Here is a 71527-nt window from a genome sequence, read left to right on the forward strand (position 1 = left end):
AACCTGCAGATGCCACTGTGCTCAGACTCCATCCAAGCACTCACCCTGCTGGTCAAGGTCAGAATCAGACTGCAGCCTCTCTTCCCACAGCAGGGAGGGCTCTGGGTGAGCAGAACTCCAGACTCTCTCCCTCCTGCCACAGCTCAGGCTGTCCCTCCACCTGTTGTCCCTTCTCCGTGACCAAGTGCCCCCACGATCTTCTTCTGAGTGGGCTCTCAGACTTTCTATGGTAGTTTGTTTGAGGCCTCTATTTTTTTTGGCTGGGAATGGCAGGGAGGTTCGCTGGTCTCCGCACAGAGCCCTGCAGCTGATGTCTGGTGAGTGCATGGCAGAGGACACCCACCGCGAGACACCCTCTCACCGCCAGCACCATAAACTTCTCTGTGTGTCAAGGCAGCTTAGCACTTAGCAGGTGCTCAGCCGGGCTTCGAGAGGTGACCTCAGCACCAGCAAGGGCTCCTTCCAGGACCTCCCACATTCTCTTCTCCCAGAGGTGCCCCTCAATTCCAGATCCCCCCAGCCCAGGCCCCCTGACCCCTGACTGCCTGATCTCCACTTATCCTCAGCACTAGCCCTTTTGTGTCCATAAGTTGAGAAGTAAAAGCAAAGGGAGCCAGGACTTCTTCTCAGAGTCCACCAAGCCAGCCTCAGCCCACACGGTCCAGTCATGGAAGAAAGGACCAGCGTGGCCCAGGCACTGGCATGGAATTCAGGGAGGTATTTTCCTCTCTCGATTACTGTGTCATCTCTCCCAGGAGCCCTAAGAATATGATGGAGCTGACAAATGTGAATCCTGTCTCACTGATGGCAGAGAAACTGAGGCAGAGATATTAGGACATTCATGCAGAGCCATGGGGCCGAGAACAAGGACCTTGAGGAAAGTCAATTCCACTTTCTGAGTCTTGGCCAGGAGTCAAGCAGCAGGTGTGAATTCATATCCCTCCACTTACTGGCTGTGTGGTTTTGCAGAAATTGCTTAACCTCTCTAAGTCTTATTCTTCCCACCCCCAAAATGGGAAAAGTTCTGTCCCACCTGCCAGAATTAAAAAATGGGATGGCATAAATAGAGCACGCAGCACTGAGGGCTTGGAACCCTGGGTGGAAAGGAGGCTGTCACACTGAGTGAGGCCTTGATAAATCAAGGCAGGTAAAGTTCCCAGGTGTTCTGTCTCTGCTGGGGTGTTCTCCCCTCCAAGTATACAGCTCCCAGGAAGCCTCTAAGGTTCAGTCTGGCACCCTCAGATTCCTGTCTGAGATTCCAGATCAGCATCTTTCCTTACCCAGGTATAGACTGAGTCTGGCTCCCTGCCAGTCAGTGCCAGGAAAAATGGAACAGGAAAACTTGTGCCATTATCCAGAGTGGGCAGCCTTGGGGCCTTTTGTGCCTGAAAGCCCCCAAGTGCTGTGCAGCAGCACCCTCTTCTGGCACATCTTGGCAAGACACCCACTGTTGGTGTCTGTGGCCCAGAATTTAATCCTTTGGACACCACCTAAGAAGGCACCACCCCTACCTTCCAAAACACAGTCGGGGTACCAGCAGCACTGGGCCCAGATCCCAGTGGCCCACCTGCCCATCTCACTTTACAGCCACTTGCCTCTTTTCCTAACTCTAAGTGTCATACTGAATGGGCAATGGGTCAAACGTGGAAGGAATCCTGCTCCTAAAAAGAAGCTCACGGAGCACCTGGAAAATGACAGAGCAGTCCTCTCCTTTTCCTGAATGAGCTCCCACTGTCTGAGGCCAGTGCAGCAACAAGGCAGCTGCCCAAACTCCAAGGACCACATCCAAGGTCCTGTCGCCACCAGACACTAGCACTCAGTCTTCAGTCACTACCTCCCTTCTGCTCTGTGGGGAGCCCAGGAATACAGCAGTGGGCAAGTCAGACGAGTTCTACCCCTGGAGCCACCGGAGACTTCACAGAGATGGACCCACGTGGTGAGAACTGGAGGAGACACAGGGGTGCCTGACAAGAGGCCTTGACCTCTGAAGGATCTAGAGAGGCCTCCCTGTTTCAGCATAGACCTAAGGGTAGAAGGGAAGTCGGAGGGAGCTGCTCGCAGAGGGAATGATCTGTGCCAAGACCCTGAGGTTTAAAAAAAAAAAAAAAAAGTGGCTAGTACATTGAAGGGCCTGAAATAAGCTAAGCATCGCTGATGCTCTAGGAAAGGCCCAGGCAGGGGCCTTGCTCCAGAAATGAGATGGCTGCCTCATCGGCTCTGCTTTGTACCTGGACTCTCTCTTCAGCTGCCAGCGGCCAGCAGTTTCTTCAGACATGGTCCTTGGTCTCTCCACTTAAGACCCAGCGGACTGAATGCAAATTGAGCTGCACCAGGCTCTGCAGGACCTAAAGAGAATAAGGCAGAGCCCTGTTCCCGTGGGCTCACAGTCTTGATGGAAAGACAGACATAAGCCATAGAGTGTGGCAGCAGCAATGTGGGTACACTCAGGGTACACTGGGACACAGCTGAGAGCTGGCAGAACTAGTATGGAGTGGAAGAGCATATTAGAAGGTAACAGCTGAACAGAGCCTTGAAGGACACTGGGTCTAGTCCCAGAAGGGGGGAAGAATGTCCCTCAAGGGAGCAGCCTGTGCAGTGGGGAAAGAACGTGGGACACGGAGCACGGACTGGCTGGGGCTCCAGTATGGAGTGGTAGGAGGTAGGGAGAGGAAAGGTAGCCAGATCCGGTGCTGTGGACCGGGTCTCAAATCTGTGGGAAGTCCCTGGGGGTCATTGCACAGAGAAGGGCCAAAGCGGACTCAAGGTTTTGGATGCTCAATGTGACAGCAGCTGGAGAGTGGACACAGGACCAGGGCAGAGGGACCCAGAGGCCTCTGTCCAGCAAGATCCAGTGGCACAGACCAGACTAGGCTGCCAAAGACAGTTGGATGTTAGTTTATTGAGAAGATGGAGCCTCAGGGCTTCATGGCTGGTGGAGTGAGGCCTTGGGAGAGAAAGAAATCAGGGTGTCCCCAGGGTTGGGGTGGGGTTGGCTGACTGGGTGGAGATGCATTTTAAGTTGGGGCTTGGGAGGACACACACTTTGAAGAGTTAGTTACAGAGTTCTCAAGAGATGTGCTGTGTTTGAGACATGGGGCCATCTGCATGGAGGCATGAAGAAGAGGAAACGTTCTGAGCTCAGAATCCAGGTCTGAATTGAAGGAAGGGTACAGGATGTGAGCTGAGAGATGGTGGATGTGGGGAGGTCAGGGTCCACATGAGGACCCCAAGGAGCCTCACATCTGAGGTCAGGCAGGACGCAAGAGAAAGGAGAAGAAGGTCAGGGCAGAGCAGGCTCTAAAAACCAAGAGAAGGCCAGGAGCAGGTCCTTTACCACAGCAGGACTGGTGTGGACCGTCGCGGGTCTGATCGCTCAGGTATAGCAGGTGGGCATAGGGAGAAATTGTGTACTTGGCCAAAAGAGAGGTCAGAGAGGGAGGATCTGTAGGCTGGATTCGGGACTGCTGGAAGCACAAGGGACATCTCCTCCGGTGCTCTCACAGGCTCCTCCGTGGGGCTTTCCGGATAAACTACCTCCTAAGACAGACTGGCACGTATTTGGTGTTTAGGGCATCTCTGTTGGCATTGAAAGAGCATTGGCCATTGAACTCCAGCCTACAGCTCCTCCCTCTCTGACCACTCTTTTGGCCAAGTACACAATTTCTCCCTATGCCCACCTGCTATACCTGAGCGATCAAACCCGGGGGCAACGGTTCACACCAGACCTGCTGTGGTAAAGGAGAATGAGAAAGTGGGCCCCTTGTTATCAAATGATATCAGCACTTGTCCTCTGTGTATCCCACTGCAGTGGACATGCTCTTAGGAGTCCCCTGTAGGGAGGGAACTGAGGGAGAAAGGAAAAGGGATTTATTTCTGGCCTTAGTGATTCAGGAATTCCATGTCTCTGTGCCTCAGTTTCTGTGCCTGTGGGAGTGCCAGTAGCTGCGTCTCCCTCCAGAGGGTAGAATACAGATGTGGACAGCAGCATTTAGAGTGAGGAAGCCAGGGAGAAGTAGCAGGCTGCTGGGTGGGCTGGGGTTCGCAGGGCCTGGCCTGTCACTGCCACTAAACTTTGTGTTCCTCCTGGCTACCCTCCTCCCTTGGTTCTGTGCCTCTTGAGCAAATTCATGGCACACATTTGCTAATAGAGCACAGTGGTTCTTCTTGAAAGGGAGCCCTCTCCTTCTGCTCTGCTTTGACTCTGGCAGTTCAAACAGCAGCTTTTGGGCCAGGGAGGCTGTCTCTGGCTTCCTGGGATGCTGACTGCCAACTCAGGACCTCACCACGGGTACTGACATTCGACTGAGGGGTGGCAATCTGCCTGGAGACACTTAGGTGGTCCTGCAGAAGATCGGCCTTGGGAATTGGCAGCCTTTCCATTTGTGGATTCATTCCAGCAGTGAACTCGCCAAAGGGCCATTCTGCTGAGACCTTTTATTTCTCATGAATGTCCCAGGCATAGGTCTTAAGTATGACAGGGCTCAGCTGGGGGTGAGGGGGCAGTATTGGTGGTAGATCTGCAGCCTCAAGACTGAATGGGTCCCTACGTGTAGCAAGAGCTGAGCTCAAAGATAGGGCTTTATTAGACTCCCCCAGCCAGGTTTGGGCTCCATCCTGGGATCTTCCTGCAGAGGGGGAGATCTGGCTCTCACACCCAAACACAGGTATGCTCTGCGTGCACCTGGGATGTGGGAGGTGGGATCTGCAGGAGGGCCCCTCCTACCTCCAAGCTCCCCCTCCTCCTCAGCAGGCCCTGTTAGGATCAAGCTTCAATGGTCAGACTCCATCTTGCTTTGGAGAAGGAGCCCTGGCCAGCTGCTGTTGAACATTGTCCTGTCTAGTGTGACATGGATGTGCACCAGTGGGACAAGAGCAGACCCAGCAGACTCCTTCCTCCAGACCATACTCCTTAGCATTCTTGTCAACCCTGGAGTACCTTGGTTGGGAGCCACAGCCGGGTCCCTACAGGAAACTAGCAGGATGTCAAGGACAGGTATCATCTTCCTTAAAGGGAGGGGCAGGATGCTCCACTGGAAAAGAAGCCCCATAGATGGCTGACCTACACCCCCCATTGAGCATGGACCACAGCTGGTGACTTGTCTGGGTGCACATCTGCCTACTGAGGGAGACCACCATCTGCCTTCTGGCTGGCCCAGGTTGGGCAGTATAAGCTGAACCATCATGTGCCTAGGAGCTGGGCCCTGGGAAGCCCTGCCTGAAAGCTAGTCATGACCCTGGGCCACTAGGTATTCTGGGCCGAGGGTGCTGAACGGGAGATGGCTGGCTGGGATGTGCTCAAAGGCATCACTGCCCAGGGATGGCATGGGGCAGAGGAAGCCACAGTGGCTTAGAATCCCACTGTTGACATAGCACAGGGAAACCTATCACCTACCAAGTGCCACCTCAGGAGAGGTGAATGAATGGGAAGGGTCGGGGAGCAGGATGAGAGGTAGAGAGGGAGGGGTCAGATGGCAGGGCTGGAGATACCACCCGTGATCAGACTCAATCAGGGCCGAGTTCTGTTTCCCCAGATGTGAAGATTGAACCCCAAGAAAAGGCCAAGGCAAGCGCAGAAAGCAAGTTTTACTTAAGGATGAGAACAGACTTCTCCCAGGAAGAAGATACCCAGGGTTGATATCCCAGGGAGTGGGAGGTCCTGCCCCTTTTATATACTTCAGAATTTCTTTGTTCTCCTGGCCTCTCCCCGCCATCCTGCATACATGGCCAGTGACCAAAGTGACTCATGACCTTTTGGTGGGCCAAAAGGTCATGAATGAAGCCATCCTCCAGGGGTCCAGGCTGGAAGAGAGCTGCCCAGGAGGCATTCATTAATAGCCCTTAGTTGGGAAGAACAGTTCCCTGAAAGCAGGTCACCTTGACAACAGCAGGTAAAGGGCTCTGGAGGTGAAGCATGACAGAAGAGACTGGACACCTGAGGAATTTTCAGGAAGCAGGTTTATTGACTGCAGGGTCCAAAAGGGCTAGTGCCTAAAATTTCTCCCTTGGACCATGAGTGAAAGGAAAGCGAGGAACCGGGAGACGGGCAAGCAAGAAATGAAAGATAGGAGATGGTAGGGTCCTTGCTTAGCATCTGGGTGGCCAGCTTAAGTGACAGCTGCCATTTTAAGGCTTTCCCACCCAAAGGCCTTTCTGAGAAAGACTCACCACTCAATCATACCAACCCCACCCTTAATGGCCCACATTAGGACCCGCCCCGCTCTAATCCCTGAGCCACCCCCCAAAATGTCCCAAACCCGAAGCCTGTATTACCTCTCCCCATCTATGGAGAGGTAGCCTTTATCTGTCAGCTCCGACAAGTAAACTGTCGTGTGTATCTCTGCCTGGTCTCCGACTTTCATTTCTTGTTCTCCATCTCCTGGTTCTTCGCTTTCCTTTCAGAGACTAGACAGAGTTGCACAGGAGAGTTTAAAGGGCATCTCTCCATAGATGGAGAGAGGCAAAACAGGCTTGAGTTCTGGGATTTTTATGGGACAGGCTCCGGGATTAGAGCCTGGCGGGTCCTAATTCGGGTGGTTAAGGGTGGGGTTGGTATGAGAGAGTGGTGAACCTTTCTCAGAAAGGCCCTTGGGTGGGAAAGGGCCATTCTTAGGATGGCGGCTGTCACTTAAGATGGCCATCCAGATGCTAAGCATGGACCTTACAATGACTATTTTAGAAATTCTTTGAACTTTATACACAGTGGGGGGAGGGGGCTAGGATGGTCGCTTGACAAGCGCTTTACATTCCATCCTCTAGACAGAGTTTCACAAGTTTTTTTTTTTTTTTTTTTTCTGCAAACCAGGCATTTACAAGAAGAGGAAACTACCACAATGCCCTTCTGCAGAAGTTTTTGCTGATAAAAAGCTTTCTGATAAGCTAAGAGGAACTTACATGCCACAAATATGGTGAGGGTTTCTGGTTTATTTTTTTGTAAGGTCTTCTAGGTAGAGGTCTCTGGCCTGCTTCAGAGCTTTAGCATTTTGATACCCAGAGGTCATAGACTTTGGCCTGGAGTGAAGTGGATGTGTCCTGAAGATATTAACATTCCATTCCCTTTGAATCACCTTCCATCTTCCTGACGAGATCTTCTAGCTACACTAACTGCCTGACCTTTGTTCCTGCTTCACTAAAATGGGGGTATCCGTGGTTTCTGGCTGCTACAGGGAAGGAAGAGCCTCCCAGAGACACAGTGAGCTACCTACCTGGCCAGGAGCAGGGTTCTGAAAAATTCCCCCTATGTAGGGCTTCCTTCCCAGTGGGCTGTGTGCTCTCAGCGGGAATGTTGCAGGACCTTCCATTATCGGGGAGGTCTCCCTGGGCCTTTCCCAATGAAAGCCACTTCTTCAGGAATAAGCTGGAATCTGTTCTCAGACAGCCAAGTCTATAATTCAGATGTGGAAACTTTCACATCCTAATTTAGGCCAGTTGCTAAAAGATTAAAATGTAGTTTGAGATATATACACATTATATACATTGAACATATAGTAATTTCCATCATGTGTGATGTGGGGTTAATAGCACAGAACTCACAGAGCTACTCTAAAGAGTAAATCCAGCACAGGGAATAAGGCATGATTTAAGTGTTCAGAAAATGCTGGACATCCATAATAGCTAGTATTTATTTAGAGGTGAGTTAAAGCTATGTGATTTCCACACATTATCTCATTACTTACTAATGGGGGTGGGGAGGAGTTTCTTAACCCACAGGTCTTGGAGAATGCAGAGAGAGTTTGTGGGGGGGGTCCCGGGAGTTGAGGGGGTTCCCTAACTCTAATACTCATTTGGAAACTCATGTGTTCTGTGTACTTTATGGCAAAACTATCTGTGGCTTTTAATTAGCTCCTCAAATAATGAAGAATGCGTTTCTAAATTATTTCTGTGCTGTTCAGCTCGTGCACAGGATGACATGTTCCCACAGGTAAATAATCCTATCACAGCAAGACTATGGTGTTTGTAACCAAATGTTTCCTGACCTTGGATAAAACTTCCCTCCCTTGAACTTTGCAAAAATATCCCTCAAGTCATTTCCAGTGTCAGAGGCAATGTGATCTATTTCAGGCTAAGGCGAGCACTTTCACCTCAAAGGCGTTGAGGCTCTGCACTTGGCAAGGGAGAGGATGACTAGAAGTAGGGAGGGCTAAGGGAATTCCATTTGGTGGCCCTTGCTTCTTTGGACCTGGGACTTGCGGTGCGCACCCTCATCCTGCCTGAGTGCTGCGCCTTTAAGGTCCACTGGGGGCGTGATGTCAGCTGCCCGGGAGCACTTAGAGAGGTGAGCCGGCAGCCTGCGCAGCGGGTGACTTGGACGCCGGGTTAGGAGTAAAACCCGCAGAGGGCTCCAGACTCCCACTTTGATCAGAGCACTTGGCCCCCGCGGGCCATGTCCTGCAGGCACTGAGTGAGCACTGCCCTGGCTCTGGGAGGGCGAGCGGCGCTATAGCAGCCATGAGCAGCTTCCAGTTGGAAGACTTTGCCGCGGGCTGGATCGGAGGTGAGTGCCGAGGGGACACTCGCGGACCGGAGCGTGAGCTACCGGCACTGCACCAAGTCCTCTGGCTTTGGAAACTTTGCCCCCCGCACCTTCCTTCACGCGCCGTGGCTGCCGCGACGCCTTGGTGCGGGGACCGTCCCTGGTTCGAAGCCCTCGAGTCCTCTCGGGTGGTCTGGCTACTCAGTGGAACTCCTCTGATTTCATGATTGACCCTGAGCTGATTTGCTTCAACCTTAGGATCCGAGGAGTTTGATCTGGTAATGATTAAGCAGTCCGTAGAGCTCACAGCCAATGGAGCCTCCCTGGCGGGCACCCACCCTTCAGTGACGGGTTTGCACCTGAATCTGGGGACGTGGCTAGCAGGAACTTGGCTGCGAGTTGGCGCTTGGACCCTGAATCCTGGGCGCGGGATGGTGAGGGGTTGCAAGGTCCGGCTGGCTCTAGGGGGAGCCCGGATTGGAAGGAGCAGAGCGCAGGGAGGGGAGCTCCAGGTTGCAGGTGCTCAGTAACAGCTGGCAGGAACCCTTCCTGTTCTCAGCAGTGGTCAGCCTTCAGCCAATGCGCTACTTCAAGGTCCTTCCTAGCACTATTGGGCCTACTGGTCCCTTCGCCATCACTCCCTGAGCTGCTCTGCTGGACCTCAGGTGGGTTGCTTGGGCCAGAGGTGCATCCAGTTTCCTTGCTTCTCCTTTTAAAATGCCTGTATTCCTCCTTTCTCAAGTATGAGGGAGTAAGTGTAGACGTTTGATGGACCTTGTTGATTGTAAAAAAAAAATTACCTTTATTTTGACCGGCCCAAGATTAAAAGAGATGCTGTTAAAAAATATAAAAAATTAAAAGAGATGCTGTTAAAAATATAAAAAAAATTAAAAGAGATGCTGTTAAATTCAGCCCCTCCCCCAAAGGAGGGGCACTAAATAAAAAGATCAACAAACCAGATAAGACTCCAGGTCCTCCCCTCCCACCTAGCAGGCCTCTGATGTTTTCCCTGGTAGCTGGCAACTGGTCCTGCACACACCTTCCTGGACAGAGGTAGCTTTTTCCACAGCACCCAGTTCTGTTGGCACAGGAGCCTGTGGGTGGGGCTGAGAATTGCCTCTCCTAAATTGACCAGCCAGAGGCCCATTTGACATACCCAAGCCCTCTTTGAACAGTCCTTCAACCACTTGGAGGGGTAGACAGAGAGGGGAGACCCCTCCCTGTATGGCCCCTTTAGTTTTCAGTAGAGTTGCAGATGGCTGGGTTTGAGAACTGCCCTGGAGGGTGGGCTGAGGCAGAGGAACCCAGACCTCTGATAAGACAATTCTGAGATTGCCCTTATTTTTGTTTGTTTATTTGTTTTTGCCTGCCTGAAATGATGGTGAAGGTAGTCACATGAATGCTTACTAGGTGTAACTTTACTGAGGTTTATGCAAAGCTTATTGAAGTTAATTTTACCTATCATAAAATTCATTTCAAGTGTACAATTGAATGATTTTTAGCAACTTTACCAAGTGGTGCAACCGTCACTATAAATGAGTTATTGAGCATTGTCAACCCCCAGGAAGATCTCTCAAGTCCATTAACAGCTGAGCTTTGCTTCCCTTCCTCCCCCTAGACAACCACTAATTTGCCTTCTGTAAATTTGCCTTTCCTGGATCTTTCATAGCAGCTAAATCCTGAAAAGTGGGGTGTCTTGCATTTGTTCGTACATATTTCTTTACTAATAACCCTAAATGAAGTGGGTACTATTACATTCTCATTTTACAGATTGGAGGTACAAAGAAATCCTGAGGCCATGCATCTAACATGGGCACTGGTATTCTGACCCAGACAACTGGGCACCAGGGTCTGACTGCCAGGGTGGTAACTCCCAGACTTGTCTATACTTGTTGTGTTTGTTAACAACCTTGTATGGAAAAATTTCCCCATAACAACCTCCACGTTTTATTTGGAGTTATATAAGTCTTTGAGATCCCAAGATCTGGAAACTACTGACCCCCAAATCTCATTTTAAAAAAATCTGGCACCTCTTGCTTTCCAGATGGGTGGGCTGATGAGTGTGAGCAGGGAGACACTGACCCAAGACCAGAGCTGAACTGTGCTCAAGGCAGAGGGAAGCCAGCACTGGTTCTGGGGGACTTGCCTCCCAGCCTGAGGACCAGAGCTCCTTCCACCTTGCTGGGAGGGGTCCTGCAAAGTGGGACTGAAGGCTCCAGGCTTTCTTCTGACCTCCACCGACCATCAGTTCTGTGCCACTGCCCAGTTCAGGGATAAGGATGAGGTGAGAGAGGACAGGAAGACCTGGACCAAAGGATTAGCTAAATTCTCTGTCCCTGTAAATACAGAATATTCCAGGGCCCTGACTTAGCTGACTTGGTTAAATCACTTCTGCTGGCAGAGCCATTGTCTCTTAAGTCACTGGACTGGAAAATTTATTTTGGAAGAACAGCTCCTGTTTGAATCTCAGTCACCAGCTTCCACAAGGGCTTCTTTATCTAGGTGGCCTTGCTCTTCCCAGAATGGTACAGGCCTCTGTGAAGACAGTTTTTTTTTTTAATGAAAAGGTCCATTGTATCTATCACCTTTGGATCTTTAAAAGAACATCATTCAAAAGTGACAATATCTATGGTGCACACCTGTAATCCCAGCTACTCGGGAGGCTAAGGCAGAAGGATCACAAGTTTGAGGCCAGCCTTAGTGACTTAAGTGAGTCCTTAAGTGACTTAGTGACTTAGTGAGGCCCTCTCAAAAAAAAAAAAAAAAAAAAAAAATGGACAGGGGATGTGGCTCAGTGGTAAAGTGCCCCTGGGTTCAATCTCCAGTGCCTGACCCCAACCCCTTCAAATAAAATGAAACAAAGAAAAGTTGAATAATCTATAGATAACTTAAAAGTTGCTGGGTTTTCTCTTCACCCCCTTGCTTTTTGAGTTGAAATTCACATAATGTAAAATTAGCCATTTGAAAGTGTGCAATTCAGTGGCATTTTTTGTACCCTTACAATCCTGTGAAACCATCACCTTTATCTAGTTCTAAACCATTTTCCTCATGATGATTAAAGTAAATCAGGACAGACCTGAAGAATCCCTGGGCAGACAAAGTTAGTGAGGTCTCAAACAGAGACCTTAACATTGCGTAATTTGCAAACATGAGTAAAACGCCTTGGGCTATTTCTTGTAAATTCTTATATTAAAGAAAAGCAGAATTGATGCTTGATGACTCAGAAGTAATCAGCTAACTTATATAACTAGGGACTTTCCAACAGGACTTACCTAAGACAGCACCTGTGTAACCAATCAAATATAGTCATGTGCTGCACATCCTAAGTCTCATCTTGGTCAATGATGGACCATGTAGTTGATGGTGGCCATGCCACGTAGCTAGGTGTGCAGTAGGCTGTACCCTCCAGGATCCAGGTTTGTGTAAGTACACTCTGGTGTTTGCCCAAAGATGAAACCACTTAATGATGCATTTATTGAGTCTGCATCCCATCATTAGAGCTCACATGATCATGATTTCCCTGCTGCATCTCTGTATCTAGAAGCTTCCTCTGTCATTCTCTTGTGTGTGGAGCTTCTGAACCACTCCTTCCTTGCAGTTGTCCAATTCATAAATGTTTGTTTGCTCAACAAATGCTTTAAAATTTTATTGTGCTTCAGTTTACTTTTTAACATGGACAAAGAAAGTCCTGTACCCATTAAACAGCCACTCCCATCTCCCCTGCCCACAGCCCTGTAAACCCACTAATCTGCTTTTTTTTCTTTACAAATTTACCTGTTCTAGATAATTCGCATAAGTGGAAATTATTATGCCTTTGTGTCTGATGTATTTCACTTAGCATGTGTTTTTTGAGGTTCATCCATATTGTAGCATGTTCAGTACTTCATTCCTATTTATAGCTAAATAATATTCCATTGTATGAATGGACATACCACTCTTGATTCATTGGTTGGTGGACATTGGGCTTTTGTAAATGATACTGACATGAACCTGCATTAATATGTACTAGTTTTTGGTTCTTGGATATATCTCTAGAAATAGAATTTCTGGGTTGTGTAGTAATTATATAATTTGATGTTTAATTTATTTTAAGGAATCATCCAACTGTTTTCCACAATGGTTGCACCCATTCACATTCCCACCAACAACATACAAGACTTCCAATTTCCTACATCCTTGCCAACACTTATTATTTTCCTATCAGGTATACAAGGGAATGTCATTGTGATTTTGACTTGCATTTCCCTAAATGTTGAACATCTCTTCATGTCTTTCTGGGCCATTTGTATATCTTCTTTAAAGAAGTGTTTATTCAAGACCTTTTACCCATAATTTTCTTAGTTGTCAGAGTTTATATATTCTGGATACTAGACCCTTATCACATATATGATTTGCCAATATTTCCCTCCATTCTGCAAGTTGTCTTCACTTTCTTGAGAATGTTTTTTGATGCACAAAAGCTTCGCATTTTTGTGAAACCCTGTTTATATTTTTTCTTTTGTTGCTTGTGCTTTTGGTATTATACTTAAGAGTCCATTGCAAATCCCAGGTCATGGAGTTTTTTTCCCCTATGTTTTAGTTTAAGTGTTTTATTGTTTTAGCTCTCCCGTTTAGATTTTTGATCTATTTTGAATTAATATTTTGTATGATATGAGGTAGGGAACTAAATCCATTCTTCTGCATATGCATGTCATTTTCTCAGCACCTTATTTTCCTTCTCTGAGGTGTTTAAGTCAAGATTTAGGTTGGCTCCATTTTCTCTGCCTTCCTTGGTACTTGGACTAGTGTACATTGGAAGCTCTGTAGCAACTGATCATCGACTGAATGAGTGAACCCATATACCTGAGTCCTCTGTCCTGTTCCAAGAGCCAGCTGATACAAACAGGAGTCCAAGGTATGAGTGACCATATATTATTCTTTGATCCACAGGTGCAGCCAGTGTCATTGTTGGCCACCCTTTGGACACAGTCAAGGTACAGTTCCCATGTTTCCCATTACATCTTGGAGCCTCTGGTCTGTGCTCACTCTTTCTGATTCTCCTGAGATTCTCTGGTCCAGGGAAGGCTCTCTGCTTCCAGCTCAGAGGTCTGGGGGTGCCAGAAGTCCTGGTTTGGAATGGCTCTCCCCTTTCTACTTGATGGTGAATTTGTTCCTGTGAATGTCCCATCCCTGCCTCAGGTTCTCATGAGTTGATGAATAGAGGACAGGACAATGGCCAATATCCTCCTCCAAGTCCCTCTACAGCTGAACAATCAAGAAAGGCTTCAAATGTGAGGTTGCAATTGAGCCCAAAATGTAAGGTTGAATTTCAGATAATTAGGAAAGATGTACCAGGCACAGGGGACAGCATGGGTCTAAAAGGCACTGAGATAGAGATGTCAGGATCCATGCTTGGGAAAGGCCAGATGGCCAGTTTGGCTGATATGTCAGGTTCCTGGTGCAGCTTTGGGTCAGAATCCAGGTAAAGCAGGTCAGCACTCAATCTTCAGAGAACTTGAATGTCAGGTTAGCACCTTGGACCTAGTTGGAAGTGGGAGCCATTGTAACTTGACCAGGCATAAAGGATGTGAAGACTCTAGAGATAGCAGGGCCATTCTGACATTGGGATTTATCTCTGACAGGGGACGGTGCTTGCCTTAGGTCACATAAGTTCAAATCTGAGGAGTGAAATGCTACAAAAGAGTGCTCTTTGACCCCACCCTACCCCTGTCTTCTGTCCCCAGAGGTGAACAGGACTCAGTCACCTGGGAACGTGGCCATACATAATGTCTTCTCACTCCTGACTTCCAGATCTCCCTGGGTTGTGCTACAATTTCCTTTCTCACTATCTTCCTCCCTGTATGATAATGGGCCCCTCTGAGGTCAGAGCTCAGGCCTAGTCTCTTCTCAACTGGAAGATCATCCTACTTGTCTTAATATACATAGAAAAGCAGGGTGTGAATGTTCCATCCCTGCCTGCAGATTCGCATGAGCTGATGGGGGCGGGGGTAACAGAACACTGGCTAATAGCCTCTACCAAGAGGATGGCAGGCAGGGCCAGTGCTGGACAGTGGGCACTTGTGGCAGTGAGCCAAGCAGTACGAGCTTTCCATTGTAGACACAATGAGAGAGATAAAAGGCAGGAACCAGACTTTAGAGAGGGGCTGCATTAGGGCTGGGACTCAAAGTCCCAAAGTGGACTGGGCCTCCAGTAAGCCTACCTCACTGGTCAGTGTTTCTTTACATTTAGAGCCCCTGGAACAGACTGGGACCCAATATAGTTTTTCTGAATGAAGGACAATGGCCCAGAGCCACTTTTTCAAAACCACCAGTCAGGTCGCTGTGGGCTTGGCCCCCGGAGGAACAGCGCCCCCAATACTCCTGGCCAAAGTGGTCAGAACTGGGCTCTGGAGATGCCCCCCATTTTGGAAACCATCCTCGAGGCCATACCTTGTCCATGGTCAGCTGAGGTCCTCTGTTGTTTTGGTTGAGGCTGCCAAGGTCTATGTATTCTCCCATCTGCCTGGGTGTTCAGAGCAGAGGGACCCAGAGGAACTGGAGTTGGGACCAGGAGGCCTGGGGGTCAAGGTGGCTTTTCTGAAGGGGGTGGGGGCTGCTGCAGATAGATGCCAAGGATGGGGTCATCCCAGGGGCTCTGCCTGTCCAGCCTCCCCAGTCCCTTTCCTGGACACAATAGCTGGGAAAGATGGGCTGCTGGGGTCCATCTTTCAGGGGGCCAGAGGAAGAGGAGGCTGCAGGTCCGCAGAGGTGGACGTTTTGTGGCCATTGTCTTTGCACATTCAGGACTGCAGGATGGTAGGTCCTTAGACTTCAGTGGGGAGTCCCAGGTTTCGCTTCCCCAGGGAAGCAAAAAGCAGCCTGGAGTGAGGCTGTAATGTGTGGAATACACGCTAGGGCATCATGGGATTCTATGGCCGGGATTCAGAGGGCCCTACAACTATCGCTGAGGCCAGGGGGAAGCTTCGAGGCCTACCAACTGAGCAGAAGCAGCAGCCAGTCTCAGGCTAAGAAGAATGTTTGCTCCAAGGAGGGCCTAGACCTTTGTTGCCCACCCTCATGAGAGGGTGGACGAGGAAGGAGCCTCTTGCATTGAAGAGGATAAAGAGTCTGGTTTGTTCGAAGCACTCCTTTGCCAAGCACTTGTTTGAGTGCCTGAGAGAAAGCCATGCAGGGAGGCTGGGAGGACTGTGTCAGGAGCTTTGCTATTGTATGTGGGTGGGCCGGCGGGGGGGTATGTCACAAGGGGAAGGTGCCAATGGAGCCAACTGGAGACACTGAGGGAGGGAGACTGGGCACTTGTCCACCCATCCAGTCCCCGACTGCAGGAGCCATTAGCTGACCACTAAGTCTGATGATTTAGCAGTGAGGGAGGCAAGTGAGGGGACAAACATTCATAGGGGACAATGATTAGGGAACATGATATATGCACAAGGCATTTGTAGGCTGTTGTAGGTGCCAGGGAGACAATAATGCAAGGTGATGAGAAGGAGTCACTAGGGGCTTCTCTATATTGGGGGGGTCAAGATGGATTTTCTGAAAGGGAGGTAGTCAAATGATACAAAAAGCCACACACAGAAAACGAGGTCAGAGTGCTCTGACAGAGGCACAAGCAGGACTGCATGGTGGCAGGTCAGCCAGGGTGTCCGTTCTTCCCATCAGCCCTGCACACCCAGGCCCTGGTTCCCAGAGTCCACCAGGAGGGCTCTGGAGTAAGTTCAGGTCTGAAGTGGACTGACCAGCATCTCAAGGCTGAGACCTGCTGCCCAGATGTAAAGCCCCCAGGACTCTCTGGAGCCAAGCCAAGCCAAGCCCTGTGGAGGGTCCTCCACACCTCTGTGATATCTGTGGATGCCCACTGGGTTCTCTCTGGTCTCCCTAGGGCAGGCCAGGTATCTCAAGAGTGCATCACAGCGAGAAGGCTGAGTTTCCTAGCCAGTAGTTCCAACTCTGCCCTGTTCAGAGCACAGCTTAGTTCAGAGCAAGGCACTGTCTTGAGACAGCTAAATAAACGGCTATCCAGGATCTTAGCCCAGTGCAGGGGGCTCTCCTGGACTGGGCCTTATGGAGACTTTGAAGACTCAGATGCCATTCTTGATGACTTTAGGAAGAACAGGCTTTCCCTGACCTCCCCATCCTTTCCAACTTGCCTAACTCTCCCTAGTGTGTCCCAATTGACAAGCCAATTGACAAGGTGATCACTGGCAGGCAGCAGGGCTGAGCCTGAAGAGCACAGGTTTTAGAACCACGCAGGCTCTGGGTTTGAACCCTACTTTTTGCCATTTCCTGTCTGCATAGCCTTCTGTTAGGACCCAAATCCCTGGTTTAAATATAAGGCAAGTGTGTTGCTCCTGGTACCCAGCAGACATTTCAAATTGGTAGCTACTATTTTTATCAACATCATTCTATATAGATGAAGTTTTTTCTCAGTTATGACATTGTGTGAAAATAGGTAGCTGGGTTTTAACCAAATTTGGAGACATGTGTTTAAAAACGTCAAACTTAAATGGTGTGTATAAATTTCTCTTTGGATCACGGGGACACCTCAAAAGATGGGCAGTCATTGTCCAGAGTGGCTTCCCCAGTCACCTGACCATGGAGCAACTTGTCAAGTATCTACCTCTGTGTGTCAGAGCAAGGGAAAGGGCTGCTATTTCTCTAGGCTGACTTGAGAAAAGTGAGTTGGTAACAAATTGTTGTTGCACAGGGTGTGAGAGACTTAAATGTAAAAAATCTGGTGCTTATCTTAGCTTCCTTAGGCAATTATTCCACTTTCCTGCAAATTGGTTGGCTTAAAACAACAAAAATTTGAAAAAATTTTGAGGAAGCTCAAACCAAGTTGTTGGTCCCTTCCGGAGGCTCTGAGGGAGTCCCAGGACTCTCTTCTGGCTTCCATGTTGGCGGTCCTGGCGCTCCTGGGTCATGACTGCATCGTGCTAATCTCTGTCTTCACATGGTCTTTTCCTGTGGACGACTGTGTGACCAGTCTCCGTCTCCTTTCTATGGATGTCAGTCATTGGATTAAGAACCTCAGGGGAGTGAGTCCTCTCCCTGTCTGTGCTTAGATGCAAACCTGTCCACTTATCACCTAGAAAGTTTGGGGGCCCCTTCCTTTTCTCCACTCTGCCCCTGCACCTCAGGGGGACTCTTTTTAAGCTAGTCTGTGACCAGACTGAGAACCTGCTGCCCAGGCACCAGACTGGCAATGGGGCTCATGTGACTGACTTTCAGGTCTTGTCCTTGAGGTGTCCCACTGTCCTATGTTCAACCTGGAACTACCTTCCTTCCCTCTGGTTGACATTTTCTCTGGAGTACCTGTCACTGAGAAAGATCTGGGCAAGTTTAAAGAACTGGAAGTTCAGTCCCAACCTTCCCACCAACTCCCGTAACCCCGGGGAACAGCACTTAGCTTCCTTGGAACCTGGTTTTCTTGTCTGTAACATCTGCACACAGTACCTCCTTGCTAAGGCTGTCATGAACATTGTTCATGGAGATGCTGAAGAAAGAGTGACCAGCAAGATGGCCCCAACCTGATGGAAAGACATGGGAGGGTGTGGAGAGGCAGATGAGTGACTTGCCTGAGGTCCAGGGCCCACCTGTGGAAGAGTCCAGCTGCCGGGACCTGAGCTGCAGTCCTAGGTCAAGGCTCCTTCCTCTGTCTGCCTGGCCACTGGTGGAGGAGCTAGCCGCTGGCTCCTCAGTGTCACGAAGCTGAGATTTTTGGCATCTAGAATTGTATAAGACTAAACCTGTGTTGCTTCAGCCACTTCCAAAGCAATAGGAAATTAATACAGAGAGTCAGCTTTCTTCATCCGGAAAATGTGGGTGGTATCTTGCCTCTCCGCATGGGTGGGATTCAGTGAGGTGACTTCTACGAGATGCCATGTGTGTAATTGGTGCATACTAAATGCCAGCTCCTGCTGTAACCGGTGATCCTAGGGCCATGGGCTTTGCCACTTGCCTCAGGGCCATGCTGAGCTCAACATGCTAGGAAGACCTTTGTTCCATGGCTTTGAAATTATCCTATGGTTTGGGTTCTGCTCTGGTTCAAGTCCCCCCATGTACCATTTCCTTAAGTAGTATGAATTCTCAACTTTAGTGGAAACTTGATCCTTCTGGGGACCCTATCATTGTGTGGATTCGTTATCCAGGGACAACGAGACAGCATAGGATCTCAAACCTGCTTTATGTGGGGCATAGAGAAAGGTCTACATCAAGTCATCATTGTACTCATTGGGGACACCCCATCCTAAGGTAGACCTCTGCTTAGCAAGGAGAACATGACAACCCAGTTTCCATCTTGCTCTTTCTTCCCGGTGTCCCTCTTGCCACACAATTTAGAAGTGAGTTTCTTCATCACCACCCGGCCTTTCCTATCTGTGGTTTATTTGTCTCCTTAGCATATCACCATTGAACATACATATTTACCTTTGAATTGTTTTTTATTGACTATTTTTTCCAGCCCTAGTAAGTTCCATGAGGTCAGAGACTTGGTCATCTCCATTGAGAATTTCCTGAAGTTGGAATAGACTCCTTTGCTGCAGACACTCAACAAATATTGATTGAAGGAGTCAATAAATACATTTCCCTTCCCTGATTATTAAAGTAATACTTATGAACAATGTGATACCCTTTCCTGCTTATTTCCTATGGCTACATGTGTTTATAAAAATAGATGGATGCCAATCAAACCTTTGGCCATGCTACTCGTCATGATTATCGCTCCTGGGAGGGGCAGAGGGAGAGAGAGTGGGCCAAAGGAGGTTTCACCTTTATCTGTGATATTAAAACTTTTTAATTGAGAGATTGTATTCATTCCATATTAGTTGTATACTTAAAATTATCTTTAAAACCATATAAGCTAAAAATAATGAAAGTCTCCCTCGCTTATTGTAGGAAAGTTGGAAATGGAGAAAAGTTCCATGCCACAAAGCATCACTTAGGGGACCACCACCGTGAGGATGAGTGTTCCTCCTGGGTCCTCTCTACTTGCCTTGGTGGTGAGCTCAAGCAGTTTGTGTGAAGAGTCTCCATCTTCCCTGGGTCTTAGCTCCTCAGTGTGCCTGGGTGCTGTGGGAACAGGGCCAGCATCTCCTCCTTTGTGGCTCTCACAGCTCCCTTCCTGCATGGGTGTAGCATGCCATGGTTACCGCCAAACCATTTAATAAGCTACGCATCTTTAAAGAAGTGAAATCCTCCGAGACCAGGGTGGGAGGTGATCTGGGGAATTTTGTGGGCTTCCTCAGACCCTCTGTTTGTCATTTGCTGTCCCTGGTCACCAAAGCCAGCCGTCCTTAGAGGACACCATGCCTTCACCATTCAGCCCCTCAGTTAGCCAGTGCAGAGCAGCCATTGTGCCAAGGCTGTGCTCAACTCTGGGGACAAAAGGGGAAGGTAGACAGATGGCCCTGCCTTATTCGGGTAATCCAACATAAACCCTATGTAAACAAGCAGATAAGGCCATTGCTAAGGTCAGACCCAAGAGAACAGGAGCTGGAGGAAGAGTCTTTGAAGGGGAGGGAACAGTCAGAGAAAAGTCTAGAGGTGGGAGAGATTGGCTGCTCCAGAGATTGGGAATGTGTGTGTGGTGGGCATGGAGGCCAAGGCATGGACAGGAAATGGCCTGTGGGGTAAGGGGCAAGCTCAGGTGTCCTCTACGTTCTACTCGAGGTTTCTCTAGGTACAGGCAGAGTGTAGAATTTATTTTAAGTTTGGTGGGAGTCCACTGAACAGCTTTAACCAGAGTGACGTTGATGTTTGAACTTGATCAGAATGATTGTGCAAAGAGACAGGAAGAGGGAAGGCCAGGCCTTTGTCCAGGTGAGAGATGGAGGAGTGAGGACAGGGTGGTGATTCTGGAGGCAAGAAGAGCAGGTCTCCCAGGTGTGAGGTGTGGGAATGATGGACAGAGGCTGATAGGAGAGAGCCGCAGTTGGATATTTGTACTCAGTCGGCAGAGACCTTCAGCAGCCATAATTTTTGCACAGCTGACTGGCCATGGTACTTCTTGGAGGCAAAGCAAGCTTCCGCTGCACTGAGCAGGACTGAGTGGGACATTAGAACAGGACAGTGCCTGCAGAAGACAGAGCACAGGCTGGCTAGGCCTGGCTCCTGACTGGGTCACTGTGGGCAGGGTCTTCTTCCTCTGGGCATCTTTTGGGGCTATGGGGATGCGATTGATTTCATATGACCCATGTCCTTGTCTGTCTCCACAGACTCGCCTGCAGGCTGGCGTGGGCTACGGGAACACCTTCAGCTGCATCCGTACCATGTACAAGAGAGAGAGTGTAAGTGTCCCCCCCACCCCGTGGGAGGAGGGATCCCTGCCAGGGTCTCATGGGCTGGGGCCCAGGTCATGGCTCCCACACATAGTGTGTAAGGCAAGAGGCCACTCATTCCGCTCATCACCTTGGCCTGATTTTTCCTTCTCTTCTTACCCCACATATTACATGTTACCCTAACTTATCCTGTCACCTACTACAATATTATTGGGGAAAAACCTGGTTCTGTGTAACCTCTCTGGAGAAATCTGAGGAATATAAAACCGCAGTGTGGAAAATTCCTGCATAAACAAGGTGGCCTGTCAGTTTTTGAGTTGGAATGAGTGGCGGGGAAACCATGTGCCCACAGGTATGTATCCCGGTGTGCCTGGGGACACTGAGTTCACCATGTGACCCAAGCTTTTCTGATCAGGGGAGTAGAGGAAGGAGATTGAGAGGGAGGGAGGGAGGATGGGAAAAGGGAAGAATGATGGAAAGAAATGACCCAACTATCCTATGTACATATGTGAATATGCCACAGTGAATCTCACCTTTATGTACATCTGTAATGCACTCCTTTAAAAAGAAATATAAATAAATAGAAGAAAGATTGATACGATAGAGGAAAGGGGGCAGGGGAAAGGAGAAAACGATGGAAAGTGGAAGTACTGAGAAAGTTATATTCCATGCATCTCTAATTATGTCACAATGAACCCCAATATCATGTATGACTATAAGGTACTAATAAAAATTTTAAAAAGAAAAACTGGCTAAAGTTTTGTAAGACACATCAGCTTCCTTCTTGAGAATTACCGTGTGATATTCTAAGGCCCCTCTTTGAGAGATTTAAAATAAGTTTGAAAATTCAAAGTGAAATGAATATATTTAAAATGAATACAGTGAAACATCACATCATGTACCACCACGAGAACGGGATCCTAATTAGAATAAGTTATACTCCATGTATGTATAATATGACAAAACACACTGTACTGTCACATACTAAAAAGAACAAATAAAGAAATTATATAAAGTTCAAAAAAAGGAAAACGAAAAAAGAAACAGAAAGTCAGCACAAGCTCTGTGATATTCCTGCAGATTTTCCTTGAGTCCCAGAAAATGTGATCTATGGCGACTGCTCTTTTCTAGTACACTAGGGCTTGGGAGCCTCCTACAATACTGTGACATTGTCCACAGACAAAGGGCATCTTGCATCAGTGTGATTTAACTCTCCCGATTGGCTGCTTTGAAATCAGGGCAAGCACTGCAAACCTAGTACTTGGTGTTCCAGGGTAATGTGGTGTGATCCCCAAGTCCCCTGAAAGTCAGCCCTTGGGTCTGTCTCCATTTTGGCACCCATTCCCCACAGAGTCCACCAGCCAGTGTCCCAGTTCTGGGGCTTTGATGGGGACTGTAGGTGGTTTCTCTGAAGTACCACAGCTCCTGGCTAAGCAGAGTCCAAAGTTATCTGAAGGACCTTGTTATGGAGGAAAAGCCAGAAGCAGTGTGTGTGTGTGTGTGTGTGTGTGCGCGCGCGCGCGCGTGCATATGTGTGTGAGGTTCCTGTCTTTGGCAATTAGGGTGCAGCATATGTGGTCAGGATTATTGGATTAGTGCACAACCTGGATTTTGTACAGTGGCTTTTTAGAACATTCCTAGAACATTTTTATTTTGGCATCTGGGTGTTGCCCTGACTCCTCCAAGGGCCTATGGAATTTTCTGGGTTTCCTCAGAGCCCATGTGCAGTGCTCATTGAGAATGCAGTAGAGAAAAGACCTTGACCCCAGCCTGCAGCACCTCTCCTCAGCCCCCTGTGCAGGCATAGGGCTGCTCTTGTGTCCTTCCGGGGCTTTCCTCTTCAGCCACTTCTGTCAGGAGACATTCATGCTCAGGGCCCTCATCTGCAGGTTGACCCACGTACCCCTGAAGAAACCCTCACCAAGGGCTTAGTGAATTGCACTGTAATTGCCTGTCAATTTGTCTGTCCCTTGCCCTTGCCCTCAACTGCCCTGTCCCTAGACCGTGAGCGCAGTGAGGGTGAAGACTGTTTCTTATTGTCCCCTAGGGCCTGGCACATGGGAAGTAACCAGAAAATGCTTTGAGGGTCAAATAAGGAGATACGTATGGTGGTTAGCCACTTCTCCCTAGGTGTCCCATGGGCCAGCCCCAGACATTGCCACTGAAGCAGCAGGTGGCCTGGAGACCACCACACAGGAGACAAAACATTGTGCAGAAGTGGTTTCTCAGCTGGTTGCGGTGGCTCACGCCTATAATCCCAGTTTCTCGGGAGGCTGAGGCAGGAGGATCGAGAGTTCAAAGCCAGCCTCAGCAACAGTGAGGTGCTGAGCAACTCAGTGAGACCCTGTCTCTAAATAAAATATAAAATAGGGCTGGGGATGTGGCTCAGTGGTCAATTCTCCCTGAGTCCAATCCCCAGTACCCTCCAAAAAATAAAAAATTAAAAGAAGTGATTTCTCTCCAGCGGCAGGCATGCCTGCCCCTGAGTTTCAGCAGCCCTCTCCTGTCCCATCAGGTTCCTCTTCAAGGCTCTTCACCAACACAGTGACTTATCAGAGGCCAGGGCAGTGTGGCCTGCAGGGGGCCTGGCCGCATCCCTGGGCCTCATGCTTCCCTCACTGGGTCTCACCACAGGTGTTCGGCTTCTTCAAGGGCATGTCCTTCCCCCTGGCCAGCATTGCTGTCTACAACTCAGTGGTGTTTGGGGTCTTCAGTAACACACAGCGGTTCCTCAGCCAACACCGCTGTGGGGAGCCCGAGACCAGTCCTCGCCACAGCCTGTCTGACCTGCTCCTAGCCAGCATGGTGGCTGGCATGGTCTCTGTTGGGCTGGGCGGGCCCGTGGACCTCATCAAGATCCGGCTGCAGATGCAAACACAGCCATTTCGGGAAGGTAAGAGGCCAGGGAAGGGGAAGCTGGTGTCTGGGGACCTTGACTCTTTCCTGGGTGGCTGAATCTGGGATGGAGTTTTTAACATCCTTGTTATCGAGCAGGACACTCATGTTATCATGTCATGTTCTAGAGATGTTCTAAAAGGCCACTGTACAGAATCCAATAATCCAATAATCCTGACCACATGTGCTGCACCCTAATTGCCAGAGACAGGAACCTCACACACATATGCACAGACACACACACACACACACACACGTGCACACACCCTGCCTCTGGCTCTTCCTCCATGTGTGTTCTCATTACTCTAGCTGTAGTAGTAACTGTCATAAGTCAAGTCTTTAGTACATGACAGGTTATATGGCAGGTACCTGCTGAGAGCTCTGCATGTGTTCACTTAATTCATCTTTGTGACAGTTCCGTGAGCCAGGTGCTACCATTACCTCTGTTTTACAGATGAGAAAACTGAAGTTCCCAGAGAAAACTGTTTCTCAAGAACACTTAGTGACGGCGAGCAAAGACCAGCTACATTATTTGACAGCACCCAATGTCAAATGAAAATGCAAGGACTGATTGTTAAAAGCAACAGCAAAAAAAATAGTTAGGAATTTTACCGCTAACCCAAGCATGGAGCCCGTGTGGCCGCACAGCTCTCAGCCTCATGACGCTGTCCCTGGGCTGAGCTGGGACTCATACCCCTATCCATCCTACTACCAAGCTGCTGGTCTTAGCATTGCCTGCTCCACACACCTGCCCATCCTCTCCCACCCTCCCTGGCTCCTGGCCCTCAGAGCCATTAGAGCTTCGTGTTCTGGCGAGTGAGTGTCATGGGAGGAAAAAACAGAAGGTGCTTGGTGTGCAGAGTCCTGAGTGTCAGCTCTGGAGGAGAGACAAGCTGGGCATCGTAGAAGATAGACTTCAGTACCTTGAGCTTTCCTTCTTAGATCTTCCACTAATTTTCAGTCTCCCCAGGCAGGATAAAACCCTTCCTGGGCCTCTGTCTCCCTTTCTGTGTGGAGGAAGGGCTGGACCTGAGGTCCCTCTCTGGATAAATCCCCTCTCCCTGGAAGCCTCCTGAATGTCGTCCATATGACCCCTCCGCTCATAGAGGCTGGGGTTAACCCATGTGTCACAACTGAAGCCCCCAAAACTCACTCAGGAACATCCCGACTCAATACCCAGCCCCCTGCCAGGTGATGTCCAGAAGAGGGCCCACACCTGCACAGAACAGGAAGCTGATGTTCCCTGTCAGGACAGGTGGAGGGCCTGAGGCATGGCTGCCCCGAGGATGTGTCTCATCAGCCAGTGTGCACGGTCGCCTTCAGTATGTGGGGCCACCAGGGCGACATGGAACAGGCAGATCCTCACCTTTATCTACTTGAAGTAGTCAACTTAGTTTGATTGAAGGCCTATACCTTGGAGGAATGTTTCAAATTTGCTGATGTGGTCCTGTCCCCAGGAGTGAAAGCAAAGATGTAGAGCGATGAAGAACATGGTAAGCAGAGTCAGCCCCCACACTGGCTGTTTTGTCTGCCCTCTCTTCTCTAGAAATGCCTTAGTCTCTGATGAGAGGAAACCTCTCCTTAAGTCAAAAAGCTCTTTGGGGTCCAGATGCTGCAAGAGGCTCAGGGATGAGGCTCCAGTGCTCCTGAGAGCAGCGCCCCCCTCCCTTCCTCACCTGCATGTTGTCCCTCTAAGTGTCCCTTGGCTGTGTGGACACCAAGCCCTCTGGTGACTGCAGGTGCCTGGCAGTATCAGCCACTGAGAAGGGGTAGGAGGCTGACAGGAATAGGAGGCTGTCATTTTGGCCAGGAATCGCTCCAGAAAATGAGGAAGGATGTGGTCTCTTGAACTTCTTTCTCAGGAACCCTCTTGGCCAGAAGTAGAAAACTCAAAGACCAGCTAGGACCAGGGAGGTCACATCAGTGATCCAGAGGTACCCAGGGAAGCTGCCCTCTTCTCTTTTTGTTGAGACCCGTGGCCCTCCTATCAGATTTCCTCTTTTGATTGAAACATGAACACAGGGCATATTCCATGGTCTGCCTCCCTCTGCTGTTTGAAAGACAGCAGCAGCTCAGGCACAGGTTGACAGATGAGGTGTCCGGGAGGCAGTCACAAGTGGTGGAGACTGTGGCCCACATCCACCCGAGGGCATGGCTGTCAGTGCTCCACCTGACAATCATGGAGCCTCTGATGATCCTGTGAGGTGCTTCAGTTGGAAATTGTCAGGTGATTCAATTAAAAGTGACAATAAACACAAACGGAACACAGTGTAGCCCAAAGCTATGTGAATGAGGCTGGGGCCAGCTGAAAACAAATGGTCTCTGCTCTGGGTCACCCTTCTCTGGGTGGTGACTTTGCTGTCAAGGGCATTTCCAGCAGCCTTGGGCACATCTTGTGGAATCTTTCTTGGCTTGTGATTTTACCCCCAAATTGCCAGTCCAGGTCCAGGATAATGACCATGTGATGTGACGGTCAGTAAGTACTGAAGCCAGGTGCCAAAGGCCTTGGCTTCTCTGCTTTGAGACACGCAACAAGTAGACCAGAGGCCACATTGGGGCGAGAGCCCAGTTCATCTGGCTGGGGGCTGGCAAAGAGAGAGTTAGTGACTTCTTCCTGGGTGTCTATGGGTAGTGACCCAGGGTCTTTCATACTGGGGCAACAGTGTAGAGCATGATTTCGCTGAGAATTTACAAACTACAGAGCATCAAAAGGAGAGAGAGGAAATGCTTATCTCCCAAATACAGCCCAGAAGTGGATGCACACTGTCACCACGTTAATATGCTTCTTTTTCCGATTCTATATACTTAAGCTAGTGATGGCAAGAGGTTCTACTCATGCCCTATAGACAATTTTATTTCCTTTTGAACTCAACGTATTTTGTTATGAAAAGTACTGAAAATCAATGGGTAAAACTTAAAGTCAATGTGCAATATTCACACACACACACACACACACACACGCACACACACTGGAGGGCCAGTATCACAGTAAGAATTGAGTTTCTGGAGTTAACCACCTGCTTCTAATACTGCCTCCACCAATGCCTAGAAACTGGATGACTCACCTAACATCGCCAAGCCTCAGTTTCCTCATCTGTAAAGCAAGCACACTCACCACCGTAGCCGCTTCCTGGCTGGGATGCATAGGGATGATGTATCAAATGTGAACATTTTGGCATAATGTCTGGCATATTGAAAACATGAATTAACTGTACTGTTAGCTATACTATTAGCAAATGTATTATTTTGTGTATATGTGGGGAAAAATCCCACTTTTTTTTTTTTAGTTGTAGATGGACACAATACCTTTATTTTATTTATTTTTATGTGGTGCTGAGGCTCGAACCCAGTGCCTCACACATGCTGGGCTCTACCCCTGAGACACAACCCCAGCCCAGTAAATGTATTATTTAACAATCTTCCTACTGGTGAACATTTATTACAGTTTGTCTTCTCCCCAAAACAGTGATGTGATCAGCAAGTTTGTTTATAAAGAATTGCCTTCATTGAGGGTTATTTCCCTACATGCATGGGCTCTTTGTTTCATGGGAAGGGTGTGGTCACTTTTAAGATTGTGAAATTGTTATTCAGAAGGGCTTTAGCAAATCATACCAGCAGTTGCTGAGATTTAAAGGGAATTTCTACTTGGCACTGACTGTCATTGCACACTCAACAATGGTTGAGTGATCCTCGTGCAAACTCTTCCAGCTCACCAGAGTATTCTCCTGGGGCTTCTGCCACTTGGTAGGCAGTGAGGGCTGACCTGGGTTCAGTCGAATATGCCTATAAAAGTACAGAAACCCTCTCTTTTAACATTATCATGACCTTCTGCGGGATGTGAGCCTAACTAGGTGCTCTGCTCGGCCTAAGCTAAAAGTCGGGTCCGGGTCCTGGGGCCTGCAGTTTCCTTGCTGTCCAGGCCAATTCCCACCCTCAGGGCTGATGGCCAGTGACATTCACTCTCAGGTCTGTGTTTTCATTAGAGTCCTAATTAAAATGCATGTCACAAGACCGTCACAAAACAGGAGGCCAGATCTCAGAGGATCAGAGGACTCTGGTTTAACTACTTGCTGACTGTCCTGAGGACTTCACCAGGCCCAGCAGGAGGCAAGGGGCTGTGTGACACACCTGTTGGAATTCGCTCTTAGAATCCTTCATTCATGAGCACTTGCTGAGCTCCTGTGCTGAGCCAGGTGGGGTGGGTAAAGCAGAGGTGCTGGGTGCACAGCCTTGCCTGGGGGAGCCCCTAATCCAATGGGGAACCATATGTGTACAGAAATGAAAAGGGCCCCCTGGAAGGCTCTGGAACCCTCAACTTTGACTCTACGATCAGGAAGGAACCAAAAAGGAAACAGCTATGGTTGAGATTTTCAAGTGCTAGGAAGGATTTAGAGGTGGGGTTTCAGGATGAAGGGTCTTTCATATTGGGGCAGCAGTGTAGAGCATGATTTCACTGGCAGGAAAATGCATGATTAGGGAGGTGTTTAATTACATAGTACAGGGAGAGTAGGGGACGTGAATGGGACACAGAGAGAGCTGGGAAGAGCTTGGGTTTCTTAGCCAAGGATGGGCTGAGATTGCATGGCAGCAGATACACCTAGATACACCTAGGACACCAGAATGACCGACCCGGAGCTACACTGCAGGAAGATGGATTTGGCCTTCAGAAGGCGTGGGAGGGTGGTGGGAATAGCGGAGGTGGGCGTGGAGGTGCTGCCCCAGCCCAGTGCCAGGGGCATGGGGTAGAGTGGCAGCTGATCAAAGGCCTGGATGGTGTAGAACAAACAAGCCAAGCATGAGGAACCCGCAGGAGAGGAGCAGGTCAAAATTGACCCAGGATTTCAAAATCGGGCATCGATCAGGACAGGAGGTCTTCCCCACAGGGAATTCGGTGGCCGATGACGTGCGTATGACAGTGCTGAGCCTGGAGTTGTGATCAGAAAATGCTTATTGTTGATGCTGATGTTTTGCAGCCTGGCTGGAGGAACACAACAGTCTGGCTGAGTTTGTGTTGGGTGAGGTGCCTGCGGGATTGCAGCTGCAAGCGTCAGGCTGCAGGTGCTGGCAGAGCTGTGCTAGGCCTAGAACTGACAGTTGAAGTCATGGCGTCAGATGCCAATGCCAAGTGAGCTGTCGAGGAAGATGGCCATGATGAGAAGTCTCAGGAAAGGATTTCAGAGGAATTAGAGTAACAACAACTCTAACGTGAGCTCACTCATCATTGAGCCTGTACTCTGTGCTAATGCATGTTCCGTTATGAAAACCCCACAGTAACTCTGAAATAGGCGCAATCAGTACCTTTATTTTATGGGTGGAGACTTGGAGGCTTGAGTTGTTCAACTAGTTGATGCCTACCTGGCTGTTCGAAGGTGAGGCAGAGATTGATCCCAGGCCATGCAACATCATGGCCCCTAGGAACAGAGCCCTGAGATGCTGGTATCACTGAAGTATGGGGGGGGTTAGGTAAAGAGGGGACAATTGCAAAGCAGGGTACAGAGACAAAGGGGCAGAGAAGGAAGTCTCTTTTCCAAGTTGGGAGAGAAAAAGGAAAGAGGAAAAAAGAAAAAAAATCAGAGATCTTTGAGGTCAAGAGGAAGGGAGTTGAGTGACATCAGGAGAACGGACTTTGCCATATGGAAGATGACCTGAATGGAGAATGGGAACAGAGTGCCCAGGATTTGTGGAGTAGAAGGCCCTCCTTTCTGGACATGCCAAGAGGAGATAAGTTGTACTGAATGATGAGTGGCAGAGAGGGCCTGCTGAGGGTGGCTCTAAGAAGGTGACATCATTAAATCTGTTATAGAACACAAAACCATTTGAGCCCAAGGATCTACATGGGGACAAAAGGGGGCAAAACCATTTCTCTGGTTTCCCTAAATCCTCAGAGACTCCCAGCTGAGATGGTTATGAGTTATGTCTCTGAGGTCCTGAGTGCCTCAGTTTTTCTCTTTGGCAACATGATTTTATGGCTTCCATGAAGATGGGTGGCCACTGAAAAAAGCACTCTTCTCCAGGCAGGCTGGCCTCCAGGAGGAACAGAAGGTTTCTTAAGTCATTCCCAATACAGGGCAGTATCTGCCAATGGTAGATCCCTGAGGTGACATGAGTTGTTCCATTCAACTTCTAAAGAAGGAAGATTCTGGAAAGGCAGCAACCCTTGAAGCATGACAAGAGACACAACCTGGAGATAACCCAGGATTGTACAGTCTGGGCCTTCTTGCCTCTCATGTAGGCTCCAGGCTGCCAACAGGAAGTGAGGGCTGGGACACTGGCAGCCCAGGAGTGGAGGGAGGAATTTTATGGAGAGGCCAGGCATATAGCCATGCAGTTCAAAACAAGTCCTTGAGCTCTGACTGAGTCCTTTTCAAAATATAGTCCCACATGGCTACCAGGGACCAATGAAGGTAAATACAATAATTATTTACCATTACCATCGTAACATATACATACAGTATATTATACTGTAATGTACGCCATTGTAAAATTCACTGTGTAGTGGCCCAGTGATGGCACATCATTTGTTTTTTAAATCAATTGATAAGAGCAAGTATTATCCTGTGTTCTGGACTTGATGCCAGTATTGGTCATTCTTGGCTCTGTGTGGGCACGCACCGGTGATCTCCTGCAGCAGACCTGGCTGCAGGCCACGGATGCCTACGGTTGGCAGGCCCAGCACTGTCAGGATCCGGAGTCATATCAGGACAGGCTAATAAACTCAGGAATGATAACTATTTGCCTTGAATAAATGCACTTGAACAACACAGGTTTTAGTAAAGTGTCATTTGCCAAAATTCTCTTTGGATGATCACAAAAGCCAAGAAGGTGGACAGGCCACTCCTTGACCCTACTTTTATAGATAAGGAAGCAAAGACCCAATGAGGTGGAGTCCCCTGCAGAGGGCTGGGCAACAATAGCAACTGAGCAGGAATGGGAATCCCCGTCAGCCTCTAACGCAGGGCTCTTTCTGTTACAGCGTCTGCCTATTTCAGACCATTCAGGTCCTTAGAAAATGGCTGGACTCTTAGAACAGGCACTAAAGGAGAGCTTCCAGCTGGTTATGTCCTGGGAAAGTGATGCAAGGGGTCCGCCGGTGCTGTGGCCCTCTCATCTCTCAGCCATGGCCATTAATTCAGGAAAACACTAGTGATGGGTTGGGGGTGTGGGGTGAAAAAAGGACAGACAGACACACTTAGAGAAAAAGCTGGGGCCAGGGGAGCCCTGACCTCTGGTGGAGGAGCCGTGACCCAGAGCTAGCTCAGCATGTTTTTAATATAGGTTTCATCAAAAGGTTATTTGTGGGAATGGTTCAATAAAACAGGCCATCTGAAGGACGCAGGACTGGTGAAATATTAGGGTCATCTTGTTAGGCTCAGAATTCTCAATCCCTGAGGGTTGGTGCCTGAGCTCAAGGTCCCGACTGATACAGCTCTGCTGCTTTGCCTGGAGCCTCCTCGGGCCAGCATCACCAGAGCAGCTGGGTCATCTTGACCTTCACCTTTGCACAGGAAGTTCCCAGTGCAATGCAACCACGAGGCAATCAGAGACCATGATCCAAATCACTGCTCTCCATACACTGGGCTGCTCAAAAATCCAAACCAAACCCAAACCAAGGAGGTGATGATGGCCAGCTTTGTGCTGGAGTCCACACCACCACATCACTGGATGCCCCCGTAGCCTCTTAGACCAGTGCTGTAGGTGGGACCATGACTTTGGAGTTCCTTTTAGTATCTCAAGCCTCTGGCCCAAGCATCAGATAGGGCCGACCTTTGCTAAATACTAAGCGTGCAATGCTTTGGGAGGGAGGCCTCAGTGCTGGAACCCACCCAGAACAGATGCTCCTGGGAAACAATGCCAAGGTACATAGGGACTCAGGCCCTGGGTCTCTGTATCACCAGGAAGTTTGATGCCCCAGGAAGGGTAAAAAAATACATATGCTCAGAACACAGCAGCATCAAAGTCGGATCCCCCCCGCCCCCCAAAGGCAAAGTTACCTACAGGGGCACATGCCTCCAGGGACCTTCTGGCCCAGCCAGGCCAGTGAGCAATGAAGCCAGATGGCCATGACATGTGGTCAAAGGAGCAATGGCAGGGACGAGCCGATGAGGCAGGGGCCTGCAGAGGGCTTCTTTTAGCACTGTGTGGGCTCCTTCACTCCTTGTGGAGGTGAGGAGCAGGTGGGAGCCAATTCCACTGACCTTAACCGTCCTGCCAGTTTTGGTGTTGGGTGTAAGCTAGCCCTAGTTGAATTTGGGAAAAGAAAAGAATCCCAGGCCTCCTGAGTTTTTGAGGTATATAATTCATTCCTATCACAGAAAAAGATAATATGCCTTTGATTTAAGGAAGGCTATAAAAAATGGTCTCAATGGCAAAGCACTCATGAGATATGACCAAAATTTGATTTATATTTCCATCATTACAGAATAAAAATTTCTAGATAGAGGAATGAAGTACATTTACTTTAGAAGAAGATAAATTTTATGTCAGTCCTTTCACACACACATGTGCCCTGAAACCAAGCCCTGAGGAAGAGGTTGGAGACAGTGGTCCATGTGAGCTTCTAGCATCCTGTGACCTTCCCCGGGGTCCTTGGACAACTGACATACAAGTCCAGAGACTTTTGTTGTGCAAATTTCCAAGAGCTACCTTCTAAAAATTTTCCAAACTAAAATTGGTCCACAATTTTATTTTAATTGAATTAGCAAATCTCTGATTCAGCCCTTTCCTGTGGTTACCTGCCAAGGGTCCTGGGCCATACCTTCCAGACCATGGAGCACCTGGGAAATACTGCTGCTTTCTAGAAGAAGACTCTCTTGTTCATTTATCAGAAGTGATAGCTTGACCTGGCCAAGGATATTTATTGCTCCAACTATTGCTACTGAATTAAAAAGAAGAATTAGTGTAAATTCATTATTATTTTAGTTTGTGACCTTGAACCTAACCAATGGTATGGTTGCAATGCATTTAAAAAAATTTTTTTTAGTTGTAGATGGACAGCATGCTTTATTTTATTTGTTTACTTTTATGTGGTGCTAAGGATTGAACCCAGTGCCCCACACGTGCTAGGCAAGTGCTCTACCACTGAGCTACAGCCCCAGCCACGCCATGCATTTTTATTTGGACATAAAATAATGATGACTAACTTTGATGAAGTTGTGATTTGAGATCTCACTATGAGTCATTCACCACTATTGCCAGTGTAGATGGACAGTAAAAACTGCCTCTTCAGAGATTTTCTTCTGGGTGAGTGTCAGCTCCTGAGTATCACAGAGTTCTTTCACCCTGAGAATCAGGAGAGGGTGATCGGCTGTGGAATCTTAGCTGTTACTAAGTGAGCTGTGACCAAAATAGTTTGTTTCAAGTGTAGGAAGTGATTTTCGGGTCAGGTGTGGTCATACATGTGCACACAGCTGTCAGGACTCATCAGAACTCAGCAACCACGCACTCAAGAGCTACATCTTTTACTGAATACAAATTAGACCTCAACTGAAAAACTGTGGGTTGGGGGTGTGGCTCAATGGTAGAATGCTTGTCTAGCATACACAAGGCCCTGGGGTTGATCCCCAACCCAATGAATGAATGAATAACACTAAAAGCAAACAAATAAAACAAGGATAGAAGGTCACAAGCTCAGGAGAATGATTGCTCTTCATGGAAAAAAAGATAAGCCTTATGAATAGGAAAGAGACCTAGCCAAGGTTAGTATACTTCAATATGCTCATAAGGAAATGCTCTTTTAAGGAAGTAAGGTGGTATCCTCTTAAAAACCGTCAGTGGCATTAAAGAATAAAGACCATGAAAATGTTTCAGATCAAGGGAGAAAATGCTATAAAGGAAAACATTATTAGAGAGTAGATTTAACTATTATCAGTTTAGATGTTTTAAGCTGACAACTCTGCTATGGTTGCATAAGACGGTATCCCTAGTCTCAAGAAATGCATTCGGAAGTATTTAGGGGTGAAGAGCCATGTATGTAACTCACCCTGAAATAGTTTACAAAGGAAAACTGTGTATATGTGTGAAAAATATATGTGTGTGTATACAAAAGAATTTCCTTATTGCTTACCTTGAGAATAAAAGAAAAAAAAGGATGTTTTGTCCTTGTTGGGTTTGGGTGACAAAGCAAGTTCAGGACATGTGTTTTTCCAACATCTGTGTCTCCAAACAAGGAGGATTTTACCACAACCCGTCCTTCAATCAGTCACTCCTGAAAGCCACACCTACCCACACCTGGGGAGCATGAGTGAGCTGAGAGGAGCTCTAAAGCCATATGGTTGCTGTGGCTTGGATGAGTGTCCCCCAAAGGGCCCATGTGTTAAAGGCTTGATCCCTACAGTGATGCTATTGAGAGGTGGGGCCTAGGGAGATACTTAGGTCATTGCAGGGGGGCATGCCCTCAAAGGGAATAGTGGGACTCTAACCCTTCTTTATTCCCTTTTGCTTCCTGGCTGATGAGGTGGGCAGTTTTCCTCTATCATGCACTCCCACCATAATGTACTGTTTCGCCAAAGACCCAAAACAATGAGCCAACCAACCAAGGAAAGGAACCTCTCAAACCATGAACTGTAATGACCTTTTTCTCTCCATAAATCGACTGCCTCAGTCATTTTATTATAGTGATGGAGAGCTAACTGACACAACAGTACAAACTTGAGTCAATGCAGAGCTGTGTCAGCCTCCTGATGATGATAATCACTAGGGTAGTCACTATGAAAATTATGTTGCTTTAATAATCATAAGTGGGTAATTCTCAAGCAATAAATCCTAGATTTTTTAATAAGAAAGATTGCTAGATTTTTATTGGAAGTGCATTCAATCTATAGATATGAGGAAAACTAGTTTCTTAATAATCAAAGAACATGGTATATATCTCAATTTATTTAAGGCCTTCATTAATTCTCTTAATATTTTACAGTTTTCATAATGCCTTGCAAATACTTTATTAAATTTCTAAATATTTCAGATTTTTGATATTAGAAAAAGCATTGTTTTATAAATTTAAATGGTGGCCTAATATATAAAATAACACATAAAATGCAGTTAGTTTTCTATATCAACTACTAATATAATCTTACTAAGCCTGCTATGTAGTTCTTTTATTCTATAAGTTCCTTAGGATGAAAATAGAAGCAGTTTTGCTTCTTTTTTTTCCAACTTGTATGCTCCGTCCCTCCTCAACCCCCTTACTGCACTGACTGGGACCTCAGATTCAGTGTTGAATACAAATGATAGGAATGGATACCACTACTTTGCTCCAGAACTTAGGAGATATAATATTCAGTCTTCATGCTTGAGTATTAATGTGAGCTGCAAATTCTCCAGATGCCTTTTATCAGGTTGAGAAAGTTCTCTTATTCCCAATTTATGAAAAAGATAATATATCATAAGCAGTTTGTACTGTAAATGCAGGATCAATTTAACATTTGAAAAATCAATCTGTAATTCATCATCTTCACATTAAAAAGAAGAAAAAAAAACATTTGACTATGTCAGTTGGCACAGAAAAAGTTATTTGACATTCTAGAACACCTATCTGTAATGAAAATCCTAGATTTTTTATGTTGCAAACTTAGAAGAATATAAGAAAATTTATTGTTTACCCTGGAGAGTAAAGGAATAGAATACAGATTTTTGTTGACAAAGCCAGTTGCTGATTTGGCAAGTGTTTTTTCGGGATCTGTGCCTCCAAACAAGCCAATTGTTATTTGCATGCTGTCGTCTTTCAACCAGTAACTCCTGGTCAGGTCAGTGTTACCTGGAGATGAAAGTGGCCTGGCCAAAGTTCATAGAGTGGGACAGTGACATCTATTCTGTGTCATGGGCAAACTTCCCAGAATGGCCCAGGCAATATCATCAGGGTTTGGGAAAGAAAGGGATGTCCAAAGACCTCTCAGTGGGCTTTCAATGCCCACATTGTCTGATCTTGCTCAAAGAAACTTGTGCCCTCCCAAGTACGCTTTACCCCTGATCACCTCCTATGGGACACACAGTGGAGGAGGTGAGTGAGGCTCAGTGTCCTGTCCACATTTTGTGGATGTCAGGGAGTCACTCACTTCTCCACACACGGATGGAAATCTGGGTTGACTGTGTTCAAGCACACTTTGAAGGCAAATAAAAACCTCCCTCTGACCTCAAGGACTTCTGGGAAAGTCCAGGTTGTCCTTTAATCCCAAATCTGCAGTTGGGACTGTGGAGTCATGTAGCCAAGTGTTTGATCCTGAGGCATGTACGAAACCAGATTGGAACATGGTATACAGGGAATTAAACCCAGGTAGCAAAGTAGTGTCATGATCATGGGCAGACTTCATTCATGTTGTGTTAGTTTCTTGAGAAAGGTCACTCTATCTTCTCAGGACTGGAAGGTCTCCTGGGCGTGAGCCAAAGCTGTGCTAACAGGTTTGAAGCAGGGAACAAGATGAACCCCAGGGAGGCAGGTAAGAAGTGACCCGGAGGACTAAGTAGGAAGGAAAAATTTTTCTGCTGGCTCTATAAACCTTAGAAGAAGCCAGCAGCATAAGCCACCATCTGCCAGCACAGAGACCAAAAAGGAGCCACTACCCTGGAGCCATGGACTTTGAAGGCCCAAGGGCTCCAGTGTTGCCCTACAACTGTTTAAGGGCACAGCCTGGCCAGAGCTGAGTGAGTCAGAGTGAACATGCCCAGCCCTGCAGCCATGGGGTCCTGCAACTGATCACACCAGACGCCTCGCTGTCACTATCACAATCTCTGGACACTTATGGAGCCGACAATCTGCTAACCACCAGGCCCAGTACTTTACATGTTTATCTCATTTAACTCACAACAGTCTTTCCCTGTTTTAAAGATAAGGAAACAGGCTGAAAATGCTGACCTGTCCAGATCAAAAGTTTGTAAGTGGTGGAGTTAGGATTTGCAGACAGGATACTGGCTCCAAACCTCATTTACTTTGGTGCTACATTGGGCATCAGTACACATGCATACCCAGACATAGACACACACACAACAGAGAGAGAGAGAGAGAGAGAGAGAGAGAGAGAGAGAGAGAGAGAGAGAGCGCACATTAGATTCTCTAGGCTCTGCTTCAAGAAAGAGTTTGGTGTGTCTACTTGTCATTGATCCTAGGCACTCTGCAGTCACATCTGCTTAGAAAGACACAGTGAGAGTTGACCAGAAGGCCCTGGGAATCCTAAGGCAGCTTGCACTTTATCACCTGCCTGGAATTGTCTCCAATCCAACTGTGCAGGTTGGCAGGGGCTCCTTGTTGGGTTTTCCAAATTCTTTTGTGAGCTGCCAAGAAGGCCGGAAGGTTTGGTAAAACCCCAAGCCACGTGAGTAGAACTGTCATGGGCTGCACTGGCTCCAGTACCAGGGATGGCCAGTTTCTCACCCCTGGGTCACATGCCATCTTCTCTCCCCTGTCTCTGTAGCCAACCTCAGTGTGAAGTCCAGGGCAGCGGCTCTTGGGGAGCAGCCAGCCTACCAGGGACCGGTGCACTGCATCGCGACCATCGTGAGGACTGAGGGCCTGGCGGGGCTGTACCGGGGGGCCAGTGCCATGCTGCTGAGGGACATCCCGGGCTATTGTCTCTACTTTATCCCCTACGTGTTCCTGAGTGAGTGGATCACACCCGAGGCCTGCGCAGGTCCCAGCCCCTGTGCTGTGTGGCTGGCAGGTGGCATGGCAGGTAAGAGCAGCAGCAGCTAGAGCCCTGTCCCTGGGCCAGCCATTGAAGTGCAACAGGGGACAGTGGTGGAGCCTACCATGACCTTCTGAGCCATGAGGGAGGCGGGACTCATCCAGCCACACATCCAGGAATTCTTGGTTAAGTACTTCACTGCGCCAGGCATAGAAAGGTGGAGAAAGAGCTCAGAATGGCGGATGTCCCCTCATCCTCTTATCCCCTTCACTCTGGAGCTGTGAGAATGGAAGTCCCCATGGGGGTTCACGGACTCCCAGACAACAGAACGTTTTCTGAGCATGCACTCTACGTCAGGGACTGCTGAGCCACTGGCAGGAAATCTGTTCTCATGGCTCTCCTGTGCTGACTCACTGCCAATCTTCCTGATGTGAGGAAGTCACTGTGTCTAGAAGGTGGGAATCAACCTCCCCATGTCACAGATGAGAAAACTCAGGGTCAGATATACTAAGTAGCCCACCCAAGGTCATACAGCTAGTTCAGGGATGAGTCTCACAACAGGGACCCTGCAGTCAGAAAAACCCAAGTTCAAATCCACACTAACTCATTTTGTGACTGTGGATTTGCCACTTAACCTCCCTGCCCGGAACCCTGCACCATATCCCTATTTGATTTATGGTAACACTCAACAGCCTCCAGTGGTTTTCCAGGCCCTCTCTGATTTGGCTCCTGCTACCCCTCGGACCTTATTTTCTACTTTTCCTCTCCCTTTACTTCCTCTTCTCCAGCCACACTCATCTCTTTGCTGCAACTTGACCAAGCCCTGTTCTCCCCCTTTGATGAGAGTCATTTCAATGGAGAGAAGGGTGTTAAAAACCTAATTTAAGGCTGGGAGCAGTGGTGCATGCCTGTAATCCCAGAGGCTCAGGAGGCTGAGGCAGGAGGATCTCGAGTTCAAAGCCAGCCTCAGCAACTTAGTGAGGCCCTAAGCAACTCGGTGAGACTCTATCCCTAATAAAATATGCATATGTATTTTAAAAAGGGCTGGGGATGTGGCTCAGTGGTTAAGCACCCCTGAGTCCAGCCCCTGGTACCAAAACAACACTAACAAAAACACCCCAAAACCTCATTTAAGTGGGATTCAAAGAGAATGGGATGAAAGAAATTAGAGAACCCAAGTATATACAATACTTCTGACAAATTTTGCTGTGCTCTAATGAGGAATCGAGAAATGGAGCTGTAGGCTGTGGGCAGAGCAGCACGTGGAAGTCGAGAGAAGACTGCTTTTCAGGAAGACAGATATCTTGACACATTCGATGCTGACTCACCGACCCAAGAGAGAAGAAAATCTTTGCTCCTTCCTCCTTCTTCTCTTCCTTCCTCCTTCTCCTCCTCCTAACTAGCTATGCTTGAACTCAGCAAATATATAATACAGCCCACGTCTTTGCCACCAAACAATTCTGTGCTCCCTGTGCCCCCATGCATCTGAGGCCCGTCCCTTGCCCTGCTCCTGGTAAAAGTGCATGAACACTGGTTGGCCCAGAGGATGAGAAGTTTCCATCTGCTCTCATTTCTGTTGAGAGCAGGTGCAAGCAGCCTGGCAGCAGACCTCATTTCACGATGCCCTTGTCGTGGGCTGAGCGCACCAGGGCAGCCCTGAGGAAGCATCCCATTATTCTGGCAGAAGGCTGGAAGGAGTTGAGATCCAGAGGCTTACAGGGGGCCTGAAGGTCAGGAGCGGCAGAGGTTCAGAATAAGCGAAGGTGTCTTTTAGGAGCTGCTGAGCAGCAATTATTTAACCTAGCAAACCGACTGCCCTGGACTTTGACATTGGTGCATTTTCTCTCTCCACCAGAGAATGTGCCAATTTCTGTGTTTACACAATAACCTGGCATTATTTTCCTAGAATCCTTTAAAGTCACAAAAGTGCTCAAACTGGGGCATGGTGCTTATCCAGTGAGGATGACTGTGGCATGTGGTCCCAAAGTTCTATTCCACATATTTGGAAAAGAAAAGGGATTTTGGAAAAAAAAAAAAACAGGAACAAACAAAAAGCCCTGTCCCTAATCTTTTATGCAATCCCCAGTTTGGCCCTTCTGGGTGAGGAGCCATCTGCAAGTGTTTATTCAGCTTCTCCAGGTTCAATGTAAATCCTGCCCTGGGGGAGTTGAAAACCTTTAGCAGCCTCACCCTGGGCACTGCCTCCCGCTGCCACATTCTTGTGGAGCTTGTCACTGTCTCACCCATCATAACAATAAACGCTGCCATTTGTCCAGCACTGACCATGGACTGGCAAGTCCATGGTCAAGGCTTCATATTTATCAGTTCACTGGGTCCTTGCTCCGTGAAGATAGGCACTGCTCTACTTTACAGATGAGGGGCCCCAGGCTCTGAGTCCCACATCAAATGGCGGGGCAGGATCAGAAACAGATTCTGCAGGTCCCAGCCCTGAGCTCTTTCCAGGTCCCTCAGCAGCTTAGGGAGCTTCTTTGTGGTGGAAATCCTCAGGGAGCCAGGTCCCTCCAGACCCCAGCCAGCCAGCCAGCCAGCCCTGACACCTGATCTTTTCTCTCTTTGCAGGAGCGATTTCCTGGGGGACAGCGACTCCTATGGATGTTGTGAAAAGCCGACTCCAAGCTGATGGGGTTTATTTAAACAAATACAAAGGCGTCCTGGACTGCATCTCCCAGAGTTACCAGCAAGAAGGCCTCAAAGTAAGTCCCAGTCCTGTGCCAGTCCCTGGGAGATGCTTCAGACATGTGGGGGGCATGAGACCCCAGAGGTGCTGTCAGGTACCATTTATCAAGTACCGTGAGCAGATGCCACACCCAGCACCCAGCCTGTGCTGTCTGTCTAGTTCTCACCCCAGGCTGGTGGACGGGGGAGGTATGCCTCCTACCTGAACAGGATCCCAGAGGACTGGTGACCTGCTGTGGTCACATGGCTGCTGGTGGTGGAGCTGGGGCTTGCACCTGCAACTGTCACCAGTTTGCTTCTCATCAAAATGGGATGGGTCCTTCTTTCCTTTGCCTCTAAGTGGGAGATTCCAGAGCCCCCTCATATCCTTCTTGCCCCTGGATCATCTCTCCTTACCAGCTTTAGGCCCCCAGAATTATCTTCAGCTCCCCACCCCACCCAAGGCCAGACCCCATCACCTCTGGTCTCTGCTGTGGAGACATCTCTGACCCGGCTCCCCAGGCCTTGTCTCCTCCATTCTTCTCTCTGTAGCCAAAGAACTTATCCCCTTCTGACTACCAATCTATCCCCGAGCACAGACCAGACTTCACATCTGGTGTCCAAGATTATAAAGAGAGTATCGCCCTCCAGAGAAACCACTGTGCCGGCCCTCCCTACAGTGACCCCTTGCTCTCTTGGCCTGGCTGTTGGAGTGAGCAGACAATTTTAAGGTTGGGCCTGGTTATCTGTGAGCTGGGGGATCCAAACTTCCTCCAGATTTACATTGAACCTGGAGAAGCTGAACAGACACTTGCAGAAAGGCTGCTCACCCAGAAAGGTCAGACTGGGGGCTGCAAAAAGGATTTGGGACAGGGTTTTTGTTTTTTTCAAAATCCCTTTTCTTTTCCAAATATGTGGAATAGAATTTTGGGGCCACACGCTAGGGTCACCCTCCCTGGATAAGCACCAGTGCCTCAGTTTGAGCACTTCTGTGACTTTAAAGGACTCTTCTTACCATGAAGGACTGGGGTGTTCATGGGTTAAATTAAACTGGGCTTGTGAAAGGTGCTCCAGTTTCTTGCAGAACCCAAAGGGAAGAGTGGACTTCATCATCGGCCTTAGTATTGCCAGGGTTACTTGCCCCCGAGCCTGGGTTTTCTCCATGGCTGCCTCACCCTGAGCCCTGCCAGATGCTCCACCCCATACTTCCAGGCCCAGCACAACTGCCCCCAGAGTCCACTGCACCTCTCCTGTCCTCCTGCATGGTGCTTCTCACGCACCACAGTGGACAGCAGACTTTCTATACCTGCCCTTCTCCTCTTCTGCTATTTCCTCCACTACTTGGAGAAAGGTCCAGAGCTCTGGATGACCCACAGGAGGCTAGCTAGCATGCTGTGTGAAAGGCAGCAGGATCCAAATCCCCTGAAGCTAGAGCAAAGGGCCAAATCCAAAGGACAGAACTACAAGGGGTCAGTGTGACTTCCAGCCCTTCCTATGAAATCATCAATCTCCTCTGTAAAGGAGGCTGCAGTCCGATTTGACAGAGGATCTTGGGAAAAATGCCTGAGGGCTTTCTATTTTATGTGTTCACTATTAATTTGACAAATGCCTACTTTTAGAACAACCAATATGTGCCAAGTTCAGTTCTAGGAGTCGGGCCTAGAACAGTAAATAAAGAAACACAGCCCATGCTCTGATGAAGCTAACTGCCAGGGAGCCAATGACGGAAGCAGGTCCCAGGGCTTCATTAATACAAGCAGAGTGGGTAGAGTAAGGGAGGTGAATCACAGACAGAATGTTGTGTCCACCTCTGGTCACTATCTATAGATTAGGACACGGATGCTGCTCAGAATGAAGACCAGAAGTAAAACTTCATAGCACGTGAAGGAAAGGCAGGCACTGAGACTGGGACTCTGGTATAAAAAGATGTGATGTAGAGGGAATTTTATTTCTATCTGTGTTTGGGGAAAACTTGAAGCTTTTCTGTTTTATTTTTATTGTTACTATTATTATTTTTACAAGAGCTGCTCTGACAAAAGGGTCAAGTTTTTTGTTGTTGTTGTTTTTTCTTTCTTTTGTATTTTTTCCTTTTAGCAGAGGCACAGTTTGTAATTCAACCAACAATTACAGAGAAACACAAAAGATATTCAAGTGGGGTGCTGCTTTTGTCTGTTTCCCAAAATATTAATGTGCCATAATTCCAAGCAATCTATACAGGCTAAATATACGGCTGATATTATTTCCTCCCTAAATTACGGGCTCCATAAAAAGTGGAGTCCTAGAAGGCACCGAGCCAGGCAATCGGGTCTTAGTCTTGGTACCATTGGGGTACGTGGTGTTTCTTCACAGCAGGGTTTGAAATAGACACAGGAGTACTCAGCTTGATTAACCACGGCCCCAGCCGAATGGTTCAAGATTAAGTTTTAAATTTTAATTAATGGATTAGAGACAGATAATGTGTGAGCATAGGAAAGTTCCAAAGGCACAGAGGGCAGGCTGTCTCAATGGCCCCCTTATGGCCGCTGTCCTTTCAAAAGCAATTGCTATTATGAGTTTTTCATGATATATTCCAAGAAGACTGCCTGCACAAGCATATTTATGTGATTGCATATTTATGTGTGAGGGCATATACGGACATTTCCAATAGTACAGTGAAAAGAGAAAAAACCCACAGTCCTGGACACTCAGGTTGCCTCAAAGGCCATTTCTAGCAACAGGAGCCACCTTTGCTGAGGGCCAGGGGGAGGCTGAAGCCCCAGGGGCCTGAGCTCGGCTCTCTGGACCACGGTGTTTGGAACATTCTTTGCTGTATCTCAGAGGCAGGCACAAAGCCCTGTGCCCATCTTCCTCTCACCTGCTCTGGTCTCCTGTGGAAGAACAACTTGGGGTGACAAAGAACCAGAAAGAAAGGGACAGGAGAACGGGACTTGAGTAGCTGTTGGTAAATCACTTCAAGATGGCAGGGGAATGGCCTTCGGGGTGGAGAAGCCAAAAGTTCATGGTCTTGTTCGAAAGCTTTTGAGTGAGAACAGGAGGAAGACCTAGTGCCCTGGAATCCACTCTCTGCCCACCTCAAGGCTCATCTCTGGCCACCTGGGCCATGGCTCCTGTTTGGAGAGTTGTCATCTGAAAAGAGGAGGCTGGAGGAGCACCTCCATATCCTTCAGTGCCACACAGGTGGCCATGCTGAAGGGGCTACTGACAGCAGGATGGGGTTGGATGAGAGACTGATAGAAATGCTGTAGGTGGACGAGCTTCCTGAGGCACCAGGGTTCAGTTGCCTGGTACTTCTGTCCCTTGGGGGTCTGGAGCCCTCCTCCTACTCCAGGAATCCCCCACTGCCTCTGCACCAGGAGTCCTGCGGCTCAGAGACTGTTCCTTTTTCACATGGGGGAATTCATTTATCTCTTCATTTACTGATCCCTCCATTGGCTCATTTAATAAGCAGATATAGAAGGTCTATGCTGGCAGGTGCTGGGGACTCAGAGATCAGCCACACCCACAACCCTGCACTCACTGCCCCTTGGGGGACAGACAGGACACGGGTGGTGGGAAACCAGTGTGGGAAGTGCTGTAAAGGGGAGATGCTGAGCGCACAGAAGGGGACAGGTCATAATGGACCTTGGGGAAGCCATGTGAGGATATCCAGAGGCTGCAAGCCAGGTCTCTAGAGCATTTTTGGCAGAGGGGACCAGAGGAGACCTAGTGGTGAGAGGGAGCCGGCTCCTCCAAAGAACCACAGGTGGTCAGCCTGCTCCGAGTGTCAGATATGATGAGCGGCAGCCCAGAGAGAGTGCAGGGCCAGGGCACATGAGATGTTGCAGGCCAGGGAATGGCATGGACTTGATTTTGGCTATTGGGCAGCTATGGAGGCTTCAAGAGGAGTAATTTGGTCAGGCAGGACTATATGTTCTGAAAAACGTGGGGTAAAGCCAGCAGCTCTGCTCATTGTTCTCATCCGTGGGCTTCACGGCAGAGCAGGTCACAGCTCCTGGAAAGAGATCCCTCTGTGGGGCAGGAGGCCCACACTCCAAAGCTGAGCCTGCCTGGCCCAGCTTCATAGAGCAGAGCCAAGCCAAGGCCCACAGGGAAGCCTCTGTGGGCACCCAGCATGGAATTTTCCTCTTGGAGGTTGACCCAGTTCCTTGCTGTTATTCTGTCACTCTGGGTGAGCTTGTGGAATTCCAAAAAGGTTAGACATTGGAGAGGAGGGCTCATGTTACCAGGATCTAGCTTGTACCCTGCCCAAATGGCTCCAGGGTTTAACTTGCTCACCTCTGGGGACCTGGGTCCATCAGCTCCTTTATTGACCAAGCTGAATCCCTAGGTTGTCAAGATCACCTGGCATCTTGGCCAATGACAGTGACCTTCACCCATCCTAACACAGCAGCCCAGGGTCCGAGGGAACTAGAGAAACACAAAGGGCTGGTCACTGCTTTCTTCAAATGCCATGTCAGTTTCTCAAGCTTAATGACCTCTTTAAACCTGTCAGAGCAGGTTTAAATCTTGTGCCTGACAGTTCTCAGGTCATTCATGCTTGAGTGAGGATTGGGTGGTTGTTTCTGCCCACAGAACACATGAAAAGACAGATCCTTCCACACCTCCACTCGCCCAAGCCCTCATCTGTGCTCATCACTGTCTGCTTATGTTGTTCCTAAATGGGGCTCATGTTCTCCAATAGGTTGTAACTGCCCACATTTGCCAGAGCCCGCTCAGCACCACACAGGAAGACTCAAGGAGGGAAGCATCTGATGATGTCCCTAGGAATGTGAGATAAATTCAGGTGACAGAGCCGCAGAGGCAGAGTCTAGCGGCTCCTCAGGACAGGCCACGCCTCCTCAGCCAGCGTTTGAGGTTGAGTTCTTCTCACTTTTAGGTGACAGTTTTCCATAATGACAATGGTGGGGGTGGCAGTCAGCAGTGCTGGGTGCTCACCATGCGTCAGGCACTGTGTGAGTACTTCAGAAGCATCTCATTCATTCCCTCAAATAGCAGCTCCATTTTACAGTTGGGAACGCTGAGTTCCAGAGAGTTTGCTACTCGCCCAGGTAACCCAGCTACTCATTGGGAAAGCGGTGACCTGACTCCATATCTGCAGTTTTAAGGACAGCTGAGTTTTTCACTTGCAGTTTTGGAGATGTCACATGAATGAAGCACCTGTCACCGTGGTGGCATGGGTGATGTTCTGCCTACTTAGGATTTCCAGATTCTTGAGCCTGTGTGTGTGTGTGTGTGTGAGAGAGAGAGAGAGAGAGAGAGAGAGAGAGAGAGGGGACAATCAAGCAAGTGTATGCAGGGACTCGACAGTGTCTTAGGGACTCAGTGGTTTGCCTATGGTCCTAAGTGCCTGTATATCAGAGTGGCGGGGGAGAGGGAGGGTGCTCCAGTTCTATGTTCTGGATCTGAGTCTAGTGGTTACGTGTATTCAAGTAAGTCTATTCTGTGACTTGCCTTTCCATTCTTGATGGTGTCTTGAAAGTGTTTGGTTTTAGAATAGTTCACATGATTGGCTTTTGCTTGTTTGTTTTTATACCTTTATTTATTTGTTTACTTTTATGTGGTGTTGTGGGTCGAACCCAGTGCTTCACACATGCTAGGCAAGTATTCTACCGCAGAACTACAACCCCAGCCTAGTCCAACTGATTGGTTTTGAATGATTACTGGGTTAGGGCAGGGGCATGACTGGGGCATCCCATGTGGTCTTTGCTTGCACAGGGCCAGGGGCCAGGGTGGGCAGCACTACCAGCTGTTTCTCTGGCTCCCAGGGGTGGCACTGCAGAAGGTGTGTGTCAGGTCCTGCACTAACTGGGCCTCCTGTACGAAGGTGTTTTTCAGAGGCATCACTGTGAACGCTGTGCGAGGCTTCCCCATGAGCGCCGCCATGTTCCTTGGGTATGAGCTCTCGCTGCAGGCCCTGCGCGGGGACCAGGCTGTGACGAGCCCATGAGGGCCAGGTCATTGTGCTTCCTTCCCAGCCAGTTGTGAGTATGAAACTCCTCTCTTCATTGTGAAAATGCTGTGGCCTTCTGAATTTGTTTTTCTGTCACCTGTGGACTGGCAGTGTGCTGAGTCCTCAGCGACTGAGGTGGGCACAGAACTTCCCTGGTGTGGCCAGTTTGCCTCCCCTTGTTCCCATCCCACAGCCCTCGAGAGAAGTGTAGTGAGCTCTTCTGTTTCAATGGAGTGACCAGGCTCGGAAGCGAGGACTCCCAACAAGGCCTCCACTCCCTGCTCCAACCACCTCCCCACCTCCCTGTTGAACTTCAGAGCCTCAGTGTGAGAGCCTCCCATAAGCTCCTGCGGCCCTAGAGGACAGGCTTCTGCCACCACTCCTGGCCTCCATACTGCCCGCTTCTGAAAGATCACAGAACCTGAGGGATTTTCTAAAAACAAATCTGAGCAGGTGACTCCTTTGCTCAAATGCCCTCAGTGGCTTCCCCCTGCCCTTTAGACAGAGTCCATCTTTGACCCTGCCCCTTCTCCAGCCTCAAATCTCACACCCTCCTGAACATCCCATCTCGTCCTCACCTCTAGGTCTTACTCAGGCTGCGCCCTCTGCCCAACTCCCTCTTCTCCCTTCTTCCCCCTTGTCTTGGCTTCATCAGGTCTTTGCCCAGCAGCCCCAGGTATAGAAATCTCCTCCCCCAGGATGCCTGCCTGATTTCTCAGCTAGGACGAGGGGTGCCTGCTGTAGACACCCCATGCCACCCGGGTGAGTTCCACCTGCCTGATTGCTGTCCTGTTCCCAGCTAGGTGAAGGCCCCAGGACACTGCCCACCCATACTGCTAGGGCCTCCCACAGAGCTCCACAGATGGCCTCCCAGCAGCCATGACTACAAACTCTCCCAAGGAGGGTCTGCATCAGAGAATTCTAGAAAACTTCCAGGACCAGCCCTGGGAGCTGACTTTAAATAAACTGCTTCCAATTTTTACTAAAGGACTGACATTCACAGTTCTTCTGGCTTTTTGCTCCTTTTTTTTTTTTTTTTTTTTTGTGGAAATAAAAGGAAAAGGGTAGTAACACATTTTGCATAACTAAACATCTTGGTGAAGAGTTATTGCATTTGGATAATGTCCAGGGCAGGGCGGGGCAGGGACATTGTCATGTTTACTAAAGATGTGTTCAGATATCAGCCACCACCCCCCCACACACACACCTTTAACAGGTAAAGGTAACTTTTCAAAATTCTATAATAAGATCAACATATTTTTACTGTAGAAAAGATGGAAAATCCAAATAAACTGGAAGTGCAAAATAAAAATACCTGCCACCACAGGAACTTGTTAGTATTCTTCCAAGTGTTCTTAATGTGTCTCCCCACATTCCAATTGTACTTTACACAGCGTTTTATAACTCACTCTTCCTGTCTGATAGTTCAGGACTATTTTTCCATGTCATTAAATCTTCAGCTACAAAATAGTTTTAATGCCAGCCTCACGGATCCCAGAGTGGCTGGATGCTTGCCCAAGCTGTCAGACTGTGCCACTGTGACTGTCCCGGTGATCAGTGACTTCAGGAGGAAGGAGGAAGTTTCTAGTGAGCCAAGTCACGACCGTCCTGGATTTGGCCTTTCAGAGCAGTGCCCAACCCAATTGGAAGCTTTTCTTTCTGAAAGTGCTCTCCTCTGCAAGGGCCTTGGACATCTGCATCCCTTAGGAAAGAGGCCAGCGAGGGACGGGGAGGAGGCTCCCAGCATCTGGTCTGGAGCCTCATTTTGAACAAACCTTGCTCAAGGTGTTCAGCTTTGTATTCTAAACAAGACCCAAGAATACCAAGGCCTTCTACCAAGACCTAGATTTTAATTTACCAAGTAGCTCTAAGATTTCAGGCAGGTCATTTCCAGGCAGCTAGAACACCCTTTAGACAGAACAAGATGACGGCTATTACAGGACCAAGCAGCCCTGCAGTTCCTCAGTGGTGGGACAGTGACTGTCTCAAGAGTCCCTTGGGTACAGGTGCAGGACTCATGTGGAGATCGTTTCTAAGTGCCTGCCAGGGATAGAGGACCCAACACCTCCATTCTCAGGGAGGAAAAATACTTTTTGCCATTTGTCCCCTGCCTTATTTCCCTCTCAGGTACAAGGAGTGACCCAGGGACAACATAAAACCCAATAAACAGTATGTGAGGTTTCTGTTTTGTGATGGATTTTACTTTTATCTTTTACATGGAGAAACCAGAGTCAACAGACAATTCAAGAAAGACATTTGGCAGTCGAGATGGGCTCCCATTCACTGGCCAGCAGCCAGTGAATGGCTTTTCTGAGGTCTCTGAGTCCAACTGGGCATCCCTGCCCATCTCTCAGTACCTTGAACCTTCCTGGAATAATGCTGATCTGTTCTTTGCTTGACATGCATGCTCCAAACCTCAGTGGCCTACTTTCAATTTCAGGAAAATTTCATATCCAAGGAAAGGAGACACATTCTTTCTATAATATCTTTTTAAAAACATTTACATATAACCCCAGATGGCCCCCGCCCCTGCCCTTCAGCCATGTACATGTGTTTTCATGGTGAGGCTTGGACCATTGCTGTTCCATGAGTAGTCACAAGAACTCTCTGAGTGGGTTGTTTGACCCTAAGATCCAAGATGACAGCCTTAAAAGATAATGTTCTTATCTTTGCTCCTTTTCTCCCAGGACTGGTGTCATCTGACCAGGGTCTCATTCCACTACATGTTGGGGCTGGCAGCATCTGCCCAACCAGCAAGAGTAAATTTACTGGAGAGAAATCAGGACCCTGGCCATGCAGGCTCTGTGTCAAGTGGGCCTCCAGCCAGTGCACTGGCCTCGAGACGCCTTCCTTCATGACTACAGGCTCTCTGCCCCTCACCCCAGCCTGGGGCCCTGAGCTGTTGCTTTGGAAGAAACCAATGGACCATTGACCAAGCAGTGACCATCTATATCAGCTCCAGATCAGTGCATGGTAAAAAGTCAGGGCCAAATAAACCCTGCCCTCGCAACTGTCATAAACTCATTGGGGATTCACATGGAGGAGCTGGAATTGACTCTAGGTTTTCAAATAAAAGCATTAAAAACCTCTTCAGGTTGTTTCTGTGTCAGATGCCTCTGGCTGACTTCCAAGAGGCACCAGGTACCCTCATTCCTGAGTCTCTTCAGGCCCCTGGAGATGGCATGGCCCAGAGAGAAGCCTGCTCCATGCAAGTAAGCCGAGGAACTAGGGATGGCTGTCTGGCTCCCGTTCTCCCAGGTTCCTGAGGTCAGCAGTGAAGGGCACCGTGGTTGAAAAGGGCCACGGAGAGAAAGACAGGTAGGTGTTCCCCAGCCTGTGCCTTAAGGCTCCAGAGATGGTGACCCTGAACTCAGAGGGGTGGGTGTTCTCTGGGCCTGATTTTCACCTGGAGAATAAAACAAAACAAAACACTCTGGTTTCCAGAATGATTTCACTGTTCTGTGTTTTATTTCCTATTAGAACCACTTGGGAGACCTGGCTCTTTTGCTATTGAAGTGGCATATCCATGATGTCACTCCCAATTCTGTGTCGGAGGTAGGCAAACCTAGTCCAGCAGAGAGCCCTTTCTCACTGAGCTAAATGTCACTTCAGGATCCTCAACACTGTGCAGCCACCACCAGTCGGTCAGAACTAGAATGTAAGATAAATCCACTTGCCATCCCTGGCTTAAATTCAAGACAGGGGAATGTCCCTGAATTCCCTTTTTAAAACTCCCTTAAAAGAGTCTCCCTTGATTTCTCCACTAACCTGGTCCCACTCACCACCACCTTGCCTTTTGGTGACTTGGATCATGCCTCTGAAAATCTCCAACACCAGACCCAAAATGAAGCATGACTGCACACAAGGGAGTTGAAAGTGTTAAGTCTGTCCAGCAACATCCTCTTGCCCAGCAGAAGGTTCTCCCTTTGGGAGGAGCCCCTCAGCTTGTGCTCCTCTGTCTCTGTTCTGCGCCACCCTGGTCCTCCTCAACTAGACCATGTCCTGGTGCTAGTTCTGGTTGCTCAGATTAATTAGAAGCGGTGTTGGGTTCACAGGGTCATCCGGGGTCTTCTACTGGACACCCGGATGAGTCTGCAATACAACAGCCTTATTCAGGTGTCCAGACCCTCCTCAGGTCGTCCATATCATCTTGGTGCTCCTCAAATAATAGAAGATAATGAGAACATCACCGCTGACCCAGCTCACAGATGCAGAAAACAGACTCCAATTGTCCCTGAACACCTGCTGAGGACCTAGAACACCAATCCCTCTTGACAATCCTCCCATGGTCTCACCGTCCCTGCTGTCCAGCCCAGGGAACATCACTAGCAGAAATGGTGATGATAATTTCAGTGGAAAAAACAGAAAGCTGTTGGGACACCTAAGTATGGAGTCTCAAGAATTTCTATTGAAGGTCTCCCATAAATGCCTTCAGAATGGTCCTTCTAGACTCCCCTTTCATTGCTCTGTCCCAGGTGTCCTGTGCTCCAGTCATTTTCCCATCCCAACCAGTATCAGGAGCATAAGGGCACTCGATTGTTTGTTGAAGGAATGACTGAGTGGCCAATGGACCCTCTGGACAGCTGTGTCTGCCGTCCACCCTCCAGACCCCCTTGCCTCTGTACTTTTCTCTGGCCTTGACACCCTCACCCCCATCATCTCCAGGGACAGGAAAGTCTGCATTCCAGACCCAGCTAAGGTATACCACCTAGGGCTTACAGGTTTCTTCCTCTCCCCCCCAGCAGCTTCCATGTCCCTGGTATCCATACAACCCCAGTGGTATGATACACCAACCTGTGCTAGAGTCACCCCTGGGTGCCTTCTTTCACAGTCTTCCTTATCTGCACACTTGTGAACCAACAATTACCAATAGTGTTTGAAATGAAGGAAGCACAGATTTATGGGCAAACCATGGAACATCACAATTCATGGAGAATTGTCTGTAATAATGGAAATTTAGAGATCTAGATGCCCAACTGATGGGGGGGCTTTAAATCAATGGAGATGCAGCCATTCTCCAGACAAGTCTCACACAGTCACAGAGAATGAGACAGATCTTACACATATTGTAATGGCAATATTGTGTCAGCAATGTAACAAACATGGAAGGGAAGGGGCAGAATAAGTGCATGTTACTCATTTTCTTTTTACAATATGAATTGTAAACGCACAACTACATGGGCAATGAAGAGTCCAGAAGGATATGCACCAAGTTTAACAGTGGCTAATTCTGGGATGTGGAACTGGGGAAAGCTTGTCAATTTCTACTTTGATAATCATCTCTTTGTACATCAGTAAGTGTCTCAGTTCTTACAGTGAGCTTATATCGTGTTATATTTTTTTAGATTAAAGCACACCTTTTTGCACAGTGCATGCTGGCACTTTTTTCTCAGGTCCCCATCTGGTTATGCCACACTGCCCACCCCTAGCAAGGCTCTGAGTGACAGCCCTTTGTCACCTCTGCCCCCCTCCATGCTGGTCAGACACCACCTCCAACACATGTTCCTGTTCCCTTCCTCCACAAAAAGCTACAGGTCTTCCATAAATGCCATCAGAATGGTCCTTCTAGAATGGTCTCCCAACGCAGACAATCTCAAGATAGCCAGTCACTGGGAGGGGTCAGCCAGCAGTGCTTCCTCTTAGATTTTTCTGGAGAAGGTGTTTTTTTTTTTTTTGTTAAAAAAATTGTTCTTTTTAGTTTTACATGACAGTAGAGTGTATTTTAACATACTACACATACATGGAATACTCCCATTCTTGTGGTTGTACGTGATGTGCATTTATACTGGTTGTGTATTCATATATGAACATAGTAAAGTTGTATTTGATTCATTCTCCTGTCTTTCCTATTTCCATCGCACTCCTTTCCCTTCATTCCCCTTTATCTAATCCAGTGAACTCCTATGCTTCCCTCCCCATCCCTTATTGTGAGCAGGTGATCTTGTGGAACACATAGGGTCAACAACATAGGTCTTTTTCTTAATCAACATATCAGCACCTCTCTCTCTTAAAAAAAAAAAATGTTTGAGTCCGCAGCCCAGAGCTGCAATAGACATGGGGTGACAACATCAAGGACCCTGACCTCAGGAAGCTTAGTATTCAGATAGGGGCAAAGGACAGCAAGTAGATAGTAAATGCTCAATTAGGAAAGATGAGGGATAATTATTAAAGAAAAGGAAACAGGGTTGCCAATACCTCCAGAGTACCTGGCTCCTCAACCAGTTGCTAACACCTCTAGGGAGTTGCTCCTCCCTACACTAAAGTAGCTAATGATCACCCTCCTGCTAGGCTCTTTCCTGCCCTTGGGCAAGTAAACAGGGTAGAAAGTGGAGGTGTGGATGGGGAGAGGAAATCTGAGATCTATAAAAGAGATAAGACCACTCCCTCCCACAACACCTAGCTCTGGGCCTCCACTTCTCTCCAGAGGTCTGCTATCTCTGGGCTGTCTCTTTTTGTTGTTTTTGTTTTGTTTTGTTTTGGGTACAGGGGAGTGAACTCCTGGCACTCCCCAAGTCTATTTTGTATTTTTATTTAGAGACAGGATCTCACTGAGTTGCTTAGTGCTTGGTTTTTTGCTGAGGCTGGCTTTGAACTCTTAATCCTCCTGCCTCAGCCTTCCGAACCACTGAGATTACAGGCATGCACCACCGAACCCAGCTTGCTTTCTACTCTTGACTTGGCATTTCTCGGGTGTTTCATCTTCAACGCTGGGGAAATAAGGACCCAATCCTGATTTCCAAGACCAGTATCAGTGTCAGGTATTGATTTCTGTGCCATCATCTGGAATGTCTTTAAACAAATGACATGTGCTTTACAGAAACACTAGAAACAGCAGAATTTCAAGTGAGGCACTAGTTTTGGTGTCTTGTCCAGGAGTCGAAGGGCTTCTGCCTTGGCCAGGGAGCTTTACTGGGAATAGCATTCACCATTCTACAGTAGTGATCTCAACAGGGATCTTTCCACTCTTAGAAATTACTGAAGACCTCAAAGAATTTCTGCTTATCTATCAATATTTACCAGAAATGAAAATTGTAAATTTAAGAAATATTTATTCATTTAAAGTATAATAACCTAATACATGTCAATATGAATAAAAGAATTTGGGAAAACATTCCTTCCAAGCAAATATAATGAGAAGGTTTGCCTGGGTTTTCATTTTTGAATGTCTGGCTTAAATAGAAAGCAGCTGAAGTCCCTTATCAGCTTCTGCTTTCAGTCTGTGAGGTCAGTAGACTTTGGAAAATTCCATATATGCTCATGGGGGAATGTCAGTGAAAAAAGGTAACATCTCAGGATTTTACAAACACTGTTTTGACCTTGTGGTCCCCTTTGAGAACCACTGTCCTACAAAACAACAATAAAAAAACCTGTCACCCAAAGGCTGAGAATAGCTTCCTTGGCTGACACATTGCAGAATCACCACTTGGTGGCAGCAGAGGTCAACTAAACTCTCCCAGGTGCCTGCGCTGCAGATGCTGGCCTTGGCCTTGACCATAGTGATGAAGACCTGGGACTTTTACTGTTCCCTGTATTTCCATTTCCTGTAGTGTTGTCGTTTCCTGTCCCTTTGGTGGACAGAAACTCAGCTCTGGGTTCCTGTCCCAAGTTTGTTTTGGCTACCAGCATGATCTCAGCAAAATTTGGACCCCTGGGTCTCAGTTTTCCCATCTGTAAAATGATCACACTATTTCCCCTTCCCTATTATTCATTAAGGAAATTATTATTCAGTAAGAATCAAGGGAGAGCAGCAGACTACCAGGGGAGCCCAGGCCCAGACCAGCCCGCCCACACCAGCCATGTGGGACCCAGGCTAATAGTAGGCCCAGATCTATCCCTTCATCCACAGAGTAGACGCCCGCTAGAGCCTAGCCTCTGGCACAGAACCACCCTTCTGACCACCAGACTACCGTGGGAGGTCAGGCCCTGCGGCCCAGATTCACCCACATCAGCCTACACGGGACCCAGGCTCACAGTAGGCCCAGGTCCACCCCTCCACCAGCAGGCACCTGCCCGAGCCCAGCCTGCAGCACAGGACTGCCTCTTCTGACCAGCGGACTACCATGGGAGCCCAGGCCTGGCCCAGATATGTCCAAGCCAACTTGTGCAGGACCCAGGTCCAAGGTAGGTCCGACTTTTCCCTGACCCCCACCTGGGAGCCTAAGCCTAACCCACTTCCATCTTTGGACACTGCAGTCATCGCCATAGCCTTCCCCACACAGTAGCCCCTAACTTTGACAACAGACAGGGCCTACAAGCAGCTGCATCTCAGAGCAGGCATCCCAAAGGGAGTGTGAGGCCCATTCTTGCAGCTCCTTCTCTGTGAGACATTGCTTTCTGCCGTAGTCCGGCTGCAGCAAAATAACCGGGGGGTGACAAAAATCAACTTGTGTACGTTGATACAGCAGGAGTGGAAGCCATTTATTGCAGGACAGGAGCAGTATTTATACATTCCACACAGCTTATCTAATTAGCATAAACTAGATACAGTAGTCAACCAATCAGGAATCTCCATACTTAATGGCTCTCTGGTGTTACTTCACAAACCACTCCCTCTGGCATTTTGCCAGGCACCATCCAGACTTGTTTACGAACTCTAACATTCCCCTGGCAAAATGCCAGGTGTTATTTTGACTTGTTTACAGACTCCAACATTTCCCCCTTTTGTTTAATTTAAATAACTACCATAGAAGGTTTTTACAGAAACACCATAAATAATCTGCTACAAGCAGAAGGGGAGGATACAAAATGCCACAATACCAAGCCAATTGATGGCTCCATGCAAGAAGCCCTTGGAAAAATTATACCAGCAATGACACCATTTGCAAAGATACCGAGTTACAATTTGTTGTAGATTACATTTTGTTGTCTCAGTCCAGGTAAAGCAGTGTCTCAATAGATTAACTCACAGTCCGGGTAAGTTCTGCAGGCAACTAGCTTGATCCGAATTCTCATCCGGTTTTCAGCAACACTGGAAATTCTTCCACCCTCATCTTCACCGGCACTGGGATGAAGGCAGGAACTCCGGATGGCTAAAGAAAATCCTATAGCATTCTACTAAGAAAACAACCTTCTGAACAATTTAGTACATTATCTCAAGGTTTTTTTACATTTGAAATAAGCATTAATAGTGCTCATTACTCATCAGCTTCCAGGTGTGGGAGAAGCATTGTAGCTTAGTTATTGGCATTGAAAATGACCAAACATCAGGGACACCAGTAGCGTCTTCTGCTGGCTGTAGTGCCTGGGCAGCCCCAGATGGCCCTGGGGAGAGTCCTGGACTCAAACTGCTACTGGGCACAGGGAGCAAGAGCCTGCGAGACTGTGCCTCCAGGTCAGGTCTAGATTTGGGCTCGCGGCAGTGGAAGAGGCAGCTCCCTGGCCAGGAGGCGGGGACGGGCCAGTCGCTGCTGCCTCTTGGAAAATCCTTGCTACGCTGTGACTGGCTTGCACACTCGGCAGCCGCCACTCTGCTTCATGCACCGTCCCGTAACGAAAAGCATTTAGTAATAGCCTTTTGCTGCAACTTTTTTCCTGATAATCCTTCTTCTTCTGAACTTTCTTTTTCTTTCTGACTAGAGTTCCTGGGCTCTTATCAACACATGCCCTAACTGCTTTTGGTTCCGCTGGGGTGTCTTCTTCCCTTAGTAATTTACTTCTCACCCCTTCCATATTTTCATCACAAAGACAATACAACATTTCAAGACAAAACAAGACACAAACATACTGTATCAATCTTCTCCATTTTCTCAAAATGGCCATTTTTCCTCTCGCCCTATCTAGGGACGAGCAGATTTGCTCCCGTCCTATCTATGGACGGGCAGCTTTTTCTCGTCAACTTACTCCTGAGTGTCCCGGGGCTCCCCGTAACAGGCCACCACCTGTTGAAGGCCGGCTGGCTGCAAAATAAGCGGAGGGGCGACAAACAACTTGTGTACCTTGATACAGCAGGAGTGGAAGCCGTTTATTGCAGGACAGGAGCAGTATTTATACATTCCACACAGCTTATCTAATTAGCATAAACTAGATACAGCAGTCAACCAATCAGGAATCTCCATACTTAATGGCTCTCTGGTGTTACTTCACAAACCACTCCCTCTGGCATTTTGCCAGGCACCATCCAGACTTGTTTACGAACTCTAACATTCCCCTGGCAAAATGTCAGGTGTTATTTTGACTTGTTTACAGACTACAACAGCTTCCATCTTGGGATACCTTAACTATTATCTCAAGTTACCTCTACTATTGCCGCCACCAACCTTAGATGCAGTAGCATACACTGAGGGACACCAGCAGGGTCTGGAAGCCCAACATCAAGGTGAGGTACAGACAATCTGCACAGGTACTACAAGAATATAGGGTAGAAACTGTAATATCTCAGATCCACACTGCAAGAAAGGAAGACACATAGATAACATGAAAAAACAAGGGAGGAAAGTGCCCCAAACAGACCAGGACACTATAATAACAGAACCCATGGATAGCAAAGTTAATGAAATGTCAGAGAAGGAGTTCAGAAGGCTCATAATTAAAATGATCTGTGAATTAAAGAATGACTAAATTTGCTCATTTGAGCAAATACAAGCAAAAATTGATCACTCCAACAAAGAGATAAGAGAGCAAATACAGGTAGCAAAATATTACTTCGAGAGAGAGAGAGACTTTGAAGAAAACCAGTCAGAAATCCTTGAAATGAAGAATACAATAAATCAAATAAAAAACTCAATGGAATGCAAAACCAATAGACCACTTGGAAGAAAGAATGTCAGATAATAGACCACAACACAATAATTTTGGGTGACTTTAACACACCTCTTTCTTCACTAGATAAATCCTCCAAACAAAAGCTGAACAAAGTAACTATAGAACTCAATAATGCAATCAATAACTTAGACTTAACTGACATATATAGAATATTTCATCTTTTTATGAGAGAATATACTTTCTTCTCAGCAGCACAAGGATTCTTCTCTAAAATAGACCATATACTATGCCACAAAGCAACCCTTAGCAAATGTAAAAAAGTAGAGATACTACCCTGCATTCTATCAGATCATAATGGAGTAAAATTAGAAATCAATGATAAAATAAGAAATAAAATCCACTCCAACACCTGGAGACTAAATAATATGCTACTGAATGAACAATGGGTTGCAGAAGAGATCAAGGAGAAGACTAAAAAATTTTTAGAGGTGAATGAGAACACAGATACAACATACTGAAATCTCTGGGACACTTTGAAAGCAGTTCTAAGAGAAAAGTTCATTGCATGGAGTTCATTCCTTAAAAGAAGAAAAAGTCAACAAATAAATAACTTAACATTACATCTTAAAGCCCTAGAAAAAGAACAAATCAACACCAAAAGCAGAAGACGGGAAATAATTAAAATCAGAGCTCACATCAATGAACTTGAAACAAAAGAAACAATTGAAAAAATTGACAGAACAAAAATTTGGTTCTTTGAAAAATAAATAAAATTAACAGACCCTTAGCTATGCTAATGAAGAAAAGGAGAGAGAAAAAACTCAAATTACTAACACATGTGAGTAAAAAGGAAATATCAAAACAGACACTACAGAAATACAGAAGATAATTAGAAATTATTTTGAAAACTTGTACTCCAATAAAATAGAAAATATCGAAGACATCGACAAATTTCTAGAGTCATATAATTTGCCCAAATTGAATCAAGATGATATATACAACTTAAACAGATCAATTTCAAGTGACAAAATAGAAGACACCATCAAAAGTCTACCAACCAAGAAAAGCCCAGAACAGGATGGATACACAGCCAAGTTCTACAAGACCTTTAAAGAAGAACTAAGACTAATACTCTTCAATTTATTTCAGGAAATAGAAAAAGAGGGACCACTTACAAACTCATTCTAAGAGGGCAATATCACCCTGATTCCAAAACCAGGCAAAGACACATCAAAAAAAAAAAAAAAAAAGAAAAGAAAGAAAGAAAACTTCAGACCAATATTTCTAATGATCATAGATGCAAAAATTCTCAATAAAATTCTGGCAAATCAAATACAAAAACATATACAAAAGATTGTGCACCATGATCAAGTGGGGTTCATCCCAAGGATGCAAGTTTGGTTCAACATACAGAAATCAATAAATGTAATTCATTGCTTAAAGATAAGAATCAAATGATAATCTCAATAGATACAGAAAAAGCATTTGACAAAATACAGCACCTCTTTATGTTCAAAACACTAGAAAAACTAGGGATAACAGGAACCTATCTTAACATCATTAAGGCTATCTATGCTAAACCCTAGGCCAACATCATTCTAAATGGAGAAAAATTGAAGGCATTCCCCCTAAAAACTGGAACAAGACAGGGATGCCTTCTTTCACCACTTCTATTTAACATAGTTCTTGAAACACTGGCCAGAGCAATTAGACAGATGAAAGAAATCAAAGGGATACACATAGGAAAAGAAAAACTCAAATTGGCACTATCGCTGATGATAAGATTCTATACCTAGAAGACCCTAGAAGTTCCACCAGAAAACTTCTAGAACTAGTAAATTAATTCAGCAAAGAAGCAGGATATAAAATCAACACCCATAAATGAAAAGCATTTCTGTATGTCAGTGACAAATCCTCAGAAAGGGAAACAAGGAAAACTACTCCATTTACAATAGCCTCAAAAAAAAAAAAATACTTGGGAATCAACTTAACAAAAGAGGTGAAAGATCTATATAATAAAAATTACAAAACCCTAAAGAAAGAAGTCAAAGAAGACCTTAGAAGATGGAAAGATCTACCTTACTCTTGGATAGGCAGAATCAATATTATCAAAATGACCATACTTCCAAAAGCACTGTACAGATTTAATGCAATTCTGATCAAAATCCCAATGATATTCCTCATAGAAATAGAAAAAGCAATCATGAAATTCATCTGAAAAAAATAAGAGACCCAGAATAGCTAAAGCAATTCTTAGCAGGAACAGTGAAGCAGGTGGCATCACTATACCAGACCTTAAACTATACAACAGAGAAATAGTAACAAAAACAGCATGGTATTGGCACCAAAACAGACTGGTAGACCAATGGTACAGAATAGAGGACATAGAGACTAACCCACAAAATTACAATTATCTCATATTAGACAAAGGTGCCAAAAACATGCATTGGAGAAAAGATAGCCTCTTCAACAAATGGTGCTGGGAAAACTGGAAATCCATATGCAACAAAATGAAATTAAACCCCTATCTCTCACCATGCACAAAACTCAACTCAAAATGGATCAAGGACTTAGAAATAAAACCAGGGACCCTGCATCTAATAGAAGAAAAAAGTAGGCCCTAATCTCCATTATGTGGGATTAGTCCCCAACTTCCTTAATAAGACTCCTATAGCACAAGAATTAAAACCAAGAATCAATAAATGGGATGGGCTCAAACTAAAAAGTTTCTTCTTAGCAAAAGAAACAATCTGTGAGGTGAATAGAGAGCCTACATCCTGGGAGCAAACCTTTACCCCTCACACACCAGATAGAGCACTAATCTCTGGGATATATAAAGAACTCAAAAAGCTAAACACACACACACACACACACACACACACACACAAATACCCCAAGCAATAAATGGGCCAAGGACCTGAACAGACATTTCTCAGAAGATGTTGTACAATCAATCAACAAATATATGAAAAAATTCTCATCATCTCTAGCAATCAGAGAAATGCAAATCAAAACTACTCTAAGATATCATTTCACTCCAGTCAGAATGGCAGCTATTATGAATACAAGCAACAATAAGTGTTGGTGGGGATGTGGGGAAAAAGGTAGACTTTGCTGGTGGGACTGCAAATTGGTGCAGCCAATATGGAAAGCAGTATGGAGATTCTAGGAAATCTGGGAATGGAACCTCCATTTGACTCAGCTATCCCAATCCTTTGTCTATACCCAAAGGACTTAAAAATAGCATACTACAGGGACACAGCCACATCAGTGTTTATAGCAGCACAATTCACAATAGCTAAACTGTGTAGCCAACCTAGATGCCCTTCAGTAGATGAATGGATTTAAAAATTTAGCATATATACACAATGGAATATTGCTCAGCAATAAAAGAGAATAAAATCATGGCATTTGCAGGTAAATGGATGGAGTTAGAAAGATAATGCTAAGTGAAGTAAGCCAATCCCCAAAAAACGAATGCCAAATGTTTTCTCTGATATAAGGAGGCTGATCCATAGTGGGGTAGGAAGGGGGAGCATGGGAAGAATAAATGAACTCTAGATAGGGAGGAGAGATTGGAGGGGAAGGGAGGGGGCAGGGGGCAGAAATGATGGTGGAATGTGATGGTCATTATTATCCATAGTACATGTATGAAGACACAAATTGGTGTAAATATACTTTGTATATAACCAGAAATATGAAAAATTGTGCTTTATATGTGCAGTAAGAATTGTAATGCATTCTGCTGTTATATATAAATTTTAAAAAATTAATTTAAAAAAGGCAAATCGGTGGTGTCATTGAACTAGGAAAGGGGGTGGTAGTGTGAAGGGGAGGAGAGAGGAGGGGAAAATGTGGGGAGGGAGAAAGAAGGAACGACAAAGGGGCATGAGGACTCTTTGTGATGATGGATATGTTCTCATGATGGTTTCATGGGTGTACACATAGGTCAAAACTTATCAAATCGTATACATTTATTTGCCAATTAATAAAGCTGTTAAAAAATACAAAAAAAAAAAAAGAATCAAGGATAAAAGTGGTTTTGCAGATTGCAAAATGCAAAACAGAGGTCAGGGAAGGCACAGAAGATGCTGATTTTTCTGATTGCTTTCTGTCTCCTTCTTCTCTATGAGTCTAGGCTGTTTGTTTTTATAGGAGGCAGACCCAGGATGGCTGCAGTGGTGTTCCCTGGGCCTGCTGTCTTAAAAACTATGAATGTGCGGTTCCTAGGCCCCTGGACTTCCAACATTCAAAAAGCACACTTGGGATTGACACCACCTTCGGATGCTCAGAATACCTGGTGGATCATTGACTAAAGTTCTTCAAGGATCTGATGCCCACAGCTCTGCTCTTCTGGATTGACATTAAAGAAGTTCATACAAAACATTTGCTCCTGTAGAGGAGTCCAGACCATGAGCACCAGGGAGCCAGAAATCTATCTAGAGAGGAACTGCTTCCCTTCTCCATCTGCACCTGAGCCCACTGGGTACTGTACATGTACTGAAATGGCACCCCCTTTCTCCACAGAAAAGACTTAACTGGGTTTCTCCAGAATCTTCACCCAGTCTGATTTCAGGACTGTCAGCAAAAGAGTCTCTGCAAAAGAGCTCAATGTAGATAAACTTCCTATTTTCGGGTCGCCCTGGTTTACTTGGCCACTGGCCAAGAAGATACTAGCACTCCAGGAGCTGGGCACCCCTTACTAGTTTTTCACAAAGGTATCCAGTATAGTACTTTGAAGAAGTGTACAAACAAGGCCTCTGGCCTTGAGCTGGGCTTCACAGAGATGTGTACATTTTTAAGATAAGTTACAAATGGGCCCATGGTAACAGCTGGCAGCGGGAGGAAAGAAAGGGGAGAAGAAGCTCTCCCCTTCTCAGGTGTTGTCCTTGAAGGGTTAACTTGCCCAAAACATTGAAATAAAAAGCTGCTTTTATGTGAACTTCTGCAGACTGTGAACTTCTGAGCCCCTCCCCTTACATGCTGGGTATAAAACTCTGAAACTCCCTGAACTTGGGGTTCAGGGGATTAATTGATTACAGCAAAAGCTGTGCCCTCTGAACCTGGCTGCAGCCAAATAAAACTGTTTCCTGCTATCTTCGGTGCCTTGCCTTGTTTGTCCCTACAACAGTACCACCCGATATTTCTCCTGTCTCCTCTCAACATTGACCAGATCTTTCCCTTCTGCTCCTGAAGACTGTGAGGACAGTAGCAGCTTCTCACCGTGTGCTGAGCTCAGCACCTGGCACTCGCTGCGTGCTTATTAGTGGTTGTCAAGTGATTAAAACACCTCTCAGGTGTGCAGAAAATAAATGAAGCTTTTTTTCCCTCTACCTAAATTTAGGTGTTTTTTCCCTCTTAATTCTCCATCTATCTGATGGCAGAAAAAGTAATTTTGTCATTTCAGGGTAAAACTTAGAAATTGCAACTGCTTAGTTCACAATTTTCTCCTTCCCCTGGAGGTGACCTTAGATTCTGGGATTTGGGATATGGGGAATGATCTGGATCTTGGGAGGTGCTCCGTCCTACCCTAGGCTGCTTCCTGAGTAGCCCTGGGCCCTGGCTTTGCCTCCATGGTGGCTTCTAATGGCATCAGCTTTACTCGCAGCTGTCCCCTGACCTTGTGGTCCAGGCTTGCTGTATCAGCCAACTCTGAGGCCTCTCTGCCCTACAGGAAACCTTGGCCTCTCCACCGACACTTCCCAGGACTGTGTGCAGGTAGCCCTCCCTACTTCACACCTGGGAGGTGTTGGGTAGTGGAAGCCATTCTCTTTTCAGATTGTCAACTCTCAGGACATTTAGGACACGCAAATCAGGCTGTGCTGAGGCTGTGCTGGCAGCAGACAGAGAGACCCTCTCCAGGGCACTCAGCAGCCTGCCACAGCCTCGCTCAGACTTCTCTCCTGTAGACATATCCCTAGGACTAGGAGCTTTTCCTTTGGAAAATCAAAGGCCAAGAATAATGTCTGTATTAATAAGTAAAAGAAAATGGTCATAATAGATACAGAAAAAAGCATTTGACAAAATCCAATATTAGTTCATGACAAAAATGCTTGACAGACAGAATAAAAGGAACCTTTCTCAACCCAGTAAAGGGCACTTAGGAGAAGCCCACAGCCACCATTGTACGTACAGGTGAGAGACTGGATGTTTCCACTAATAACCCGAAGCAAACAAGGATGCCCACCCGTACAACATTGGACTGGGGGTTCTAGCCAAGGCAGTTAGGCGAGAAAATGAAATAAAAGCCATCCAAATTGGAAGAAGAGAAATAAAGCAGTTCTCTTTGCAGATGATAGGGTCTCCTACATACAAAGTCGTATGGATCATCTCTCAATTAACTATCGAGTACTATAACATGAGGGCTGAACTCCTTGGGGCGCTCTGTATTCCGCTTTGCAGGGACAGGAGGTCTTGGTGCAGGGTGAGTAAGGGCAGCAGGGTAGTGAGATGTGACAAAGTCAGGAGAGAAATTGTGGAGTTTAGATTTCACAATGTCTTCCTGCTTCATGTCCCACAGATGGACAGATGGAGGGATGGACTGATAGGCAGATGGGCCAACTTCAAAGCTAGAAGTAACTAGGCTTGCCTATGGCCAGCAGCAGGAAGCCCTGGCCTGCCATCTCCTGGGAACAACTCTGGCTGGGGCCTGGCAATCTAGACCAGGCTTTGTCACGTGTGAGCAAGTTACGTTACCTCATTTGTGCAGTGGGAATAATTTATCTACAGTAATTAAATAAATACCTCATGGGGTTGTTATGAAGATCCAACTAGATATTCTACAAAGCAGAGTTCCTGGTATACAGAAAACACTTAATAAATACAAGTTTTCTTCTCTTTCCCCAAGGTGGCTTCTCCATTAGTCTCAACTTCCCTGGCATCCGGGACAGAGTCGTGACAGCCCACCTCTCCGCAGGGGAACCTTCCTGAGAGGTTGCCTGCAGGAGTGAATCTTGTGAGTTACACAACTTTTGCAGGAAAGCCGGAGAAAGCACCAAATGGGCAGGTGTCAGGCTGCGGCATCTTAGATCTCTCTGGCCACCGTCTCTGGCAGCAGCTTGAGTGCTCAGGTTGTGATGCTGTTCAGGTGAGCATCGCTGAGGTGGGCCTCTCCCGAATGACTCACTAAGGAAGGTAAACTGCTCTGTGTAATATGATGCAGGTGGGCCTGGTGCCAGTCACTCCAAAAACCCAGATTTGGGAGAAGCCACCACCCACGCTGTCATGTTGTGGCTGGCCAGCCAGGGAGCTGCTGAATCCTCTGTCCCTCCTGGAGATACCCAGCCTGGCCCTAGAGCCGGTAAGTGAGTCTTCAGCTTGGAGAAAAGCTGTCTTGTTGACACAGCTCTCCAATCTCTTGACACCATTCTGAAACCAAAACAGCTCAGCAAACTCAAGGTTGCTGTGACTCATTTGGCTCCACGGGAACCTTGACCACTTTGTGTGAATGCTCATGTGTTTTGCTGCAGAATATTGATGTGTTTAATTAGGAACTTTGCCCTGGGCCCTGCTGTGGGTACTGTGTAATATGTGGTGCATGAATTATATATTTGCTTTGAGTTCCGAAACCCATCTGACCCTCCAGTTTCTGGAAAAGAGAGAATGCACTGTTATTAATCCTCAGGCTATGGTTGGAGGAAATACCACACACATATAAATAGGAGTAGAATGGAACACACATTGGGTTTGAAACCAGAGCCTGCTGTGAATGACTCCCTGCTCTACCTTTTATCAGATGTGAGATCTTAGAAACATCATCAAACCAAGAAAGCTTTGGTTTCCATAATTACAATGCAAAAATAATATCTACCTCCTATCATTAATAGGGGATTAAATGAGATGCTACATATTTGGGCACAGAGCAAGTGTTTAAATATTAAGCATTGCTAATGAATAGTAATAAATGTGTTTCTTGCTAGACCTTTGGCTCATGCACAGAGGGGAAAATGCTGGGGAGGAAAGTCATCTTATTTGTGGGAATCCACAGGCAAGATAGCCCCATGTGAACACCCTGTTCAGTGCCTTGCACAGTCAGGAACCCAATGCTGGGAGCCCCCTGCATGAAGAGGGAGAGCATTGAGGACTCTGAATAGTGAAAACCTTAGCCATTATGTGCCATTGTCTCATTTATGGTACACCTCAAAAACTGAAATTGAGCAACAAATATATCACTGATGGTAACTTTAAAATAAATATTAATATAGAACAAATTAAAAAGAAGATTCAAAGTATAAAAAATTCTATTCTTTTGCAGGGTGCAGCTGCACACAGCTATAAATCAGCCACTCTGGAGGCTGAGGCAGGAGGATCACAAGTTTGAGGCCAGCCTGGGCAACATCAAAAGAAACTGTCTTAGAATAAAAAATAAAAAGGACTAGGAATGTAGCTTAGTTGTAAGAGTGCCCTGGGTTCAATTCCTGTACCAAAAAAACAAAGGGGGGCTGGGGATACAGCTCAGTTGGTAGAGTGCTTGCCTTGCATGCACAAGGCCCTGGGTTCAATCTCTAGCACCACACACACACACACACAAAGTTATATTCTTTTGAGAAAAATAATAGGTGAATGATTAGTGATAATTAATGATATCAAATTATCAATAATAACAAGTTATACAATAAGCTCTAGATTTTGATTTCCAATCATTTTTATATATATATACCTGTACCAATTTCACTGAAGTATTTACAGAATTGAAAACTTGGAACTTACATGGATCAAGTTTTCAGGAAGAAAAAAATATAGGAGATGCCAGGATACACTACTACTAAGAGTTGGAACATGAATTCCCCTACCCACTGTTATGGGAGATACTCCAAAAATTACCACAATGGCACTTGTGCCCACCCACCCCCTATCACCACTGCATAATGTTTCCCACTCCTCTTGGCAAGCTGTGTCAACAGATGAGACTACAGTCAATAGGTGTGCGTCCCTGGCAAAAATGCTTGGTGGCCTTCAGCACTGAGAGAGGACACAGTTTAATACCAGTGGTTTTCTTCAGAAAGTCTCTTGATGGAGAAATCCAGTGTGTTATGGTGTTATGCATATATATCTATATACGTATTCGTCCAGAAATAACTGAGATCTTGTCTTTTTCTATCTCAACTAAGGTTAAGATGTTTATGGATGAATATTTGAATATCATGATGGACTGAAATAATAATAATAACCCATTCTCCTGACCTGAGCTCCCTTGGCTAAAACCCCATCTCAATCACCCCTATGCATGAGGGGGTTGGCTACAGGCAGAAGGTAAAACCTATTCCCACTGTCACTGCGAAACAGATACATAGCTGCAGGAACTGGGCTACAAATCTCACTCTTGGCCAAGGATATTTGCAGAGCAGGTCACATCTGGACATGGTTGACATTGTAACTGATAAGAACAAAAGTGAAGCCAGGCAGAACCTGTGAGGGACTCTCTCGGGCTGCTCTGAACTTCCTATGTTATTGTGATGAAAAAAATCCAAGTACAGGGTAGCTCAACAGGGAGGGGAAACAATTCTAATTTTGGCAAGGAAAATTCTCCTCCACAGTAGACTTTGTCCTTTAAGAGCCTCTAAGTCCTGGGGCTGCAGATGTAGCTCTCTGGTAGAGTGCCTACTTAGTATCCCCAGCACTGCAAAAATTAAAAATTAAAAAAAAAAAAAGAAAAGCCTCTGAGTTTTTCCTATCCCTGTAAAACAGCAGGTTGTACAGAAAAGACCATTCTGATTGTTGTTAGACCACTTGATAGTGACCTTAACCCTGCCTCCATCTGTCCATCACTCAGGATGAGGAAGGCCAGACCGGAGGGCTGGTGGTCTGCCCCCTTCTAGGGGACAAGTGGTCTGAACCCTTATCTGGGACTGCCTTGAGGTGTTGGAAAGGCATCCATGGTATGTTCTGGGTGCTTTCTCTTCTCTAGGTGTGCACGTTCTTGATCTGGACATCAGGTCCCACTGTGCTCTATCATCTGGAAGGCCTTCATCCGCTCAGACCGTGTTTCCATACCACCTGCTCCATGCCAGCTCAGCACAGGCACCTAGGACACAGACATAGCAGTGAACCAAAGAGTTCTCTGCCCTGGGGGAGCTGGCAGGTGAGCAGAGAGAAATGGACAGTGAACAATAAACATGGTGAATTAATAGAAAGGTAGCATCTTGGAAGAGAAGGCAGTGAGCCTGGTGGAACAGAGGCCAGGATGGGGCTGGGGTGGGCAGGAAGGAGAATCAGGGTAAGATGGATAGCCATAGCCACACTGAGCCAGTTGCATGGCCTTGTACAAGGCTCCCTGGAGTTGACCGCATTAGACCCTGATCCCAGCCAGGCCCTGAGCCAGCACATAATGGGTGTTATGGTTTGGATGCGAGGTGTCCTCCAGAAACTCACGTGTGAGACAATGCAAGAAGGTTCAGAGGAGAAATGATTGGGTTGTGAGAGTCTTAACCCAATCAGTGATTCAATCCCCTGATAGGGATTAACTGAGTGGAAACTGAAGTGGTAGGGTGTGTCTGGAGGAGGTGGCAATTGGGGCATGGCTTTGGGTATATATTTTGTACCTCAAGAGTGCAGACGCTCTCTGCTTCTGGATCATGGTGATATGAGCTGCTTCCCTCTGCCACATTCTCCTGCCTTGATGTTCAGCCTCACCTTGAGCCCTGAGGAATGGAGCTGGCCTTCTATAGACTAAGACCTCAAACCGTAAGCCCTCAAATAAACTATTCCTCCTCTATAATTGTTCTGGTCAGGTCATTTAGTCACAGTGGCCAAAAAGCTGACCAACACAGTGGGTGTTCACTGAAAATCGTTGAGCTGACTAGACAGGATAAGCCCAGGGTTTATCTGCTTCATGCTTTGAATCCAGAGGCCTGCTCTGGGGCACTTTCCCAGTTCAGCTTCAAGCTCTTCACACTCATCCTCCAGCCACCTTCCTGAGAAGGCTCCCAGCATGTATATGTGTGTGTGTGTGTGTGTGTGTGTGTGTGTGTGTGTATATATATATATATATATATATATATATATATATATATATAATGTGTAATATATATATTCAATTTTTAAAATTTATTTTTTCTCTTTATCTATACATGATGGTAGAATGAATTTTGACATATCACACATACATGGAGTATAACTTCCCATTCTTGTGGTTGTGCATGATGCGGAGCTACACGGGTGGTATATTCATATATGAATATAGGAAAGTTATGTCCCATTCATTCTACTGTCTTGAACTCACCAAATGGAGGCCTTCTCCCCTTTGAGGAACAGAGACTCTGGGCAGTGCCCTGTGCCTCCCGGAAGGCAAGCGCTTAAACTTTCCCTAGTAGCAACCCTCAGACTGCCCCCACATTGTCCTGCAGAAAAAAATCTTGACCACACGCACCTCAGAGCATTAATCTCCAGGATATATAAAGAACTCAAAAAACTTACCACCAAAAAATTAAAAAATAAATAATAACCTAATCAATAAATGGGCAAAGAAACTGAACAGACACTTCACAGAAGGGGAAATACAGTTGATCAACAAATATATGAAAAAATGTTCAACATCTCTAGCAATTAGGGAAATGCAAATCAAATGTACACTGTGACTTCATCTCACTCCAGTCAGAATGGCAACCATCAAGGACACAAGCGAGGGCTGGGGTTGTAGCTCAGTGGTAGAGCACTTGCCTAGCACGTGTGAGGCACTAAGTTCAATCCTCAGCACCACATAAAAATAAATAAACAAAACAATGTTATTGTGTCCATCTACAACTAAAAAAAAATTTTAAAAAGAATACAAGCAACAATAAATGTTGGCAAGGATGTAGGGTACACTCATGTATTGCTGGTAGGACTGAAAATTGGTGCAATCACTATGGAAAGCAGAAAACTTGGAACAGAACTAAGAAAACTTGGAATAGAACTACCATATGACCCAGTCATAGTTAGGTTTATACCCCAAGGTTTATACCCCAAGGACTTAAAATCAGCATACGAGAGTGACACAGCCACATCAATGTTTATAGCAGCTCAATTCACAATAGCTAAACTATGGAACCAACTTAGGTGTCCTTCAATGGATGAATAGATAAAGAAACTGTGGTATATATACATAATGGAATATTACTCAGCCTTAAAGAAGAATTAAATTATGGAATTTGCTGGTAAATGGATGGAACTGGGGAATATTATGCTAAGCGAAATAAGCCAATCCCATAAAACCAAAGGCTGAATGTTTTCTCTAATATGCAGTGCTAATTCACAATAAGTGTGGGGAAGAATAGAGGTATTTTGGACTAGACAGAGGGGAATAAAGGGAGAGGAGGGGAAATGGGGATAGGAATGATAGTAGAATGAATCGGACATTATTGCCCAATGTGCATATATAATTACGTGACCTGTATAACCCTACATCATGTACAACCAGACGAATGAGAAGTTATCTTTCATTTATGTATGATGTGTCAAAATGCATTCTACTGTCATCTATAACTAATTAGAACAAATTTAAAAAGTATAATTTAAAAAAATAACTGTACCCTTCAGTCCTGGTCATGGTTCAAGAGTCTCCAAGTCTATGTTCAGAATCATGCATCTTTTCATTATGGGTTCTTTGACCCATTCTACCCCCTGACAAAGTCCAGGCAGCAAGGAATGAATAAGCAATGAACAAGCACTCCATGACTAGCTTGTGTTCTTTCCCCATAATATTTATTGCAAAATAAAGACAAAATTTTAAACAAATGACCACAACTGATTTTGATTTAGAGTAGCTTACTTGATTTTTAATTTGCAACAATGTAAAGAGAAAGTATTAAAATTCCATAAATAGAATAAATAATATTTCATTTTCACAGTTGGCTTTTCACCCCTGTCATCTTCTCTTTCTGGAATGTTTCCAGGAGACTCCTCAGAAATGTCTCCATGTTGCCTGGTGTGGTTTGGTTGCATGGCTGTTCACAGGAAAAAAACTGCAGATAGAAGTGGACAAGGAAAGAGTAACTCAGCAACGTGGAACCAAGGAGCCCCGAGACCACCTGCCCAGAGCCTGAGAAAGGACAGCAGGAAGGGGCTCAAGATCTGGAGCAAATAGGCGGGGAGGTCCAGGCTGGCTAGCATTTCATGAACACATTGGATGTGCCTGGCTCTGGGCTAGGACTTCAGGGGTCTTTTCAAACATACATGGGGCCAGTAAATCCCCCCAGTTAGAAAGAACCTTTTCCTGGAATTTTTTGAGGGCTAAAATGCATCATTAACCATTTCAATTGTCCTTCCAAGGTCATTTTATAACATACTAACTAAAAGTCAGACTTTGGGGAGGTCACATAGACCCAAGTTCAAATCTCAACTCTGCTACTTAGTAAATAGATAGCATCAGGCAACTTAGTTAACTTTCCTAAGCTTTAGTTTCCTCCTCTCTTCAAGAGAGGGTGATAAACCTAACAATTGTCCTAAGGCAGGTACTCAGTAAAAGAGTACATATTAAGCACTTGGAACTAGATTAGAAACACATACAACTAAACGGAGCTCTGGGCTTTCAGGCCTCTGTGCTCTCCGGCAAATGTGAATATAAAGGAAGGCAGGGAGGTCCGGCAGCGCCCACCCCAGCAACTAGGACTTATGCTGAAGAATGTATTGGTAGGCATTGAAGGCAGGTGGTGATCTGGGTGTGTTTTCCTTTAAAAATGTTTTTTAACCAATTAAGAATTCTCCTTTAACTTATAGGCCACCACAGCCATTTGGTTAGCAAATGGAATGTTTAAGATAATTTAGGATTGCGTGGGCTACAGCCCTGATTCTCCCGATTGTAGCTTCTAATTACAATCAGGATGGATTCTTTCATTATCCAATAAGCAGGGAGAAGAAAATGGCCATGTTGGTGTCAGCGTTTCTTTTTTTTTTAAACTAGGCAACAATGAACTATCTGGGGCAGATCTCATTTTGATTCTATTGTTTCTGATTGAATTTCATAGATCTCCCTTTGTCAACCTTGAGCTACAATTCTAACTTGATCATCCTTTCTCATTCAATCAGAGCTAGCATTAACATTCACATAAAAATCCCATTCACATAAACTCACTGGACACTTGTTGTTCTTTAGGATGGCAACCGATCTTTTCACCCGAAGGAAAACCTGCGAGAATTTTGTTTTCTGTGTGGCATTGGTCATCTGGGACAGCCCCTCCTGGAAGCACGGTGTGCTGCAGTTGTCCTGGCAAATAATACGGATTTGTGAAAAGAAATGCTCCCAGGACAATTTTGAGAAGGAATCACAAAGAGAATGGTTTTTAGAGAGTATTTTAACTTAACCAGTGTAACCCGAGTTAGCACTATTTTTTGATAGGGCCCTTGTCAGTCTAGGAAACAATCTTCAATATTTCAAGATATAGCCAAGATTTCCAGCATGTTCCATCTAGGAAACATGGGGCCAGTAAGCGCTGGCAAACAAGTAGTTCTACTTTTTTCCACTGATGTCCCTCGCTTCAAGTCTAGCCCCAGTGAGTTTGAAAGAATGGAAAAAGGAAAAGCCTTTTCACACCAGCCAATGGGATGTGGCAATGAATCAGGGCTAAAGTCCTGCACAGAGGGCTGGACAGGGCTGTGCTTTTTATGCATAGCTCTGCTTTGCTTCTTCTCAAATAATGGATAGCTCACGAAGCATGTGATTTTGACTTCTTCTGGGATGAAAAGCTTAGGTTCTTCCAGCCCAGCTTGAGAGAGAGAGAAAGAGAGAGAGAGAAGGAGGGAGAAAGCACTGTCTCCTGGGGTCAGTCCCCTCACCCTACCAAGGGCTGGAATTAGGAATCAGAACATTCCTTCCCCTTCCCTCCCTGCCAAAGTGGGGAGCTTCTCTCTGGAAGCCCCTGGCAGCCCTGCCACCCACCACCTCAGACATGCTGTTCTCCTAGGGGGTGGTTCAAACCATGGGACAGCCACCTAAATCAGTTAGGGAGACTTTTGGGAACAAGGAGGGAGG

General features: G+C 46.7%; 2 protein-coding genes across 2 annotated transcripts in view; one reads left to right on the top strand and one right to left on the bottom strand.

Annotated features, from left to right (window-relative positions):
• Nucleotides 1-8310: 8310 nt before the first annotated feature.
• Nucleotides 8311-48968, top strand: Slc25a48 (solute carrier family 25 member 48). The gene is made up of 8 exons (XM_027940998.3): nt 8311-8491; nt 13400-13443; nt 20683-20754; nt 23380-23638; nt 37044-37301; nt 39834-39967; nt 45754-45910; nt 48567-48968. The coding sequence occupies exons 1-7, from the start codon at nt 8446-8448 to the stop codon at nt 45874-45876; spliced, it is 936 nt and encodes a 311-aa protein (XP_027796799.2). The 5' UTR covers nt 8311-8445; the 3' UTR covers nt 45877-45910; nt 48567-48968.
• A 20433-nt stretch (nt 48969-69401) lies between these two features.
• The window catches only part of Il9 (interleukin 9), a 3002-nt gene continuing 876 nt past the window's right edge, over nt 69402-71527 (bottom strand). Inside the window, exons 4-5 of the mRNA XM_027940999.1 lie at nt 70631-70762; nt 69402-69521 (exon numbers count right to left, since the gene is read on the bottom strand). Of these exons, the coding sequence (XP_027796800.1) occupies nt 69402-69521; nt 70631-70762 (252 nt within the window). The remainder of the gene's footprint in view (nt 69522-70630; nt 70763-71527) is intronic.

The sequence above is a fragment of the Marmota flaviventris genome, chromosome 5, assembly GCF_047511675.1.
Source record: "Marmota flaviventris isolate mMarFla1 chromosome 5, mMarFla1.hap1, whole genome shotgun sequence".
Lineage (NCBI taxonomy): Eukaryota > Metazoa > Chordata > Mammalia > Rodentia > Sciuridae > Marmota > Marmota flaviventris.

What these genes read in the sequence shown, in the direction of transcription:
- Slc25a48 (XM_027940998.3), top strand. Translation starts at nt 8,446, where the DNA reads ATGAGCAGCTTCCAGTTGGAAGACTTTGCCGCGGGCTGGATCGGAG. An exon ending in CCATGTACAAGAGAGAGAGT is followed by an intron (nt 20,755 to 23,379) that starts GTAAGTGTCCCC and finishes GTCTCACCACAG; the next exon opens with GTGTTCGGCTTCTTCAAGGG. An exon ending in AACACAGCCATTTCGGGAAG is followed by an intron (nt 23,639 to 37,043) that starts GTAAGAGGCCAG and finishes CTGTCTCTGTAG; the next exon opens with CCAACCTCAGTGTGAAGTCC.